General features: G+C 30.3%; 4 protein-coding genes across 5 annotated transcripts; all 4 read right to left on the bottom strand.

Moving 5' to 3' along the window:
* Positions 1-4,847: 4,847 nt before the first annotated feature.
* On the bottom strand, positions 4,848-17,243 carry LOC132951400 (uncharacterized). The gene is made up of 13 exons (XM_061023211.1): positions 16,943-17,243; positions 16,730-16,868; positions 14,187-14,572; positions 13,691-14,044; positions 13,334-13,602; positions 12,583-12,793; positions 9,131-9,162; positions 8,693-8,795; positions 8,480-8,618; positions 6,933-7,318; positions 6,459-6,806; positions 6,103-6,368; positions 4,848-5,570 (listed from the first exon to the last, which is right to left on the bottom strand). The coding sequence occupies exons 1-13, from the start codon at positions 17,012-17,014 to the stop codon at positions 5,354-5,356; spliced, it is 2,922 nt and encodes a 973-aa protein (XP_060879194.1). The 5' UTR covers positions 17,015-17,243; the 3' UTR covers positions 4,848-5,353.
* A 5,062-nt stretch (positions 17,244-22,305) lies between these two features.
* On the bottom strand, positions 22,306-32,227 carry LOC132950836 (facilitated trehalose transporter Tret1-like). 2 transcript variants are annotated; one of them, XM_061022425.1, is made up of 8 exons: positions 32,005-32,227; positions 29,251-29,709; positions 28,488-28,572; positions 28,285-28,423; positions 24,564-24,949; positions 24,115-24,474; positions 23,760-24,028; positions 22,306-22,844 (listed from the first exon to the last, which is right to left on the bottom strand). In XM_061022425.1, exons 3-8 carry the CDS (start codon positions 28,557-28,559, stop codon positions 22,607-22,609), a joined length of 1,464 nt encoding a protein of 487 aa, XP_060878408.1. In that variant the 5' UTR covers positions 28,560-28,572; positions 29,251-29,709; positions 32,005-32,227; the 3' UTR covers positions 22,306-22,606. The 2 variants fall into 2 exon arrangements, with proteins under 2 accessions (XP_060878408.1, XP_060878407.1); XM_061022424.1 differs by lacking the exons at positions 29,251-29,709; positions 32,005-32,227 and having other exon boundaries at positions 28,488-29,163.
* A 2,332-nt stretch (positions 32,228-34,559) lies between these two features.
* LOC132950837 (innexin inx1) lies at positions 34,560-43,882 on the bottom strand. The gene is made up of 3 exons (XM_061022426.1): positions 43,009-43,882; positions 38,184-38,536; positions 34,560-35,798 (listed from the first exon to the last, which is right to left on the bottom strand). The coding sequence occupies exons 1-3, from the start codon at positions 43,513-43,515 to the stop codon at positions 35,594-35,596; spliced, it is 1,065 nt and encodes a 354-aa protein (XP_060878409.1). The 5' UTR covers positions 43,516-43,882; the 3' UTR covers positions 34,560-35,593.
* Positions 43,883-50,885: 7,003 nt separating this feature from the next.
* Positions 50,886-59,954, bottom strand: LOC132949888 (uncharacterized). The gene is made up of 9 exons (XM_061021000.1): positions 59,825-59,954; positions 59,542-59,683; positions 58,653-59,436; positions 58,604-58,606; positions 57,800-57,902; positions 57,352-57,451; positions 57,058-57,183; positions 53,467-53,625; positions 50,886-50,969 (listed from the first exon to the last, which is right to left on the bottom strand). The coding sequence occupies exons 3-9, from the start codon at positions 59,395-59,397 to the stop codon at positions 50,898-50,900; spliced, it is 1,308 nt and encodes a 435-aa protein (XP_060876983.1). The 5' UTR covers positions 59,398-59,436; positions 59,542-59,683; positions 59,825-59,954; the 3' UTR covers positions 50,886-50,897.
* Positions 59,955-72,089: the final 12,135 nt, after the last annotated feature.

Raw genomic sequence — 72,089 nt, forward strand, 5'->3', positions numbered from 1 at the left:
AGAAAAAATTACGGTTTTTTTTTTAGTTGGAAATAATATTGTTAAATCACTAAATGTATTATAATTAAAACTATTGTGTATCTGTTAAAATAACTATTTTAATATTGTTATATTATTACAGCATTGGTAAACAATATTATTTTTAAGACAACTACATATTTTATGATAATAATAACCAATGTACCTATATCAGTTTGAATAATTATTACTTCCTCGATTATTGATAAACCATGTTTGCCAACTTACACTATAGTTGATTTCACAAAGATTAAAGTTAAAATATTTTACCTATTTAATTTTGTAAAATCAACATAAAAATAAAGATAGAATAGTATTGTTCCAATATTGAACAGTGTAGCGTTTTTAAGGTTAAGTACTTATGTACAACGAGTTGTTTGATTTTATATTCTGCAAACAGAAATCGATCGTTATACCTATTCTATTTTATAACTGTGTATTTTCAGGTATGTATCTTTTACTTTAATAACTATATAATCAATGGTTATAGAATACTAATATTGTATTTTGGCCCTCCTGAAAAATTAAAAGATTATGCCTATAATATTATCCTCAGGTATATTCAATAGGTAGGTATAGGTACATGTTGCAACGTCTATGATGTTTTAAAAAAAATATGTAAATGATATCAATCAACATCAGTTATAACTATAAGCTAGGTACTTCAATATGCGCGATAATAAGACAGTGCTCTTAATGCATATATAAACCATGCCCCATGGTTTATTAAAACTTTTACTGCTTCGATTTATAAAATCTAGCATAGAAGAAGCTTATTTGTTTGAATATATAAATAATGCTCATTAAATGATAGATATGCATAAAAAATTATACCTAGCGGTCATTGTTCTTAGATATAGATGCCAGTGAGTTCAAAATCGTTTAAATAGTATAGTTATATAGAGATATGGTGTCCGTTTATTTTATTATATTGTGTGAGCACTAATCGTCGGGTTATTTTTATTATTGTATGCATATTATATGCAATAGTTATTGGAAGTTATAAGCATAATATTTTTCTAAATTACTTTCTTATTGGCTTTGCGATTGCTCAAACAGTCAGACATCAACCTAAATTATAATTATTTTTATTATATCGTGGGTTCAAATAACCGCTTTATTAGAGATTACCTACTTTTATAATTATTGACTATTGTATCCGTGTGCGCTAAACTTTCTCGACCTTATCATTATAAAATTAAATAATTTAAAATTACAATTCTTTGAATTATCAGGCACATATACTTTCATATGTGTGTGTGTAGAAGCCGGCCAGTATAGTGCACCGACAAACCGTGAGTTGTTATAATATTATTTATATAAGCTGTTGGAGGCAATTTTGATTATTGTATTATGTATATATTATTTAATTGTTGAGCCAGGAGGAGTCTATATTATATTTTTTGTGGCTCTGTGAATTTTATATAGGTCATTTTATTAATATAATACAGCAACATACGGTTGTCAACATCAAATTGTTTTTTTTTTTTTTATTGGATAACCCGCGGAAACATAGGCCATTGGGTGTGGGGGAGGGCACTGTAGGTTTTTAAATTGGGTAGGTTGGTACACGTGTGTGTTGTGTTTTGGCAGAATTTCTAATGGGGCACCCGTAGGTTTCTGCCGTGCCCCGGGTGGGGGGATGGCGGCACTTGTTCTCCGGACACCGTGACTTGCCCGAAGAAAAATGCCGCCCGCGGCCGAGGTATCTAACTCGGGTAGGCCACTCCATCCCCCTCAAATTGTTTTATATAATTTAATTATTGTTGAATACACACCCTTACACAGAACTACAATTACATATAATGATATATACACACAAACACCGTCTACCATACTTCATAGACAAATAAATGATTTTACTCATGTTTATGTCTAGGCCCACCCACCACGCACTAGCAATCACTAATCATACAAAATTATTAAAAATACATAGGCACAATTTGTTTTATAAGTATTTAAATTTTAAAGTTCAAATTTTGACAACATTTATCAAATTTAATATTTAATAATAATTTTGTAGTTAAAAATGTATAAAATGTTCAACTTTTATAGCTAAGGATTGAAAATTTAAAACAAGGTTCACGTAAATAGGTTATAATATATAAATTACTTTATTCACAATAATAATATCATCAAATATACTTGGTAATATGATAGGCTGACTAGATAGGTTAGATAGATGGCTGATAGACCTTCGCTCAGAATCGCTGTTCTTATACAATGATATTATATTATTGAATTCAAATTTAACACCATCCATTACAGTGACCCACTTGACCCACCTACTGTACAACATAGAAACACCCAATTGCCCACCTTTTTATACCAGTATTTAGTTGATTAAATATTTAAGTTTGAAACTTAAAATGTGTTAAATGTCCAACGTTGTCTATGCAGTATTCACTTGAAAAATATATTTTTAATTTTCAAAATATTAAACACCTATATTAACATTACACTAATAATCAATATTATCTATGATTTGTTATTAACCAATATTATATAATTAAGGATATATGCTGCCACTAGTTGTATGATTAATGGTTTGTAACATTTAACTGTAAACGTGACACTTATTTACTGAAAACCACGGACGAAGAAGAGAATAGGACTCCATATACTGAAAATGTATAAATGATAATATAGTATATATGTAAATGTATTAGATAGGTACTATGCCGGATGCCCACTGCATAGTTTTACGTTTTATACGGCAGAGCGAGTTCCTTGCAAATGCCTGGGTGATGGCGATACACTGCACTATACTTATTACTTAGGTCACGGGTTTCACCGGATGTGGAAATATTTAAATGACTTACAATATTATAATATATAAAAATTATTATATGATAAATAATAATTAATTATTTAATCCCTAAAGTATAAAAATTGGTCACAAAAATTTTAATAAAATACGCATATACATAATAAATAATAACATGAACACATTAGGAGGGGAATCACCCAGTGATGAAACCCTCAAAATAAAATATTGAAATGTAATTATAATTTGTAATGTAATAATTGAAAATAAAAATAATATTTTTCTATCGTGTTACAAAAATTAATTTTATAGGTAATTGATAGTATATAATACTAGCTGATCCCGTGCACTTCGTTGCCCGTTAAATGTACCAGCTCTATATGACTCAAACTTTGTTCAATTCGTTATTTAATATTCGGTGTATGGTGTTCAAAATTTATCTTAACTTCTCTGTTACCCGGAATAAAAATTCTGATTCGCAGCAGTATATTATCAGGTAGGCAATCTATCTGCGGTAGATCGTGGACCCCGTGCTGTTTGTACGTAAGTGTATGATTCAACTCTAAAGTATCAAAGTTATACCAAGTTTGTCGTATTCCACCTATGGTGGATTAATATAATCAATTAATACAAAATCCTAACCTAACCTAACCGTACTAATATCAGATGAATAAAAGAAAACCAAATTTAACCATTTTTAAATTAGCCTGTCTTCTTCCCAGAGGTCTAATCTACACAAAAACATTAATTTATATATCTATACTTTAATATATAAAGCTGTAGAGTTTGTTTGTTTGAACGTGCTAATCTCAGGAACTACTGGTTTGAAATGAAAAATTATTTTCTTGTTGTCCATTCATCGAGGAAGGCTATAGGCTATATTATAACACCACGCTACTACAAATTTATAGAAGCCTGCGAAGTGCTCAAACAGGAATTTTGAGATTTACGGTGGAAGTGTTTGTTTATATAAAGGTCGCTATTGGTTTATAGAAGAATAATTTAAAAAAAAATTTGAGTCAAATCGGACCAGCCGTTCTCGATTGATGAGGTAACGTACATTTTTCACGCTCCATTTTTGTATAAATAGATTATCATTGAATATATTTATTTATTAATTAATTAATAGTAATAATTATAGTAAATAATAGTATAATACTATTGATATTATAATCTATATATATAAAAATAAGTGTACATTTTGAATACATTTTATAACTCAAGATGCACCAAACCGATTTCGATAAAAATTTCAGTGCATATTAAGATTGATATGTAGATGGTTTCTGTGAAGTTTGTACGCTGTAGGATGAGTGGTTCCGGAATTGGCCTCTTAAGTGCACACCTGGTGACATGGCCAAAAACAACAACATCGTCTATACAATTATTTTTATCTATATATATAACCCATAGCAACCATTAAAAAACAAAAATGTCTATCGTAAATCTCAAAATTCTTGTTTGAGCACCTACCGGGGGTGATCACTTCCCTTTTTAAATTAGCCTATGACACTCACAAAGAATGTGGCTTTGTATTGGTGAAAGAATTTTCGAAATCGGTTCAGTAGTTTCGGAGTTTATCCCCAACAAACAATCAAATCTTTCCTCTTTATAATATTAGTACCTATAGATATTGATTTTTAACATGGGTATGATATTGTATTCAAGTACACCCAAATAGTATAATTTATCGATTTGACTTCAACAACGGAAGGTATAATAGGTACTCCTTTCGCCCAAATATGATAAAGTCGTTTCTCCTTTCCCCTGTATAATCATAATTGCATCCTTATCGACCACAGTTTCACGTTGAACATTTGGGATGCACTATCTCAAAATTATTTATGTTTGATATTATATTACAAGTATAACTAACAATTGTCAATTAGTAATAATGATAAACTAATACGAGTTTTAGCGTATATGGATTGTAATGATCTTATCTGTTTATGTATATCTGATTTAATAATAATGAAGTCTTTATCAGTATTTATTAAATTATACCAATCATATATTATATATTATATAATAACTAAATATTTTAACGTACACAGACACAATAACTTTTTGGAGAGTAATGAAAGCCTTGTGATGCTGTCTGAGTAATATTAAATAATTTTAATTGACCTCAGATTAAACGTTCATTAAAAAATTACCTTTTTGTATGATTAATAATAAACCTAGACATTCACGCTAATCCTGTAGCTGGTTAACACAGCTTTGATTTTCCTCCGAAGAGAGTCACACCCAAACCGATGCGCATTTCGAGGTGACTGATAACTCCAATTTAAAATTAGCATATATCTTACAAATTACAAAAAAAAAATAAGAAAAATTATACATGCTGAGTACTGCGTCCATTTACCTAAGATTTGTTCTGCAATCAAATTGCCGTGCATATTTAAGTAAAAAAACTATAAACTCAATAATTTACAAATATACAATTTGATCTTACTTTAGGTACATTTTTATACATACATATATAGACTATTTTTTTTAATCTCAAATATATTATAATTATAACACAAAAACAATTAATTAATTATAAAACGCTATAATATGTAGATTTCATTTGAAATATTCTTCGATTTCTAATAGCGTTTTTTTTTCAGTTTCTGGCAAGTAAAAATATAAGTAGACCAATCCAAAAATCCCAATGCTACCAAATAGAAGCATAGTGTACTCCAAGGTTAAATTAATTTCAACTATCAAATATGATTTTGTTAGTATGAACATTAATAAGTATGATAAGGCTGCACATGATCCAGATGCAACTCCTCGGCTTCTATAAAAATAATTGTTTTAAAAAAATTTAATAACTTTCACAGCTAAAATAAATTCCTAACTGTTAAATACATATTTTAATGTCGGTAATTATCGATAGAAAACATTGTGGTTATTAATGTATTAAACAAAAATCATAAGCAACTTAATTTAAAACTTAAAATGAAACAATAACAAAAAAAAAAAAAAACCAAAAAAATAATAATAATAAATAATAACCAAAAACGAAATCAATTGGTGACAATAACAATACACACTATAACGAATTTCACTTCAAAACCAAAATCAAATTGAATCATTAAGCTTATCTTAATTCTTAGTATTAGTCATTTGTTAGTTCATTTGTCCTACGTTTTCATTTTACCGATCTTCTCTAAATCAATATTATTACCGATCGCTTTAAAATCGATTAACTCAAAAAGATTATTCAGTTTATAATTTGAAAAATCGAGATTAGTTTATCGATACTATAAAGCCGATTAAGGCATTACTTTCTTTATATTTTACGCATATAATATTTGAATTGTATTTACTTGTTAGGAAAGATTTCGCTAACTAACATCCAAGGTAAAGTGCTGATAGAAGTTCCGAACAAGGAAATTCCGCTTAATATCATTGTGGGAATCCAAGGAGTTGATTCGGTGTAACCATTTTTCAATGCCATGATGTATAGACCGAATAAAATTAGAAAAATAGTATTTATCGAAACCGACATTACAGCCAAAAATCTTTTTCCCAGGTGTTTGACGGATAAAACTAGTATTATGCATCCGATGTTTTGTAGAACAGCGAAAATAACCTTAAAACGAAAATATTATATAATATTAATCCAATTACTGAAACGAGTGTATAATAATCATTTGTTGTGTGACATAAAGTATTTTCATACAAACAACAAATTTCGATCTTCGGATAAACCAACTTCATTCATTATTTGGCTAAAATACGGTTTGCTGGGTAAAAGGCAGACTATGTAGGAAATAAAAAAAACAATCATCACTAATCTGAACGGTCTGTAAACGGACGGATCCATGAGTTGGGCTAATTTCGAAGATATATTGCTTTTTTCAATGTTGGCTTTGCCATTTCGAGTTCCAGACACTTCATTATAACGAATGAGTTCTAGGAGTTCGGCTTTGACCATTTCGGGTTTCACCCATCCTCTTAACCAACACAGGGACTTTTTAGCCTTTTCGTTTTTCCCATTGGCGATCAACCATAACGGAGACTCCGGGATCTAAATAACCAAAAACCAAATGAAAAAAAAAAATCATAAAATCATACATTTTATTCTTGAAACTATGTATAGGTTAGGATAGGTACCTATATACTGAACCTTCTGAACATCATTTAATTAACATACCAACATAACGAGGCATATGCACGTAATTGGACAAAGCGTGCTCAGCAATGCGACGATTCTCCATTCGAAAAAATATCCCAAAATGTAAATCAACAACATGCCTATCATGCCCGCTGTTGTCGCCAACGAAGCCATCGTTCCCCTGTGTCTAGGTTCGGTTATTTCACCGACGTATGACAATATGGGGGCTTCACTGAATCCTATGCTCAAGCCCATCAGCACGGTGGACGCGTAAAGTGAAACCACTGAGTGTGTGTAGTATAGCATTATCCATCCAAAAATACTGGGCACGTTGGCTAAAACCATGCACCGTTTCCTTCCGAATCTTTCCTGCAGGAATCCCGATAGAAAACTCCCGGTCGGATGAAATACAAATAATATACTTCCTGTATACATGGTTATAAATAAAATAATATATTAGGTATTTTAGTTGGTAAACTGCACGTTATGTGTGAGAGCGATTTGAATAGGAGCGCGTTCCTGCTACGGTTAAATTTTTTTTTTATTTAATAAAACGTTGGAATATTTGGCACGATTAAAAAAAAATTTAATAAGAAAGAAAACCGTTTTTCCATTAAGTACGCGCGCTAGCGCCAACCACCGGTCCGAACACATAGTCTGCGTCATAATGCCGTAATGTTCCGCAATTTGACCTTACATGATAAACATATCTTAATGGATAAGTCAATATTAATTATTTAATTCAAATGGGTTATAGAAATTATATTATATTTGTTAATGTATCGTAAGGTGTGTTGAAATTTAAATTAATATTTTTTAGGATGTTTTAAGAACTGATGTCAATGAGATCAAAATCATGTAACTACCTACAATATAGTAGCGAAATTAATTTAATTGTAAAACTTGTAGATTTTCATTTTAAGACATAAAATGGGTGTTTAAAATGTAGGTACGTTGAATCCAAAACCTACACACTTTTTAATTACATAAAAATGTACCGATAACCGATATATTCTTAAATGTAAAATATATTGTTTATTATTTATATATTTTTTTAAACAATATAACAATTTATATAAATTACAGTCACCTTAACTTATCATAATTATTCCCCATATAAGATTTCAAGATTTTTTTTTACATGTTACAATAACAATTTCATCTTCTTTGTAAACATGAGTTATTTTAGATTCTGAGCGGAGGGATGAATGTATTGGTTTTACAATAATGTGTGTTTTTCTTGTGCCAGTTTACACGAAAAGAAGTTGAAAAATTCCATCAATATTCATTATTGGGCAGTATAAATGGTAGTTTATAGTAGTAAATTAGATCCAGTTGGTACTTATTAAAGGCCAAAATAGAAATTGCCCAGCATTTTTCAAAATAATTGAGAATAGGTCAAAATTTCCCCAAAACGGATCAAAATTTCCCCTGATCGATATGTCCCGTTACCACAGCATAGTTTATTTATTTATCTTATTTAGCAGCTAATATAATAAACCGAGTTTTCAAGCAATAACCGTTGAAATGAAAATGATATCCAAACGAAAATAAAAGAAGAAGCGTACACATAATATTATGCTTACCGTACCACGATACTTGCTCCGTTGTCAATGAGAATTCACTTTTTGGGTTGTTATACAAATCTTGAATTACAATCGTTGACATCGTTAATTCCATGCCCAATCCCACTAATAAGAAACTCTGTGCTACGGTGGCGCACACCTACAGCGTATTTAGATTATTTATTATATTATTATGTTTGTCGTTGTATACGTAAATACGATATATGTACTAACTTGTGCCAATGTCGACTTCGCGCCATAGATTTTGGCAGCATTGTCCCCGTCGATGTCAATTTTATTGGACATTGATGGTGGTGGGTAATACAATACTATAAGGCTAATATTGTAATATATACAAATGTATTAATATGATTTAAAAAAGCACCCTAAGTATAAATTAATTATTTAAATGAATTTGACGTATTGTGAACAGTAAATAATATGTTTAAACAATACTAACTACGCAAGTACCTAATATTACGATTTATGAAACATTTTAACACAACAAAATGCTAATGAATACTAATTGATTCAACACACAAAATAGTATTTTAAGTCAAAAGATAAAATTTTAATTTCTACGAAACGACTTCATTCAGATAACATTTTAAACAATCAGGTTTAAGGTCCACAAATTATAAATGTATTATTTTATTCACACTGATTCATTACTCTCTCGTAACACTAATTATATCCATACTTGACTGTATGTTATTAACCAAAATACCAACAAATATAATTATAACGCATATTATAGTATATAGTAGTTATATAATATTATTATGTATATGGGTATATATATAATATATTATGTAATATAATCGAGAGTTTCCTGACTGATTGGCTGATTAAAGCAGAGCCTAAACTACCTATGATAGTTAGAGACTTGAAATTTTTGCAGAACCTTCGTTTCATAATATAAATGTCCACTAAGAAAATATTTAATAAAACCACATTTTAAAGAGGCTCCTCACACTGGGATTTGTTGACTCACGAAAAACTTTTGTTCATTAGGGTTGCCATTGCAGGTTAGCAATTGGCTACAGAATATACAATAGTTATTACTTATTATGATTGTCGATTGTATATCATTTTAGACCTGTATTATATAATATTTAGTCAAAACCACCCAAATTACAGTGTTAAAAATCTATATAGTTAACATTTAATGAAGTTTAAGAGTTTAAAGACGGAGTAAATCCACAGGCATTAATTTGTCAGTTATAAAATAAGTATTGACTTTTCTACGCATCTGCATTGTCATAGAAAAGAAACTATATCAGTAAATTATTATTATTAGTACTTTTTCCTTTGGCTAATTAGTTGATTAGTCTAATAATTATTCCATTTCATACCAATAGTTTCGGTTGAAGACAAGTTAGACACGTTCAAGTGGCAAATATACATCACATGAAAAAATAAAAAAATAATAAAACTAAATCACATACAATATACATAATTAATAGTTACCTCTAAATTTAAAAAGACACAGATATAGAAAAACGATTTCTAACGATTTCTCTTCAAATTATTTTTTATATTTTGTTATTAGAATTCAAAAAATATTAATTATAAAAAATTACTATAAAGTATAAACATAAAACATTCCACTTCTACTAAAATCATTATTATTTCAATATGCGACAAATACTTTGTAATGTTTATCTTAATCTTAAATAGTTTATATGCATTTGGCAATTTTTAACGTATATAAATAAGTAAATGTTCTACGTAGACACTATTAATACTTGTAAAGATAAAAAATATAACAATAAAATTAGTATATTATAACGAAATTAGTAAACATGATTGTAGACACACAATTTGGAAGTCAAGTTAAGTCACATCATATCTTTGTGTACTGTCGTCTGTCAAAACCATAATATGAAACTTTAAAAAGCCTAAGAATGCAAGACAACCTCTATGAAGCCCTTAGCCCAATTGAAGACAATATCAACAAAATTATCTAATTTCTCAAACATATTGATATGTACCTACTACCTACAACTAGAAAAAACATTCTATTCATAAATATGTAGAATTAATATTTAATATTGTTGTAAGCTATCTAATAAAGTAATAACCTTAGTTATTAAAATTACACCAATAATAATTTAAAAAAAATAACATATATATATTTGATTACGATTAATACTTGTTGGATTACTATTTACAATAAAAAAACTAAAATTGTATGATGACTTATCAGTTATCATTATTTTACGTGTGAATATCTAATGATGTCAAAATTTAAATGCCACTATATCAGACGCACATAAAAAATATTCGTAGATCCAACCTATAATGAATCTTTTATTAAATTTTCAATCTGTCTTACCTAGCAACATTTTTTATCAACATAATAGGAAAAAAAAATTTTAATTCAAATAGTAGGTGAGTATTATACTATGTTATATTATTAAGACAATGTCAAAAAAGTAGCCGAAATATGTTTTAAATTATACCATGTATAGAAAATGTTGGTACAAACATTTTTTGAAAATGTCAAGTACCTATCTACTGTTATTCGTTTTCAAAATATAATAAAATATAAAAAATCGATATAAAAAATAAAAAAATTTATATTGTCAAAATCTGGTTTTGTGTAAAATTTTGGTGCTGCTCTTGTATGTGGACTAGGTCAGGTTAGGTTAGGCTATAAATGCATGCGGTCTACAATTATATATGTAAAACACATATTAGAACATAAAAAAAAATTAAATATAGCTATGTATAATATAATATATACCTATAAGTAAGATTGCAGATTGTATACGGTATTTTCCCTTTGTAAAATTGCTTAAAGTTGGTATAGAGATAAAATTGTTAATTCAAAACAATTACGTAGGTATTAAATAATTTTGATAGTTACCTATTGGTCGTCAATTAATTTTAATTCATTCATTTTTTAATGGAATTATATATATTTAATTATACTATGGATAAATCTATATTAATTAATTTTTTGACGTGCTAATATACTATGCGGTCCACATATACTGTAGACCGCATAGGTACTAGAGCAGAAACATTACTGTAGTTCGCATACAAGACCAGCACCAAAATTTCCAGTTTTCCCCAAATATTTATTTTTTTTGTTTCTCCCAATTATTTTTAAAAGTACTGGGAAATCTTTATTATTATCTCCTAAAAATACTAACTAAATCCAATTTTTTACCAGAAACCATCCTCAAAGTTGATGATCAAAACATTTTTTCTACTATAAATTGTGTAAACATACACACAAAATAAAATACACATCAATAAAATATTATATCCAATTATTAAAAAATCAATCATTCTCGATTCGCTCAAAATCTAAAATGATTTATTAAAAAAAACATTCCAAAGTTAATTTATTTAAATAAAAAAATTTACAAAACAATCAAAAAAATCTACAATCAACTTTACATTTCACCAATAAATTAAACATATACATATATTGACTCAACATTTAACGATTTTACAATATACTATTATTTATACACTAAAACAACTTAAATTTAATATATTTACATATAATAATATCATAGCTGAAAATATTATTTAACTGTTTAGGTAATTCGACCTAATATAGTTAATTGTTTTATATTGTCGGCACATATGAATTTGGAGGATACGACACCTTTAAGGTATTTTGAACGTATTTTAAACGTATAACATAATATACAAACCAATTTCGTGTTGTTAGCTTTAATATTAGATTAGAGTGAATATTAACTTATTATATAATTACAGGATAAGGACATTATCTGTTTTTATTGGTTGGATTGTTTACGATATTTTCATTTTTAAACGTGTTATGAGGATTTTTAAATATTGTAATATTTTACATACTCATGTCTTACTTAAAAACTTAAATATCGTAGGAAAATACCAATGTTTTAGTATAAATAATGAGCTCACCTTTAAGGTTGATTATAGCTCTATAACTCATTAAAACGAATAACACATAATTGGTTCTGCCAAAAGAAAATGTTGTCATGTTGTATGTGAAAACCAACCCATGTCGGTTGGGGGTGGCAACTTCTTAGAATTTAATACATTAAAAACAATGAATTACAAAAATTTTAATTATTCAAAACTAATAAAAAAAAGTAATTAATTTAGTTTTTAGTTGATACAAAAAATTCTTCAATTTCTAATAATGTTTTATTTTCAGTTTCCGGGAAATAAAAATAGAAATAGATCAAACCAAAAACGCCAACACAACCAAAGAGAATCATAGTGTACTCCAGACTTAAATACATTTCAACTATTAAGTATGATTTTGTTAGTGTGAATAATATGATATAGGCCAATCCCGACGATGCAGATGTAGCAACTCCTCGGCTTCTGCAAGAAAAAAAATGCAACTAGAAGAAAATTCAAATATAAGGTAAGGATATTAAAATATATGATACATACTATTTTAAGCTTAATAACTTTTTTTACAGATTTTTAGGTACACTAAAATATAATATTATATAACTTACAAATATTAATACAAATTGTAAATGTTGATGACGTTTGTAAGAAACATGACGAATTATAATTATTGCTATTAATAACATTTTTAAAATTAAAAATGCAATTAATAATTAAATACCTATATGGATGCTATACGTTATTTGTATAGATATCTAGTATTAATATAAAACAATAATTAAATTGCAATCGCCTAATTTAATAAATTAGAATAGTATAGCCACAAATGCATTGATAATTTTCAATTACCAATAAATGTGAAAAAATCTGCATGACAATAGTTATTATAAAAAAAACCATTTGATTAAAAGTTTGAAAAAAAGTACTGAACTCGAAACGATTGGTTTAAAGATAAACTGTGAATTCTGTGTAAAACATAAAATATTATTTTAAATAAAAATATTTTACTTGTTGGGAAAAACTTCAATGAGTATCATCCAGGGAATGCACGAAATTCCGCATGAGCCGATAAAGTAAATGCTGCACAGAAATGTCAAGGAAATCAAAGGAGACGATGAAAAATATTCTGCCTTGACTGAAATAATGTATGCACCAAAAGATAACAATAAAACAGTGTTTATCGATAACGTCAACAGGGTCAATAATCTTTTCCCAGTTCGATGAACAGTCGCAGTCGCTATGATGCACCCGATGCTCGTCAAGCCTGTCAGGAGGACCTAAAATGATAATGAAATGTTGTCGATTACAGTTTAATATAGAATATAATTTCAGCATTACGAAATCGACGGTTCGATAAGTTCATACCAATGATTCGTTTTGGTTTTCGAATAAACCAACTTCTTTCATTATTTTGGTGATAAATGGTCTGGTAGGGAAAATGCTGACTACGAAAGATACGAAGAAAATAATCATCATCAATCTCAGTGGTCTATAGACCGCCGGGTTTTTGAACTGTGCTAAATTCGAAAGAAACTTCTTATTATTTTCGTCCGTATCAATTTTGCCACCTTGTGTTCCAGATACTTGATTGTAATGAACCAGTTCGAGAAATTCGGGGTTAATTTTTTCAGGTTCCACCCATCCCCTCAACCAACACATGGCCTTTTTGGCCTTATCATTTCGGCCTTTGGCGATCAACCAAATGGGTGACTCCGGGATCTATATAGACACGGCAACGAAACAAAAATCATACGTCAATGACACAACAGATAGTATTCAATTTAATACAATACATGCATTGACGAAAATCGACAAACATCACGATTAATAATAATATATATAAAATCACAGAATTACGTACGAAAATGACGAAACATATGCATATAATGGGACAGAACGTGCTGAGCAGTGCCACGGTCCTCCAGTCGAAAAACAGTCCCAGGATGTACATGAGTAACGTGCCTATTCTCATCGCCGTGCTTCCCAGCGAACCCAGAGATCCTCTGAGCCTAGGTTCCGATATCTCCCCGACGTACGACGAGGTGGATCCGGCGCCGAATCCCGTGCTGAATCCCATCAGTAAGGTCGACGCGCACAATAACACCGACGAGTGTGCCGAGTACAGCAGCACCCATCCGCAGATACTGGGTACGTTTGCGAGTATCATACAGCGTTTCTTCCCGAACTTATCTTGCAGGATCCCCGACAGTAGACATCCGACCGGGTGGATTATGAACAACAGGCTTCCTGTCAAGTCGCGAATACGGAAATAATACAAAATTTAAATATTATATTCAACATGATTAGACATTAACGTGCAGGTGATCGCCGTAATGCGTATAACACAAATGCACTTCCAATGTGACCTGAATCGGTTTGTTGCATTCGGAGTGCTCGACATGGTTTGTGGTTTGTATATGTAAACATTAAGTTATTAAAACGTCGTACTAAAGAAGAAAAGCCCTATATATATATCAAATGTTAAACTTCTGTATTGTGATTTTTTTTTTTTTTATTGAACTTAAGCCCGGCAACATGGCCATTAGCTGTTTTGTTGTTTTGTAGGGGGAGGGGAACGGTTGGTTAAAACACGTTTTTAGGTTTGGCAGAATTTCAAGTTGGGCACCTATAGGTTTCTGCCATGCCGGGTCGGGGGGATGGCGGCCTTAGTCTCTGGACAGTTGCCTGCCCAGAGAGAGGAGCCGCCCGTGGTCGATGTTCGAACCGGTGACGGTTAATAGTATAAATTAATGATATGTACATCAATTTACCTGTGTAAAATATATTTAATACCTATAACTGTATTATTGCATGGGTGTAAATTATTTAATTAATAAATAAGCTTCCCGTAAAGTTTTGAATATGAAAATAATAATATTATATATTATATAGGTATAGATATTAACGTGCAGGTGATCCCCATATCACACTTCTGAAAATTATTACCTTTTAGGGTTATACTAGTCCTATTGTGTACTTTGATTAAATAATCGTACCTATTATGTACCTACCTATTAGTTATTACGATAATAATAGATTATAATATTATGTAGGTAGCAGTTTTTAGGTATATTTTGTATTTCGTAATATTCTTAAAAATATTTACGAGTTATTGTTTATTTAAACTCTAGCACGAAATACTTATACGTACTCGTACGATCTGTGTTTCTCCTGTAGGTAATATAAGTTTAATATTTCATCAGGGCCATATTTACCATAAGGCAGGATAGGCAACTGCCTATGGCCTTCGTTATTGAGGACCTCAGATTTTTATGAACATTTTTTATTTTTTTTAGAGTACTACTTTCATCGTATAAAATAAATATAAGAAATATATAATATTTCAAAAAAATAAATAATTAATCCTTATCAGTGTAAAATGTAAATGAAAATAAATAAAAGTCTATTTTCAATAAGAAAGAATTTATAACTTAGGTTTACTATCAATAGAAAGCGATCTTACATCTTCTTTAAACGTCGATGACATAATAAATGAATTTGCTTTAAAAAAAGCAAAAAAAGTAATTTTATAAAATAGCTTATTAATTATTTCTATTATAAATATAAAAAAGTATTGTTTATTACAGTTAATAAATAATATAAAAAAAAGAAATGTTTAATTTTGTTTTCAATATAAATAATAAATATATATATATATTAATTTATAAATAATAGGTACAAGAAATCTGTAGCCTGTAGAGATAAAAATGAATAACATTATAATTATGTTTGTGAAAATGTATAAGTTAATACTAAATTGATATAAATTATTATTTTGTTATATACAACTCGTTTGAGGAGGGGGGGGGCTATAAATGCTACTGTTGCCAAGGGGCCACGTTTTTTATTTTGCCTAAGGCCACAAAACGCCTAAATCAGGCCCTGTATTTCATCACTGCTGTTATCAACTGTTCAATAATAATATGGTCAGTGTATATATCCCACTCAAATTTCAACGTTAAAAAAACAGCCCATTCATTATACGACTGACTAAATATTATCATCTTATCCGTTTTGCAAGGTTTAAACTTTAGATGTTATAACGTACCTATAGCTTATATTATTATCACACAGGTTGAATTTAAAACAACAACATATTATTATGTAAGTAATATGGTTAAACGTTCAGTACATTGCATATACCTAGTATCAAATAAATAATCGTTAAGAAAAACTTAATAATCTTGAAAGTATTAAATTATATAAATTAAACACAATTATGTTCGAAAACTGTTAACCTTTTCTGGCTTCAACACCCTTGAACTATTTTATGTCCGAGGCATTTTCAACAACAATTTTCACCAACACTTAAATGGGAAAAAATGAAAATTCAAACCGTTCAATTACATTATTATTAACCTATCGACAATCATAGTAGCTGACATTGATATTCAATTGACTTACCATACCACGAGGCCTCAGTGATAGTTATTGAGAATTCACTATTTGGATTTCGATACAAGTCGCGAATGACTATCGCAGATATCGATAGGTTCATGCCCAATCCAATGAACAGAAAACTCTGCGCTATTGTAGCCAAACACTTTCACATATTTCGATAAAGGTATAAGACATTTTTTATTTAAAACTTTTGTTTTCACAAAATGAAACACTTACTTGTGCCAACGTCGCCTTCGGGCCATATTTTCGTGTGGAGTCTTGTGCTTGGATTTCTTTTACGTCAGGCATTGATAATAAAACATCAACAAAATGTTATACAATGAATGGGATTTTATTGATTAATGGCGAATACGTAAATATCAATTCGAATCGTGAACGTGTAAAAAGTGTTTTACACCTCTTACTGTTATCAACACCACCGCATATTAATATGTTCAAGTACTTGGAGTGATTACGGCAAACTGCAGTATGTTATTTCGCTACAAAATGTTATTCACATTGATACGAGTGCTGACATTTTATACTAGATCATCATTATTATCGTCGAACAGATAACCGTCAAATACAAAACATCATAATAGAATTGCTATTATATAATGGTTACAGATTATTTAATGTATTTTTAATTATTTGTGTGGCAGTTATTAAGTAATTAAACTATTAATACGATAGTACCTAATTTAAATCTGTATATTATAATCTGAATAATTTTTTTAATAACCAATTAACGTGGAACGTGTCATATTATTTTAATAAAAAACAATTCAAATAATAGGTACGATTAAATTAATTTTAATCATACTACCGAAACCTTCATACCACACGTTAAACAGAAATTTGTTCTGATATAAGTAAACATTACATATCTATTCTATAAGTATAGTCTCAAAGCCCATACTATCTATATTGTTCTTATTCTCGAGTAGGTCCGGTAGACCTGTAGCGTATTCAGGATTTTCGCATATGTTAATACGCTTTTTTACCCGATAAATACTATTTTTATGACAGTTATTGGAAAAAAAACTAAAAATGTCCGTAAACAACTCAAAACGAGTCAAAATATTTTACACAATTTATGGTGTATAGAAAATAAAAACATAAACATTCAGTTAAATTTTCATGTATCTACGGTCATTTGTTTTAGAGCTACACCAAAAACCAAAATCGATTTTGTCAAATCCTATTTTTACATAAAAATTCCCGGTTTTCCATAATTTTAGATTCTGAGCGAAGCGATGAATGTATTGATTCTACAATGATGTGTGTTTTTATTTTATTTTTTATTTTTTTTTTTATTTTTTTTTTTATTTTTGTGTCTGTCATCACCTTTTAGGACAGTAAAAGTGCTTGGATTTTCTTCAATAGTAACTTTTCTGATAGGAAAGTGAATCTAGTTGGTACTTTGGGGGGTCAAAAGTAAAAATTTCCCAGTAGTTTTCACAAGCGACGTGAAAAACAAAAGAAAAATTATGGAAAAACTGGAATTTTTACGCAAAATTTGTTTTCGAGAAAATCGATTTTGGTTTTTGGTGTAACTCTAAAACAAATGACTGTAGAGACATGAAATTTTGACTGAATGTTTATATTAGCATTTTCTATACACCATAAAATTTACAAAATATTTTGACTCTTTTTGAGCTGTTTACGCGCATTGTCAGTTTTCAATTTTTTTAGTTTTTTTTTCTATAAATATCAATAAAATTTTATCTGTTGATTAAAAAAGCTTGAAAATTTAATAGAAGGCTCCTAGGTTATTGTTTCAAAGGCAGATGAAAAAAATTAAAAATCCTTAGTCACAGTTTTTAATTATAAGCATTTAAAGTTCAAATTTTGACAAAATACGGAAAAATCACGAAAAATAGCAAATTATTTTGATGAGAATTCATAAAAATTTTTCTTTTTAAATCTAAGATTTGAAAATTTAATATAAGATTACTCATAAGTTTGTCTACCTTTATCAAAAAAAAAAATGTCTAGAAGAAACTTAAATTAAATTTTTATGAGCGTCTGAAATTTATATTTTTACAACATTTGATATTTACTCGATTTCTCATGTAACAATTTTCTTATTTTATTGTAATTAAAAAACGAATGACTGTAGATACTTGAAAATTTCACTGAATGTTTATATTAGCATTTTCTATACACCATACAATTTTGAAAATATTTTGACTCTTTTTGAGCTGTTTACGGACATTGTCAGTTTTCAATTTTTTTAGTTTTTTTTTCTATAAATATCAATAAATTTTTATTTGTTGGGTAAAAAAGCGTGAAAATTTAATATAAGGCTCCTGATATATCGTTCTAATAGCAGTTGAAAAATATTAAAAATACATATGCACAATTTTTTTTTATAAGCATTTAAAGTTCAAATGTTGACAACATTTATCAAATTTATAATTTATTAATTATTTTGTGGTTAAAAATTTATAAATTTATAAATTTATAAATTTTTAACTTTTATGGCTAAGGATTGAAAATTTAAAACAAGGCTCCACGTAAATAGGTTATATATAAATTACTTTATTCACAATAAAATCATCAAATATACTTGGTAAAATCATAGGCTGACTGACCGTTTTCGCTCAGAATCGTTTTTCTTATACAATGATATTATATCATTGAATTCAAATTTAACACCATCCATTACAGTGACCCACTTGTAACCTACTGTACAGCAGAGCAACATCCACTTATCCACCTTTTTTTTTTTGATTTTCCCTGTGCTTTTGAAAACTATTGGGAATTTTAAATTTTGACCTCCTTAATGCACCAACTAGATTCACTTTCCCATCGAACAAACTACTCTGAAGTTGGAAATCGAAGCATTATTTCGACTACTTATTGTGTACAGTGTACACAGACACAAAAATAAAATGAAAATAAAAACACACATCATTGTGAAATCAATAGATTCATCACTTCGCTCAGAAACTTAAATATTTAACTAAAACATCCCTCGCCGATGTACCTTGACGTATTCATTATTGTTTAAAAAAATTATGGCCTTTTCTATTTAGATACAACTAACGTCTGATATTATAGTCAACATCCATACATCGTAATGTATGATATTATCCAATATTTTGCGTCTATTATGTTAAAATCACATATTATATCACATGTATTTTTATTATTATTAAATACTCAGTTACATAATTTTAGAGTATCGGCATCACCAACTACAATAATAAGATAAAATACTTACTCGACAAAAATAGGTACTTAAAAATATAATATTTGCACGAGTGGGTTTTTATCACAATTATTATTGTTACTATTTAGACTTTAAACCAATTTGGATGGGATTAGGCTTATTATAATCTATTATTATTAGGCTATGGAACGGCTTAGTAGGATAATGATTTATTCAATTATATCAGCTTATATTTAGGCATTTATTTTTGTACAATATTATGTAATATTTAAACATAATGTAAGCATCACTTTTCCAAATGTTTATAAATTAGATTATATTTTAAAAGATCCAATTGAGATAGGCAGCAATTGTATTTCTTCAGATAATTTATTTCATATCTCTATTACAGATTCTGAATGAAGAGTGAGCTATAAGTTTTGAAAATTACATATTTGTTCTCAAAATAATGTTATTTATTTTTATAGCAGATAAAAACGTGGATCTAATGTTTCAAATTTTCAAGTAGCTCATTTATAGATGAATAGATCTCATATTAATGGAATTGCTATAAGAAAATATGGTTGTATTTTATCGTCTGAGACACGATTGAGCATAAAACACCTTTTTTCGCGACACGATTGAGCCAAATTGTCGGCGTATCAAAGGAAACCTGAATACAAAAGAAAACCTACATGCACGATTGAGCATAAAAAACTCTGCAACGTTGCCATTTTCCATTTTAATCTATATTATAGAAAAATAATTCTTTAAATAATTATAATAATTCAAAATATAACATATCAAAAAAATAACACGATTTCATAGTCAATGAAATAGTAACATTTCATAAATCTGTTTGATAATAATAATAAAAAAATTATAATAATAGTTATGAAAATAATAAAATCAAAATATGATACGAATTAAAAATAATACTGCATGGTTTATAAGTCAAAAATACTATAGAGTGGGTGATCGAACACTGATATTATTTCTATAGTAATTTTAGAATTGTATCTTAATTTATTATCTTATATTTTTCCCCAATTTTAAATGTTTAAAATGTCGGAACTTTATTTCTCCGGAACTAATTTCTTAATCGATAACATTGTCGATACAGCTGGGCTCAGCTCTCGTCTGGTATCATAATAATTGATGTAATAATACGTGAAAATAATAAATTACAAAATTTCGTCCACGTCAATGTGGCAACATCGCATAAAATATTCTATGCTCAATCGTGTTGCTAAAAAGGTATATGCTCAATCGTGATTTACCGATTTTATCAACAGTTATTTCATTAGCGTCGTGAAAATCGACAACCGAGTACCTACTAACCAAACGTTTGAAAAAATGTCATCAACCAAGGTAAAAGTATTAAAATTAAAACTATAAATGGAATATTAGTTATTATTTATTAGATTATTATTATATAAAAACATAGTATTGCGAAAATACTCTAACTACATCCCATTATAATGCTTATAATTTTAAACGGTAATTTGTTTTAGAGTTACACCAAACATTTTTTTTTCCAAGTGCTTTTAAAAACTACTTTTGACCTCCTAACTTACCAACTAGATTCATTTTCCTATCAGAAAAGATACAATGTTAAAGAAAATCTAATCATTTTTACTCGCCTAAAAGGTGATGACAGACACAGCATCATTTTACAATATCAATATATTCATCGATCCGCTCAGAATCAAAAATATTTAAGAGGATGCTAACCCGCATGCTTTGTCTCCGTCTTACAAATGTACAACATAGCAAAAAACTGTTTTGCGCGGGATAGAACCACTCCCTCGGTATTTATAGTAGAATCACCAAAGTTCCACAATGCATAGAGAACAACTTTATCCGTGTCGTACCGTTTTTTTTTTTTTTTTAATAGCATTTACCAATAATTTTTAATAATTTAATGAAAAAAACAAAAAAAATCCTAATATTCTCAAACTGATAACTTTAATTTTATTGATGTTATTCAAATGATAAAAATGCTACGATACAGATAAAGTTGTTCCCTAAGCGTTGTGGAATTTTGGTAATTCTACTATAAATTCCGAGGGAGTGGTTCTATCCCACGCAAAACAGTTTTTTGGTATGTTGTACATTTGTAAGACGGAGACAACGCATGCGGGTATAGCGTCCTCTTAAGTTTTACTTTGATTTTTAACATACTAGCTAATCATAAAATTTTACATTTATTTGTACTTAGGACTAGGAAGGCAATTTCCGCCCACGCCACACAATATACTATTAAAATCGGTTAAAGTAGTTCCAGACATTAGGCCAAAGAAATAATTTTTCTTTTTTATAATATTAGTATAAACAAAGTAGCAAAAATATTTGAAGTTGTTATAAAACGTTTTATTTTTATTTATTTTTACATATTTTTTCAAATATATGATAGAAATTCAAATAATTTTTATTGCCTACGTCAAAAAATAACAAAATGTTAGTGAAATTATTCAAAAAATGATTTCAAACTCTCCTTAAATTATTTTTCTTTGAGGTTCATCATATTAAATTAAAATATAAGTAATGTTACGTTATTATTTTTAAACATTCATGATAATACTTAAAATAATACTTATAATACTATTAAATATCAAACAATAGATTATTTCAACCTTAAAGACTATTAAAACAAATTTTAATACAATTTCTTTTTAATAAATAAAAATAATAATACTAAATTTAAAATTCATTAATATAATGAAATACTAATTTTTTTTAATCTATCTTCGAGCCTTTGAATTAGATGCGAAAAATTCTTCAATTTCTAATAACGTTTTATTTTCTGTTTCTGGCAAATAATTGTAAAAATAAATTAATCCAAAAATACCAAAACAACCAAACAGAAGCATAGTGTACTCAATACTTAAAATCATTTCAACTGTTAGGTACGATTTTGTTAATACGAACAAAAGTAAATATGACATTCCTGCACAAACGCCAGTAGCAATTCCTCTACTTCTGTAAAAATAAAATATAAATTTAACAATTTTCAATAATGAAATAAGTAATAAGTTATTACTATAAATTATTACTAATAAGTAGTCTATAGTTCTATACTAATAAGTAATAACTAATAAGTAAAAATTAAAAAAGTTGAATGCAATTTTAAATTTTCATATTAATTATTCTACAAAACACGTCATGATAAGTTCCTATGATCTACATAATATCACAATTTGAGCAATGTTTGGCTCGGTGGTTGGCCTCAGTCACTAAAGTGTTCTGAGATCAAGCATCGGCCGGCATCGTTAGTTCCCAGATACGTAACCATCCGGGTTTTTAGTGACGAATCCTCGCCCCACATGCACGTGTTCCTCAACCAACCATAACCTCTCCCTACAAAATGCTAATGGTCATAGTTACCGATGCTTAAGAACAATAAAAAAAAATAAAAAAAATATTACAATTACATATTATACATATGGAGATAAATGCCTAGATATTATGTAGATAAAATATTATAATTTATTGTTATTTAAATAAAATACACCAAATACCAATATGCATAATAGCTATAAGTCATATAAAATAATATAGGTGCGGATCCTTGGGGGCTAAGGGGTTTTATCACCCCTTCTATTTGTACAGTAAATAATTCATACGTCTTATAATCGAACCATTAAAAAAACAAATGTTAATATTGCTATCAAACAGTATCTAATATCTTATCTATAATCTTGTATGTACTAAAATTATAGTTTAATTTTATGAATCTAATATAATATAAATATTTTACAAAATACTATATTGTATAAAAAAAAGGGTCTTATCAACAGTATAGGTAGTTAAATGCAATTTGGTATATACAGTATACCTACATACTTGACATTTAAAAAATATTATATTAAATGTGCTTATATAAATTATATTTACTTGTTCGGGAACACTTCACCAATTAACATCCAGGGTATGCATGCTGCACCACAACCCCCAGAAAAGTAAATACCACCGATTATTGTCAAAGGAATCCATTCCGTCGATTCGATATAATTTTTTTTCATGGCAATGATGTATACGCTAAATAATAGCAACAATGCAGAGTTGATCGATACCGTTACTAATGTCAAAAATCTTTTCCGGAAAAGACGTATAGTTAAGCCCAATATCACACTCCCAATCGTTTGCACAACGGAAAAAATAATCTAAAAACGAATTTCTCTTAATGATTTATCCAAAATATATATATAAATATACTGTTATTGTTTATATATCACTGCAGTATTTGTACCAAATATATACTTTGGTAATTCCGCAAACCGACTTCTGTCATTATTTTACCAATGAACGGTTTGCCTGGAGTAAGGTTAATTGCATAAGATGTGAAAAAATAAATCATTATTAATTTCAACGGTTCATAAACCGATGGTTCCTTGAATAGGGCTAATTTGGACAGCAAACTATTATCGTCGTTCGCGCGAAAATTGCTACCTTCAGTTCCGATAGTTCCAGATACTTCATTATAATGGAACAGTGTAATTAATTCAGGTTTAATGGTTTCAGGATCCACCCATCCTCTTAGCCAACACATGGCCTTTTCAGCTTTATCGTTTTTGCCTTTGGCGATTAACCAAATAGGAGACTCCGGGATCTAAACAAACAGAATGAAAAAACAGCATAAACATTAATCCAAACGTAAGTGAAAACTGGTAAATAATAAATATATAGAACGTCACGTACAAAAATGATTAATGATACACAAATTATAGGACAAAGTGTGCTCAACAGTGCAACAGTGCGCCAGTCAAACAATGAACCCAAAATGAATCCCAACAGCGATCCAAACAAAGCTGCTGTATTTGTTATCGATGCCATAGATCCTCTGAGTCTTGGTTCTGTTATTTCTCCGATGTAGGCGTGTACTGCACCAGCTCCTACGCCTATGCTGAATCCCATTAGAAGCGTAGATGCGTAGAGAAAAAGCGACGAGTGGGCAAAGTACAGCAAAGTCCATCCGACAATGCTGGGAACGTTTGCAAAAATCATGCAACGTTTTTTTCCAAATCTCTCCTGTAGCACTCCCGACAGAAAACATCCAAATGGGTGGATTATAAATAATATACTCCCTACGGTAACAAAACATAACATAATTTTACATGTTATTATATATTAGTCAATATAATATTATATTATCTATATATATAAAGGAATTTGTCCTGAGGGATCAACGTAGAGTTCAAACCACAGGGCAGATCTGGTTGAAATTTTCAGGATGGATCTATCAAGCAATATCTAATCTTAATTATTATTATTATTATTGATTAGAGATTGTCATTGGCAATAAAATATGGGCATAGAATATTACTTTTAGATTCTGAGTGAAACGATGAATGTATTGATTTTACAATGATGTGTGTTTTTTTTTTATTTTTTTTTTTATTTTTTTATTTTTGTGTCTGTGTACACGATAAGTAGTCGAAATAATGCTTCGATTTTCGACTTCAGTATCTTGTTCGATGGGAAAGTGAATATCGTTGGTGCATTGGGGAGGTCAAAATTTTAATTTCCCAGTAGTTTTCAAAAGCGATGTGAAAAACAAAAGAAAAATTAAGGAAAATCGGGAATTTTTACGCAAAATCGATTTTTAACAAAATCGATTTTGGTTATTGGTGTAACTCTAAAACAAATGACCGTAGATGCATGAAATTTTCACTGGTTGTTTATATTTGCATTTTCTATACACAATACAATTTTGAAAATATTTTGACTCTTTTTGAGCTGTTTACGGCCATTGTCAGTTTTCAATTTTTTTAGTTTTTTTTTCTATAAATATCAATAAAATTTTATCTGTTGAGTAAAAAAGCTTGAAAATTTAATAGAAGGCTCCTAGGTTATTGTTTCAAAGGCAGATGAAAAAAATTAAAAATCCTTAGTCACAGTTTTTAATTATAAGCATTTAAAGTTCAAATTTTGACAAAATACGGAAAAATCACGAAAAATAGCAAATTATTTTGAGTTGAAATTCATAAAAATTTTTCTTTTTAAATCTAAGATTTGAAAATGTAATATAAGATTACTCATAAGTTTGTCTACCTTTATCAAAAAAAAAATGTCTAGAAGAAACTTAAATTAAATTTTTATGAGCGTCTGAAATTTATATTTTTACAACATTAGATATTCACTCGATTTCTCATGTACCGATTTCCTTATTTTCTTGTAATTCAAAAACGAATAACTGTAGATACATGAAAATTTCACTGAATGTTTATATTAGCATTTCCTATACACCATACAATTTTGAAAATATTTTGACACTTTTTGAGCTGTTTACGGGCATTTTCAGTTTTCAATTTTTTTAGTTTTTTTTTCTATAAATATCAATAAAGTTTTATCTGTTGGGCCAAAAAGTGTAAAAATTTAATACAAGACTCCTGATATATTTTTACAATAGCAGTTGAAAAATATTGAAAATACATAGGCACAGTTTTTTTTTATAAGCATTTAAAGATCAAATTTGGACAGAATTTATCAAATTTATAATTTAATAATTATTTTGTAGTTAAAAATTTATAAAATGTTCAACTTTTATAGCTAAGGATTGAAAATTGAAAACAAGGCTCCACGTAAATAGGTTATTTATAAATTACTTTATTCACAATAATATCATCAAATATACTTGGTAATATCATAGGCTGACTGACCGTTTTCGCTCAGAATCGTTTTTCTTATACAATGATATTATATCATTGAATTCAAATTTAACACCATCCATTACAGTGACCCACTTGTAACCTACTGTACAGCAGAGCGACATCCACTTATCCACCTTTTTGTTCAGTTATTTTCACTTTCATTTATAAAAAATGTCATCTATTGAAGAAATTACTGTGAATGGAATGTTGACATCTCAAATAGTTGTACCAATTATCGGTTATGGTGCCTGCTTTTTCCGTTTAATTTCCTTTCATATGTTTAACACTTAAGAAAGATGCCAGGAGATCCGAAATACAATTGTTGTGTATGTCTCTGATAATTGGAATACCCTTATTAATATGTCTTACAATTCATATGGTGACAACTTTTCCACTGCTGAGGATTATGTTCGTGATATGGGCAATCCTACTGTCTACGGTGGTTACTGCGAATTTTTTTCAGCTGGCAATATTTTCCCATATGTATTTCAAATTTTTTATAATAATAATCTTTATGCTAAATTTGGTGTAGATACATTCCCAGTAAAAAGATTGCGTAAAAATAATATGAAGAAAAAATTACCTTTCCGATCGGATTAGGTACTGTTGTAAAAACTATAAAAGAACTCGCAGACAAAATATATCCTGGTATCAAAAACATCAAAGATAAATCAATTGACTGGTTATGTGAGAGGGCCATCTTGACATCGAATAATGATACAGAAGGAGACATAAACAAAATATCATTGGATTCTTTCAAAGAAAAAAATATGGAATACAGATCAGTGAATTCAGTACTGGAAATAGATGATGCAGTTAATTATCCGGTTAAATTTCTCAATTCGCTAAACCCTCCTGGATTTCCACTACATTTATTAATATTAAAAATTGGTTGTTCTATAATGCTTCTAAGAAATCTTAGTCCTCCAAAATTGTGCAATGGGACACGTTTACAGATCATTGGTCTACAAAAAAATTGTATAAAAGCTATTTTTATGACTGGATCTGCAAAAGCTGAATCAGTTCTTATTCCTCGAATACCAATGATACCATCAGATTATCCTTTCCAATTCAAGAGAATGCAGTTTCCTTTAAAAGTATGTATTGCTATGACAATAAATAAATCACAAGGGCAAACCTTGAAATTTGCAGGGATCGATATAAGAGAAGATTGTTTTTCACATGGCCAATTGTATGTGTCAGTACGCCCACAAGCTTAGGCACCAACAGGAATTACAGCTAATGTAGTTTATAGATAAGTATTATATTAACGCTAAAAACCAGCTCAATAAACAATTAATATATATGATATATTTTTTCAAACAATCTTATTTAAATTTTATTTAACTAGACAATATTTAATCTTACCAGATAACAACAATACGTAAACCCGGCAACGACGGGTAATTCAGCTAGTAATTTATAAAGTAAAATACTCGGTTTTATACAATATTATTTTTATATCTGTTGTATTTTATAGCTGTCTTATAGTTAAAATTATAAAAATAATCATTTCAATTAATATTATCATTATTCTAGTTCTAATAATGATAATGTTTTTCCAAATTGAACTATTGACGAATGCCGTTTTAAATAAAAAAGCGTTCCAAAGCGTTCCAAAGCGTTCCAAAGCGTATGGCAACAACACATAGGTAGGTACATATTATAATATATTATATGCCATACCCCTTGAGTCCATAACAAGATACGAAACAATATACATCATTTTCAAAGTTTCAACAACGAAAATGACATAAATATTTACTTACCGTACCAAGACGCCTCGGTTAGTGATATTGAGAAATCACTTTTATCATTTCCATACAAGTGACGAATAACGATTGCCGGTATTGCTAATTGCATACCCAATCCGATTGACAGAGAACTCTGTGCTATAGTTGCCAACGACTACAATTTACGATTTAAATGTTTTAATCGAATATACTATAATGTATTACGAAAAAAAGCTTACTTGTGCCAGCGTCGCCATTAGACCATATTTTATTGATGTAATTTCGCAATCAATTTTGATTTCATTGGCCATCCTGTTATACTCGCTGCAGATGATAATATAAAAATTTAAGTCTACAAACGAAAAATTATTATACCACTACGGCGCGTATAAGCCATACGATTTACAATGAACTTTGATTATATTGTGAACACGGTTCACTGTACATAGAAATAAGTAACAACTGTTGATTGTAAACGTACTACTGTAACGCCAAAATTCAAGTAAAAATATTGTGGTTTTTGTTTGTCGTATTGTACATACAACATTAACAACACTAAAAACATGGAATATTGTTAGTATTGTAGTATGCTAATAAATTGTTATCGCAACACTTCCTACGAACAGATAAACTCTACAAAGTACAAACATACAAAACAATTAATAAAAACGTAAAAAAAACTACATATTATGTTTGTTTCGACTTTAGAGTGTACATCTTCATTGAGTAACTCACTGTAATGGATGTGTTATATTTTAAATTCAATGATAAAACGTTCTAAGAAAAAACGGTCGTCAGCCTATATTACTAAGTATATTTTATGATGTATTTATATTGCTATTACAGTAATATATTTTACAATATTATTATTAATATGTTAGATTGAATTATTTTTGCAGAAAAAATTGCATTTATTATATTACACCCATATCATTATAATAATAATATATAATATTAATATACCTATCATTACTATTAACTTTTTAGTCAGTACCGACTTACCGTACATCGGTGTGAATAGGTTCGTGGTATAAATTGGCAATAGCGTAAAATTAATCAAACTATTTTGCAAAATGTCATTGTCTATATAGTAAATAAAATATAGTATTTACACAGGTTAACAGTTTGAAATGAACATTTTAAAGTCCGTATAAACATAACTTATGAATTACAAAAATCGTTATTTTACGTTTAAAATTTAAATATTTAATTTTGTCGGAATTTCAGATTCGATCGAAACGAAAAACGGAGCGGACTCGACCTCGGCCGCACTAAACTGAAATGCTATGCCTGGCATTGAACTGGACCGTCTCCTTGGGGGACCTTCGCGATTTGCCTGCACGTCTGTTTCAGCTGGGCCTTTCCCATGCTCTGTCGAAACCCGTGGTATCGAAGAGTCCTCGGACGGCGTCTCGATCTCGACTTCTGGTGCAACAGTCGTCATCACTGCGTCGTGTTCGCCTACGAAATGTAATATCTAAAAATCGGACTGACGTAGTTTGCCACGACGATTTCTATCGGACCATTTGGCCGCACGGTGGAAAGCACCTGTTGCATCACGACGGCGGCGGATGGCGACCGGATGTCGATAATTCGACATCGGACGACATCTGCACCGCAACGTTCGGCATTGAACCGTAACTATATACGTCTCCTCGGCGAACCGGCGAAATCGCGTACCTATTGCCAATGAGATATATTTTGTTGGGCCACTGGACAGAAACCTTCTGCATCGAGTCGTTAGTCAAATCGGATATGATATATCATGTTTGCTAATATTTAACACATTTATCACACTTCTTACGTCTATATTCTATCATTGGTTATTATTTTCATCGGTTTTACATCCGGAACCTCCGAGTATAGATATCACAAAATATCAAATGTTAAAACATATTATAGTACACGTTTCAAATAGAGGTGTACATATAATATGGTGTATATCATTTTAGAAAAAAATCGAGGATCGATTCTGGTCATTTTGTAATGATTTGAAAAAAAATATTATCCAAGAGACTTTTAATGGCATTTTCACCAGTTTATACGGCTGCTAATAAAATAGCGAATGAAGCAAAAATAGACTGCTTAAATTTGTATTAATATTTGAACAATCTGTAGATGCTGAGTCGTTATATGTAAACTAGAAACCACTTATTTCAACATTCACTTATAATAAATTATACCTATATGGCTATATATAGTATGGAATCGCGACAAAAGGCTTTTCGTTAAAGTGGAATTCAATTCAATAGAATAATTTATTATTATTATTATTATTATTATTATTATTATTATTATTTGGTTATTAGACGTAGAAAATGGTTCTAAATGAATACCTATTCAATTTATCGTGTTTTTATTTTACCAAAAAAAATCATGTCATACGATAAAATTGTAAATTTTTAATATACAGAGTGTATCTTATGTCATTGTACGCGAGGTTTTTTAACGATTATGGATCGATGACATAGAATTTCGTTAAAACGAAAAAAGACGTGTTTCTTTATTTTTAACAGGCAATTTTTTTATAACAATTTCAAAATTTTTAAACACGCAGGTGTACCAATAGCGAAATCAACTTTATTTTTTCAAATAGCAACTACTATATTTTTTAATGGGTTCTGGTAAATCTTTTTTTTCTGAAAATGTTGACAGTCAAATCATCAATTTTGGTTCACTAGCTTATTAATTATGGTTCTCTAAAGTTTAGTAAGATCTGCATTAATACTTTTAATTGAAATAATTGGTATAGGTTTAATTTACAAGAGCTAATGAGCTAAAGAGCATGTTATGAGTTTGTGACATAAATACATGATATACTTACCTATACCTATAATGATTAATTACCATTGATAAGTAGGTACAATAAATTAGTACTATTTTTTAATATTAATAACTCATAAGTAATTCCTATTGTTATGTAATTATGTATTGACAGTACGTCTTTTTCAAATTATACCTTTTTACTATAAGTAATGTATTTCTATAAAAAGTTACATTATCGGCTAGGCAATACAACTGCCATAACTGTAATGCGATAAAATAATATTATCATAATATTGTATTTTTAATTTCTCTATCTCCTCAAAATGTTTTGCAATCTTTTTCTCCAACTAACATAATATTTTATACGACTGTAAAATATCGTGATTGTAAAATTCTATTTACGAAACTCGCCCACTGTCAAACATCTAAGCATCTATATTCTATATCGAAGTGAAATAATATATTATTTGTGTTAACCGTTAAATATAATTGCACTGATTGCTAACAGTCATCATGTTTACTGTACCAGAACGGCACATATTTTATCCTCAGAAAGTCAGAACACTTATTAGCACAAATGTACTCGTATTCGATTCAATTCAAGATTCGCATCATATAATAAAAATAAGATTAAAAAAGTGGGCAAGTGGGTGTCACTCTACTGTACAATAGGTTACTAGTGGATGGTGTTAAATTTGAAATGATATAATGGTATGGTATGGGTACGCTCTACCAATGTGTGTGATCAGTCGAGAAGTTCAGTGGTGACGGTACGCCACCACCAGAGCACGTTGTTCCAGGCAGCTGCCTCCGTGGCTATAGACAGTTTATCGGTGGCTGCCTCTAGCTTGTTATTACCATGGTTGATGTGCTATGTATATAAGCAACCAAACTAATGTCTAACGTTGTGAGGCGCTCGCGGTAGCCGGCGTCAAACCAGCCGTACGGCAGACCTCTAGTTTAATTACTAGATTCGTGTGATTTACTTACCTACCCTTTAACACGGGTGGTATACTCTTGAACCTCTTTCATTGATAACTGCTCCACTGTGGTGCACTATGTGGTCGATCCTTCGGCCGCGCACCGGACTAGTCATAACGTTCGGCTAACTGCAAATCCGCCTCACACAAAATTTTTTTTGATTTTCAACACAATTTTTTTTTATTTTGTTTAATTATTATTTATAACCTACGACGTACGTGCAATCTCGTAAGTGCGGTCCACGTGCTCGGTTTGCTCCGGTGCAGTCAAATATCAATCACCCAAAAATGTATTAAAACGTCTACGGCGCCGAGTTTTCCTGATGTGACTAGTGATGTGCCATTGGGAATATTCCCCAACCTCTCGGGAAATTTCCTTAGGGAATATTAAAAAAAATAAATAAATAAAAAATTGAGTTGGATAAATTAAGAGTACTGTTTTACTTTTATTTTAAAGTGATTTAAACAAAAAGACTGAAGTCTAGTTATATTTTTATTTTATTCGTTACATGTATAAATAAAAAGTTATTTAGTAGCTAGTATTATGTTTATTTTCACAACGTATTTCAATACAAAGTAGTAGTTTGGATATTTGAATTTCATAAATCATAATACATTATTATTATAAAAGTATCAATTAAGAGTACAGTTTTGCTTTTATTTTTATTAATAAAGAGACTGAAGTCCCTATAGTTATATATGAATATATGTTGTTCATATATATTGATATGTATAAGTAAAAGTTATTCAGTATTTCAATTTCAGTATGTTTATTTTTATTTTTTCAATATAGATAAATGAAAGTTAGATCGTTTATTTTGTGATCATTGACAATTGTACAGATTTAAAAAAATTAAATTATCGTTACTTAATAACATTTTTATAAAGAATAAATATCTAAACTGACATAATATCAATGTAGAGCTGTCATTTGGATCATTTACAACCATATGCTTAATTTAAAACGGAAATCTATGATCAATATTTAAAAAACTTATTATATTCCCAGGAAATTCCCGAAACCATATTCCCGGGAATTTGCCCATCACTAGATGTGACAGTCTAAAACGCCAAGTCTAGATTTTTTGTCTCGTCACAGAACGCCACACGAAAAGTGACACGGCTCAAGTAAACAAATCGTACTCCGGACACTGCAGTTTGATACCTACGTAATGCCTATTGAACAATCGATTGAAACAGTTAACAGTTTCACAAAAGTTCCAAAGAACGTTGTCGCGGAGTAAAATATTGTGTTGATTCCAATAAAACATTTTCCAAATATTGTTTCGGATAGAGTAAAAACATTGTTCTAAAGATAATATTAAGCATTATTATGACAAGTGAAGACATAAAAAATTATACTTCCTATGAAATAAGTGCAAAATGTTTTTTATAAAATAATTCATTTGACTACTTGAGCATATCTATGTTGATACATAACTACTGTACTTTTGTACAATTTATTTTATAACAGTTTTACGTTATAATACATAAAAATCCGGAAAGTGGACGTCCCTCTGCTGTACAGTAGGTTACAAGTGGGTCAATGTATAATGGTTTGTAGTAAACTTGAATTCAATGATATAATATCATTGCATAAGAAAAACGATTTTGAGCGTAAACGGTTTGTCAGTCTGGATATTTTATATTGTTATTATTTATTATAGCCTGTGAGTTGAATTAATATTATAATATTATAATTTTTTATTTGTTTCTATGGTGATATACAAATCGTTAAAAAATAAAATCCCATGTTTAGCGGTTTTTTGTAATTTGTCGGTGGTTTTTTCCCGTGGCATTAATTTATTATTGAGAAAATCGAAAAATGACCTGTTTAAAGTACCATTTTGATCCAATTTTTTAAAAGATAAGATACTATATATGTTGAAATCGAAGCACTCCTTCTGGTAGATATTTTGTATACAGAATAAAAAAAAATAATAATAATAAACACCATTGTAAAACCACTAGCTTCCTCGCTCTGCCCAGAATCTATAATAAAAAAATACACACATCATTGTAAAATCAATACATTCGTAGCTCCGCTCAGAATACAAAATCCGACGCATAAGAACAAACTACAAAAGTTTAAAAAAAAAAAAAAAACCAAAAACCATTCGGTAAATACCGGACTTGTCCGTGGCCTGCGGCTAGTACTAGGAATAATAATTTAGAATAATATGTTGTATAATATACGATATGGTTCAACGTTCAACTGAAATAATAATAACGTACATACCCGTAGGCGTAGTAGCCACACCATTATTGCTCATATAAAAAAATCTAATTTTACGACCACGGAACAACATCTAAAAACGCAATTACCCAAACACAATACCATCGTCGTGCATCTGGATGCGTTCTTTTACGAAAGTCAATTTATATTCTTAAAAATGAAACCTACTTAGGTGTACGTTGTGACATTAAATTATACATTTGATATTGACGCGCACGAAATACACATAATTATTGTATGTATATGCATCATTTTTTCTCGATCAGACAGAAATGATCATCATTAGGGTGATCGTATTATTAATTCTAATAAAGAATCGGAAATATAAATTGTAAATACAAAATTTCTGACGTTTATTACACGTTGTGAGTATATATTATGTATAAACAATAATATACAATGCATTCGAAGGTGACAGTGTATAGGACACACCTATCCACCTATTAAACATATAGGTATTACATATTATATTAATAAATATGATTATATAATTATAGTAGGTAGATAAAATAAATAGTGAACTTCATTCAAGGTACAAAAATAAATATAAAATTGTAAAACTAACAAAAATGAAAAAATTACATATTTGTTATCTATATAATAATATATAGGTACTATAATATAGTTTACCTATATTATAGTACATAGTCTACTACTTTACTAGCTAGTCACACTTTAATATTTTATATGATAATTTTGATCTTTCCGTGGAAATTCGATTATTTTGCTTGTGCACGCGTTGGTACCTATCGTACGAGAATGCAAACAAAAAAAAATCACACAGAAAAGTTTTAAATATAGGAATAGTTTACATTTATATAATAATAAATAATAGTATAGGTACAGTCGTGTTAAAATATAGAAAAATCTAAACAAAATTTTTTGCGTTATATTATATAAATATATTGTATTATTATAATAGTCTTGTCCTCGTGCGTATAGTGTATTGTTAGTATACAACTACTGTTTGTACTTCGATATGTATCAATATATCATAATATATAGACATAAACGTGTTGCGTTATACTGGCGTGTTCGGGGGACACCGATTTTTATCAATAAACGACGAAAAAAAAATTCTTAATATTAGGTAAATTAAAAGTAAAAGTACATTATGGTGTGCATTATGTAGTGGATAAAAATGAAATACATCTTCGGATTTATACTGAAACTAAAGTTTAAACGAAAAAATAAATAAATAGTCGACTCCCGACAATATTATAATATAATGTCGTAGTATTATCATGTAATTCGTACAAAAATCGTATTATCATAAAGACGGGGATTTGAACGCCAATGATCGCGATGTTCGTGATGACGGATCATCCGCGAATATCTGTGCGGCAGTCTTCACGTGGAGTCATCAGGCGTCGGCTTTTTTGGCGATTTCACGCACCACTTCCCTGTAAATGATCGGATCCAAATTTTTTCCCAACATGTACAGCACCCACCAGTCACCCAGCGACAATTTGTTCGTCACGGCTTTGGCCACGTCGTCGGTTATCAACCTGTAGTGGCGGTACCGCAAAGCGTTCTTCCTCGCAGTGGCGTTGTACATAATCAACACTCTAGAATAAAACGAAACGAAACAAATTATTATTATTTAACCATCACACGAGAGATCGTTATACTTTATTGCGGGACACTATCTCGGAATGTCTCCCAAATTTATATTAGGTCGGTGACCTTTTTCACACGAATTGTCAACCATAATAATATACTAAATGCTATGCGCCTAGCTAGATCATTAATTAATATATCGATAGATGTACACGTGTATTGTCGACTGTTATACCGATTTCCGTAATGTTCAAAAATATGTATTACTCAGTATTAGTCTATTTTTCAAAATAATAATTATAATTATTTATTAAATTAGTTAATCAATCGACATTGACTTATAATTTATTTAATTAATGTATTTTCCCTATAATGTAAAAACGCGGCGTTTTATCCTACTGGATCAAAACTTTTGTGTATTCGACTCATAATAGTTTAAAAAAATCAATGTCTGTGAATTCAACTAGAAATCGATTGATCACACTTATCTTGGAGGCGACTCCTGCAGTAGCTACAAGAGGGTCAGTGGTCACTGCCTAAAATAGGAGGCCGTTCAAGTAAATGATATGGAGGCAATTCGGGTAACCTTTTTAAAAAAAATTCACGCGCGGGAGGCAATAAATTCGAGGGTCAGGCTATTCGTTTGCACCCGTTTATTGACTGGCTGCATCAGGGTCGTCACGGGAATATCTTAATATTCAATATTATTTTATATGGGTACTCTAATATAAAATATATACTATAGGCGACGTCTGCAGAGGTGTTTTCTACGCACTCCATTTCGGCCGTCGAACCCCGCGGGACGGGTTTTAACGCGGGCGCGCGCGTGAGAAACCGTCGAGACCTAAACGAAAAAAAAATATTCTTCTCAACCGCTTTCTTATACCTACTCTAACCGCTTTTATGTACATCGTGATATTATTATAGTATTAGCGTGGACTGAGCTGGTTATATTATCTGCCACTATGCCGGGTAGGTAATCGATCGCGTACCTACCTATATATAATATATAATATTATATTATTATTATGAATTATTATGATGCTGTGTGTAATGTGCACATATACCGCGATGTTTTCATAATATAATATCTTAGCTGGTTTAGAAATCGAACGGAAAATACTAAAGAGAAAATCTAAAACTGATTTCGTAAGAGTCGTACCTACTGAATGGCGTTGTTTACAAAATTATTATGAAAATAGCAAGACGTATAAAAATTAAAAATACGGTAAAAGTAAAATACTGTAGGTAAATACTTAGGTGCAGTGTAATGCGTATTTACGACTACGCTCGTTAATGTCGCTAGCAAATATTTATTTTATTTTTTACCGAGAAAGTTTTAATAAATATCAGATACATATCAAAACGATATCGTTTCCTTATGATAAGTTAAAACTGCCATAAGAAACGTAGGCATGGAGTTGTACAGTTAGAACTCATGATGATGCATATATTTTATTCTTGAGCAGATTAAAAGCGGTCTTATAATAAATACGCAATGCAAATCTCGGTATTTTTAAATAATAACTTAACTATAACTGTTACCAATGGTTAAATATTTAATCAATGATTGCATATTTGGACATTGTACCTACTCGTAAGCATTGATAATCAATAGTACAAGTAAATAATATAAGTTTGAAATTACAATGCAATGGCCGTGTTAGTAACTTCAGAAGTGCAGACGGCCATATTTGTATTACATTATAGAGTACACTTGAGGTGAGAAGTGTTAAAAAATGTAATATAACATATCGTACACTAAATTAACAATATATATAATACTACTAGTCAGTGCGTTACACCAATAAACAAACAAAATTGTATTTGTTTTTACCATTTATAGTCATATCGACGATATGATAATTAAACGTATTGACGTAATATCAAATCATAATATTATGCCAAAATACAAGTTACAAAGTTAATAGAGTTAAGGTGATTTTGGTTTTGACTTTTTAAAAAACCTATTATACCAAATCCGTAGTATGTGCACATACGAATATTATATACATGGGTATATACTAATAAAGATATTTGAAACATTTTTAATTAATTTGTACACTTTTTATTTAGTTACGTGTAAAAAACAAAAAAAAATATTCTTTTAGTAGTTACCTATTTTATAATATCTGGTTTTATTTAAGTTACGATTGCCTTTTTATAGTTGTACCAAAAAATAGCTATATATCTACATTGGAAATGTATGATATTTACAACATTTTAACATCACCTAGCTGACTTATATATTTAGTTATTTCTAACCACAACTACTAACCGTACTAATAAACTATATAATAATATTAATGCCAATACGAATTTCGATTCAATATTTGTTTCTTCGTGACGCACACTCGTTTATAATAAATAAACGATCATAATTGTATAGGTACCTGTGACAGATCATTAGGACCAGCGCCATCAACAGCAGTAGATACCAAAACCATATGAATATGTAAGTCTTCTCGTTTACGATGTTTAGTGGCAACACGCACAGCGAATCGTGCTTTTGCACGGACCCGGAAGGTCCAAACTTGTGGAAAGTGCACTTGGTCACCCGGGGAAATATGAAGACCATCGGGTCCACACGGTTGTCCTGGTGTTCGGTGGACATGCCGATGACGCGCAGCCCGTACGTAATGAACTCTCCGCCGAAAAATCTGTTCATCCAGTAAACCTGCAGCACAATGTTGGCCAGGCACATGAACTCGCACATCCAATACTTGACGGCGTACCAGGTGTGTTTCTGGAAGAAAAAACTAAATTTTAGTCGATTTTTCAATTTTTTTAAACTTGTAACTCCTGTTTAGATTTATCTTTTCGTTATCTGAACAGAATTTATTATAAAATATTAAACATAGGTACAATATTAATACAATTAAAATATTGTTGATATTTTTTTCTCCTCGCAGTTATCCATAGACAATGTTTTTATAATGGACGTACCTACCGGAAATTCAAAACTGTTAATTTCTCGTTAAATATTATAACATTTTATTATAATAGGTACGTAATCAAAAATATAAAATGTCTCATTAGATATATGTAGACCGAAGACGTATAGTGGGGTCATATCCATATACGACTTGAATGAACAGACATTACAATGACAATTTAAATGCAATTTAGTACCAGTCTATAATTATAGAATATTAATGTTACTTATTAGGTCATACAAATCATATCCTAATGTATTTGCAAATGTATGTTTACTATACTCCTGCAAAATCTGAAATATATCATATATATGCATAGTAATAGTACAGTAATAATTAAGAGCATAATAGTTATTACTACTTACTGTTGTATACATCAGTAAGATTAAGCTGTATCTATATATTTTTTTTTTTGAGGGGGGGATCCAAAATATGTATTTTAGTCAATACTGAACTTAAGTTTTAAAATTTGGTTAAAAACAGACTGCAAGATTTATTATGACCATTTATGGTTTTGAAAATATGTATGTCGATGTAGACAATTATTTTAAACATTTATAAAATGTTTAAGACACTTTAGAAGGTCTAGAACCCATGGAATCATGACCTTTGAAATATTAATATATTATATAGTGTTTAGCTAAGTGGAAACCGTGTTAAGATGATGATGATGATGATGATAATGTATATACATTATAATATAGTTTTATAATTACTATTATTCCTGTCCGGGTAATGGGTATACGCGCATATTCCCCCCCCCCCCCCCACATGGCCACATTTTGCCTTTCCACATCTAATAAATGTATTATTTATACTATTGAATATTTTATTAATTCGAGTAGGTACTTTCTACAAAAATAAATGACAAAAGCAAAACATTTCTGAGAACTCGTTCGGAAACGAGATTGATAATGTTCTAATGTTCAGTGCATTAGGAACTGCACATAAACTATTCAGAAAGTTTGTTTAAATATTCCAAAAGAAACAATTTTTTAATAGAATCAATATCTTGTCCTACTAGATGGATGGACCGTCATGATTCTATACTTGTTCTTGAATAGTTCAATTGAGCAACAAACCTAACGAAAACTGTAAAACCTTTAGTTTAATTTATACTCAACCTCCTCCCCTTGCATAATCCTGGCTACGCCACTGAGCATAGTTGTTGTACGGGTGTACCTACTCTGAAAAGTTTCTCTATCAATTTCGTCGGTAAACGCAAGAAAAACATACAGGAATTGTTATAGTCGAAGAGATGATAAAAAATGTCTGCTGGGAATTGATTTTCAGTGATTAATATAATATAATACCTAACATGTATTATAATTTATGATTCTTTCAAATATTTGAACATCGCGACATCTTCCTGTACAGGCCAGCACATATAAGCGGGGACCGATCATAATAATATTTTATTATATCGAGACCTGATCCGCGCACGGTATAATGTCCAAATCGCTAAACAATTGTAAAGGAAACATTATCGTATACAGTTGTAACTAAAGTGTCAACAAAACAGTTACGTTACGGCACTGTATTGTCTTTCAATCGCACACCGTTTTGAGGGGGAACAACGCTAACGACTCGTTAGTGCGTACGGAAAAAAACCGAATCGAGTTGTAGGCGCGTTTGTGTGACAAAACTAAAAAATCTACACACCCGTCCAACCGTTTCAACATAACATCTATTTAGGTTTAGATTGTGTTTGAAACGCGCATTATATGTTATATTATATATCAACTGCGAGCGCAGAATGCAAATCGCCGACATTTAACAATTGGTCTAACTATGTCCGAAATCTCTGCACTCGTCAACCGACCGTACAATATACATATATATATATAGAGCGCAAAAATTACAATTTTTTTCTCGTAATTCATCCACCAATAATATACGAACTTCTGCAGCAGTGGCTTGTCCGCGCGTACCTGTGTATGCGCTGTTGTAGGCTCGCGTCATTGTATAAATATTAGGTATATTATTTACCTCGAATTGTGCACGCCCTATAGGACGAGATACGCATTTTGTACGGCGACCTCTCTTAAATTTCGACAAGAATGTCTATGCTACAGATCATGTTATTATTAGTGAGTCAAATTATAGTCCACGAAAACTTGAATATACGCGACACACTGTACCACGAGCTCTTCGAAGTCTATAAACCATACTTATGGGCAGACATATATATATATATATGTGCAATATGTGTCGTACGCGTTTGTGTTCTCTTGATTTCTGTATAATTATCGTGTTGATATACTGTTGGTAATTGCTGGTACATAGGTATACATCATAATTACTACGTTAAACGTTACGTAGGCGTTCATATACAAAATGCGTATTCTCTCCATACGTTATAATATTATATTATTATAATGTATCTTTTTACGGTTTCGTTGGTTTGAATATTATTTGAATAACTTGCACGCAGCAACTATATATTATGTATAACATATGAATATGCACAGCGGAAACACACGATACCACAAAGTGTATTTATTTTCAACGCTCTATATTATAATAATAGTAGACCGAACAAAGAAATGTCGACGGCGGTGTGTTTATGTAATGTTCTATAAATTACGATCATTATTGAATCAGTAATATAGAATCGCAGCTGAGGTTAGAGTTCGTATAGATCGACACAAAACAAACATTAACGATTCAAACAATCACTATAATAGGTACAAAGTATTATTTAAATAATAGCATGCCGGTCTATTGTAGGTTTTGAAGGATACGCATTGAGAAATGCATATACTTAAGACTCGAGCCACTTAGAAAATGTCATAATTCCGATGTGGCGATGTCACGAGAACGTTAAAAATCGATTTCGTCGCACATCTAACCGCTGAATAATGACAACACGCATTTTGTGGTATGCCAACAATTATAATATTATGTTTCGATAAAATCTATAATAAATTGCCGCAATTAAATAAAAACAAGATCCCTGACAATGCCAAATTGAAAACGACGAGGTGGTTTATTAAGAATACATTATACAGTCACGGTTCTCACTAATCCAAATGAATCACTCATATGACAGCTCTATATATACACAAAATATATAATATAATAATCAATAAAATTAGGTAATTAATATTATGAATACGATATCTTATTTACCATATTTTTTGGCGTAAAATTACATGTACTTATTATTTTTTGAAGTTTTTACCATAAAAAATATGGATTTCACGTTTTATACCAGAATATACATTTGTATGTTGTACTCATATTATTATTATTTTTATTTTTATGTTTTCATACGTCATTGTTAATGATATTTTGTTATAAACATTTTTAAATTCAATTTTTTTCTAATGAAAACTAAAAATTTATTAGGCCAGACCACTAAGTTTATACGCAACGCACCAGCGTTGTATTTTATCGGTTTTGACATTCGTCTGATTAAAAAAATACAAAAATAATGGTTTTGTCTGCATGTACATGAAATTTCTAAACAACGAAACGGTTTTTTTTCGTTATTATAATACGTTACCAATAGTGTTTGCCAACCGCACAACTATGTACACTATTTATATATATATAGTTTTAGATATACACTTTTGTGTAGTATTTCGGCCGGACGAGAAACGTCTTGGCCCGTGACATTTTCCAGTACCACGGCACAGCTTGTCGAATCGTCTGTAAAACATTTCTTATCGACTTCTACTATCCGGAAAAATACACCGTTATAAATGTATTATATTATAATATGATAGTCACAATCGGCACAATACGTTCTATCATTTCGATAGAACAAAGCGTTATATTATTTTTACAAAACAAGACGTGTCACAAGACAAACATCGATCATATTATGAGTAAACACGATAAGTTTTTTAGCGCGGTCGTATAACGTATTTATACAACAATAGTTATAAATTATAATACTTATTGCTTATGTATTACTTATGACAAAATCTTAAATAATATTTTACTAGGTATTTAAATATTTTTGTAACAATTTGTACTATATTCTTTTTTCGTAGATCTTACAAATGTTACCATCATTGACTCTTTTATTTTTTATGCGTTCGATAAACGCGCGTGAAACGGTCACTGCAACTGTACAACATTATCACACTGCAGCAGTGACCTGTAGACTGCCCCAAAAAAAAATAGCAAAGGCAAAGGATGTGTTAATGTGTTATACGTAGGTAGGTAATATACTAATTTATAATATTATAGCGATGTTCGGAAAGGTCGGCCGAAAACGGGGGCCTTGTGTAAATGTGTATAGACCCCCACGTCCCAAAGGGTAGGTACTCACTCTGATGTGGGTGAGCATGTAATGGATGAGTATCTTCTTCTGCTTTTCACGCTCCTTCTCGTTGCCCAGACCGAACTGCAAGCCCATGACCAGCGTGGTCATTAGCGCGCCCTCCTGCATGTCCCATATCCACTTGGGGAAGTAGCATAACATGGCCTGCAAGAACAGGGCGAAGCATACCCACTGATAGTACGTGTAGTACTTGGGTGGTTCGCCGTTTTCGGGCCCCACACCCGGGTGCGCAGCGCCCACGCCCTGTTCCCGGAGGAACGCGTCCGGCATGGTGAACGTGGACGTGATCCAGCAGTACGTGTTCACCGGCCTGGTGGGAAGCCCGTCCACGATGCACTGGATCGGGTTGCCCACGTACTGCGTGGCCGTCACCATTATGGAGCACGCGAGCAGCACCACCGTGGTGAACGTCACGTGCATCCGGAAAACGGTGCCATCGATGGTCACCGGCTGCCGCTTGACGAACTCCTTGAGCCCACCCAACAGCTTCAACATGTTGCGGGTGTCGACAAAGACGACTACGAATATGAATACGACTCGACTCCAAATACGAATACGAATACGAACAAAAATACGAATAAGAATAGGAATACGACTTTGGTTATGACTAGAGTTACGGTGGTGGCGGTGCACCGACCGATGTTGTCATGGCACGTCGAGAAGACGCACCGCGAGCGAACTACTTCCGGTGGGAAACGACTGAGATGCCGGAAACGAACGCAACGACGTTAACGAACACGACCACGATAACGGACGAGCGGTCTTTCAAAATATTTTAGTATGGTAGGCTTACGTGACGGAAGCGACACTGACACGATGCGATCACCGCAGCTGTCTACTGCTATAACACTGCTACTACTGCCGCCGCCGCCGACTACCGTACGCGGACCATCCTCCCCCTTTCACGGTCGCGGGACGCGACAGGGCCTCCGTATACACGCGCGCGTCCAGTACTACCAACAACAACAATAACAACAACAATAGTGTCGGCGGCGTTACTCGTATTATTATATTTTTCAAACGGTTAGTTTTTCCATCCGGTCAATATTTTTTTTTGGTTTCGGGAGTCTTCGATATGGTTTTTGCACTGTGCGTGAATGGCATAGTGAGGAGGGGGCTAAGTGAAAGTTATACGTTGCCACAACAATCACCGTTTGTTTTTACGAGCCCCCCGGTTAGCCTTCCCGACATAGGCAGTGATAGATGTGCGTTTGGTGGTTTAGCCCACCTCCTCATAAAAAAAAAAATAAATAATTTATATTCTATAAGATCTCCAAAATTAAAACAATAATTATTGTTCTTTACGTTATTATTTTGATAATTTTGTTTAAGAAGCCCAACCTCCCAAAAATTCAATCAAATCCCAGCCTATGCTCCAACGTCTGCACCCCGGGCACAGAGGCACTCATGAATAAAATATTTTTTCGTGCGCAGCTATTTGTGTGGGTATACGATGGCGGCGCACGATTACGCACGATGAGAACCCCTGGACCGGCGTCGTCGTTAAACGAAAAAGGGGTCGGTCCCGCCGTCGCGACGGGAAACGCGCGCCCCGGTCTTACCGACCCTAAACAAAGTGGACCCGAACTGAGTGGCTTGCACCACGTACACCTAAGGTGTAGGTATAATATGAGTATAATATTACTTGTATATAATTTCTACGCGATCGGCCGCGGTAGGTACGTGAAAACTGTTGGTTTCCGTTTCGTTTCCCAACCCAAATTCGGCAAATGCGGTAGGAAAACATCACGATATTCGAGATTCCCGTGTACCAATAGGTACATAGGTACAATAGGTACGCGATGACTTTCACTCGGTCGCCGCCGACGACGCAGAGACGAAAAAATGGTTATTTAATAATAACAATAATAATAATAATAATAATAATAATATATTTGTACACAGACGTTAGGCCGAAATATGGTGGTATTAGAAGCGAAATTTCGATAGGCTCGTCGTACGATGTAGTTATTATATACTATTATTATTTATTATATTAAATTGTTGGCCGAGAGACGACCCCGAATGATATTTAATCATAGGTTTTGTCGGTCGTCGGCGACGGGGAAATGTCGGCGGTCTTATTTACGACGCTACACACACACACAAATATACACACCTATGTATGGGTATCATCGTGGGTATTTTTATTTTTTTTTTTTGTTTTTGATAACACCTATATAAGTATAGGTACAAAGTGTTTTTTTTTACACACAACAATATTCTCCTGCGCATTCACCGACACTCGAGTGCATGATATATCGTATAAAATATGATATTATCTATCCCGACGCTGTCCGCGAGGTATCGATGCTGTTGTACCTATATAATATTATTATCATAATTTTCACGGTCACTTCGGGAGATGTCCCTTCGGGTCTCTCCGTAAAATGTCGGTTGGTTTCGACTTTTACCCACAAAGATCCATCACTGGATCTTCGCTAATCGGTCAAACGTCGACCAAGCCACTCAAAAGGCGTTATCGGACAAAACACCCGTCGATCACAACATGACACACTCTCACAGACACGCATACACATAGTTGAGCATTAGGCGTATACGGTATACGTAAAATGACAACACTAGAAATATAGTAAAATACATTCCGTTATTACTATTAGAAAAAAAAAGTTGACGTGGTGACAGCGATAACGAATTAATTTAGGTACTTATTTTTGTATCATTTTTATCCATAGAACATGGGGGTGTACAGTATACAACGTATATGTATATCAGTGTACAATATGCATTATAAGTATACCGTATACCTACCAACATAATGTTTTTTGATTGTGATGAATAATTACATGCTCTTTTTAGTAAAATAAAATTCCACAGATATCTTTTTTTCAAAGTAATACATTTTTGGGTTTTTTGCTGACAGCAGTACACAAATCTCGAAAACGGGACGTATGATCACGTTAAGTATAGTCCCTACAAAGTGTAATTTCATAAGTTAGAAGTTGTACCTAATAGTGAAGTCGGTCCTTTTGTAACCTTTTTTTTCTTTTTATAATTTTTTTAATGAAGGCTATTGGAATTATTACTGACTGTGTGGCTATACATGGATTTTTACAACTAAACAAAATTACATTGTTTAACTGCCAATCGTGATAGTGCGATACTAATGTAATTTAATAATAATTCTTATCGTAATTTAGTAAATGGCAGTTTGTTAGTCATTATACACATAATACACTAATAGCGTATTTGATTTGACTCACTTTTTACACAGCATTTTATTTGACCAACATTAACAGTCAGCAATTAGTGCAGTATTTTGTATTCGATTTAATTACACCAGCAAAGCTTTGATTTTATTTGTAAAAATTAGGTCAAGTTAGGTATAGCCTCTACAAAGTGTCTTCAACTTTTTTAATTTTATAAGTTAGAAGCTGTTAATACTTAATAGTATAGTCGGTCCTTTTGTAATCTTTTATTCTTTTTGTAATTTTTATAATGAAGGCTATCGGAATTATTACTGACTGTGTTGTTATACATGGATTTTTACAACTAAACAAAATTACATTGTTTAACTGCCAATCGTGATAGTGCGATACTAATGTAATTTAATAATAATTCTTATCGTAATTTAGTAAATGGCAGTTTGTTAGTTGTTATACACATAATACACTAATAGCGTATTTGATTTGACTCACTTTTTACACAGCATTTTATTTGACCAACATTAGCAGTCGGCAATTAGTGCAGTATTTTGTATTCGATTTAATTACACCGGCAACGCTTTGATTTTATTTGCAAAAATATTAATCGTTTGTTAAATTATCAATTATAATTACATCGTAACATTTTTATCGAAATTGACGACAAATTTAACGAACTTTCCAAGTGTTTTAGAACATTAAACATATAAATTTAATAGATGCTATAAATTTAGATTAATTTTATACATGTACCTATTGAACAACGACCGCCAATAAAATATATTTATAGTTATTTGAATACATTTTTTTTTATTGTAAACCAAAAATGTAACCAACAAAAATAATAACCTACTAGGAGTGAGAATTTCAAATTTAACTCACCCCTCGAAATATTTTCCACGCACACATAATATATATTATGTTCGTGGTAAGCTGTTTAAATATTTAGGAGACGCATAAATAACACACCTACCCCAACGCGCGAGATGGACGCATTTAGTATTTACCCAAATATTATCATCGTCGTCATCGCATCATCGGCGCGGCGAGGCCGAGGTATTATAAATCGTATACGACCCGCGGTCACAGGATAGGTGTGTTGTTTTTATTATTATTATTCTTTTTTGTTTTTTTTTTCACCACGGTTTTTATTTAATTTTTATTGGCCCGTCATTATGCCCACACATAACTCGTAAGTGTACAACTGCACATATATAACTTGTGTGCCTGTGATGTCTTATACGGGTGCGGGTGCACAGTGCACACACACACGAGTGCAGTGTCAGTTTTTTGTGTACATATGTATATGTGTACCAATCTGGTATGATGGGTATCTGGTATATATATTATGTCTGTAACGCGTCCGATGCAGTTGCGCGCTTGCGGCCGTGAACCCGGTACCGCATGCTTTTTGTTCCGTGTGGTCGTCGTCGGATCTGGATGGGTTCTCGTTAAGTGCCCCTGCCCTCCCTCTCTCACACACACACACACACACTCACTCAATCACACGTTCCCCTTCCTCACGGAAAACCGGTTTTTCCGGCAATCATATCGTCCCAAGCGCACTGAGTGAATGCGTATTGCGTCGTGTGTATATATATAATTGTTAAGTAATAACGTGCACCAGAAATTCGAATTTTTCGGTTTTTTTTTTTTCATATATGCAGGCGAGGCCCGTGGTACATACACACGGACAACAGTGGAATCCGAATTAAAATACAAAACATAGTCCGAGGTCCAGATGTAGATACACACAAGAATATATATACCGTATAATCGTATTGTACACGCGCGGCATTAATATCCTTCGGAACGAGATCTCCTCCGCCGCCGTCCTAGCGGTATCACGAGGTCGAGGTCTGCTCTGATCGTGCGCCCATCATTACCGGTCCATCCGTATAATAATATGACGTGTGAGTTTCAGGACTCGACTCTGCTTTTTCTCCCGTAACGTCGGAAAAACGGTTTACTATAAATACTCACGCGAATAATCATATAGACGATACAAATATATGGTACGAAAGAAAATCAACGACAACGATATCATTCAAACCATTGCGACGGATTTCACTGTCGACTTGGTTTTTCATATGTTTATGTGTAGCGAACAACAAATAGTTTCCTATGAGGTCGAACGAAGGAAATATTGGACGAGATGTGCGAGCGTAATATTGTCGTATGCGATCGTATAAGAACAATGTCGTGTTTGACTTTGAGAAAGCAAACTATACATAAGAGTTGACAAATTGTATAGGTACTAAAGATCGAGGTTTTTTATTGGCGTTTATTGGCGACAAAAAAATGAGGTTAAACATTATATTGTGCACAGACATTATACTATATTAATATTTGACGTCCGGAACGAAACTTCCTATAAAAGTAAACACCGTGTATGGTCATAAACATAATATAAAAACATATAATTTAACAAAGTATAAAAAAGATCTATGTTTGTTCGTCCATCTCTATATAATAACCAAAATATCATAGTGGCGTCAAAAATCGAAGTCACGTTTACGTATTTTACAATATATACTTACGGTTTTTTTAAAAAACTACGACACATATAGTAATATATAGCTAATTACCAGGTTTAAAGCCGATGAAATTAAAAATAAAATAAAACGTATGATAGGACAAACCGGTAAAACGAATGTTCGTTGTCGAATAAACAATATAATATATGGTGACCGGCGTGGTATGTCTATAGTATAAAATATAAATAAACGTAAGTCGTCGTATCGGCCTATCGTTTTGTCCCATCGGGAGTGCAGTTGGAAATTGAAGGCTTCTTTCAATAATGACTTGACATATTTTTTTTCGAGTAAACGAAAAAGGTGGTTGTAAAATATATATAGGTAAGTGGAAATAAAAACAAAAAACCAACAGGAATTCGGTCTAATCTCGGGACAACATCAAGAACACATTTCTAATTTTATGGACATGTCACAAACCTATATTATACGTAGGCATATTAAGTGCCAGCGGTGCTGCAACTGAGTTTTCTGGTGCCGGTCACGGTTCATAACAATTATAATAACTATAATACCGCTATTGTGTTGGTTTTTGTTTTTTTATATATCACTTCGTTTTTACAGTTTTACCACTGTCGTTTGGCTTACTCCTAATGTCCAGATTATGCTGTTCAACAGGTGACGCCTGACTGCATCTTGTAATAATATAATATTGTTTTACCGCACGAAGTGAACGTTTCGTGTCATTATATTATAATATAATATAATATAACTATTATTTATAAAATCGCAGCAACTCTGATCGAGATTGATCTATGCGATTTGTATTTGAAGCGAAATTGAAATCACAAAAAGTATGCTCAAACGTCTCGAACCAACGTTGTGATTAGTAATTTTTATTTCGATTTATTTCAATGGTCCAACCAACGACGTGGTTATTACGATTATTTCGACGACCAGTTTTTATTACCCTTAGATAACTGCATCCGGTTTAAATTTAATTCTCGAAGTGATTCGCGACGCTCCGTCGTGATCGTTGGACACAATGTTATATTATTATTATACCCATTGTCAAACGATTTTTATTGGAACGTCCTGAAAATTTATTACCATAATAATGAGAATTTATGGTCCTATTAATAGTCATATCATATAGTTGACACGTGCGCAAGAATTCGGCAAAGGTGACTGACTTTGATTTCAGGTTATATAGACAAACTTTAAAAAGATACTTTTTACTTGTTTTCAAATAGAGATACTTACTGCAGATACAACGTTTAAAAAGTATTTCAAATAAACCTATAAAAATGTATTTTATATAAATATATAAAAATACATGGCATAATATGTGGCAAGTATTTATGCTAAAATTGATTGTAAAATTTAATTTTAATTATCATAGATAGTAATAGGTAATTATATTATATTAAAATTAATTCTAATATCAGTTCACCGCTTATTAGCTTATAATTTTTAGTAATGATTTTTATTATTTATCAAATTTCGTTTAAATCATTTCCAACATATTTGCTTTTATAAAATGGTTTATATTCACCACGTTTTTCATTCGACTGATAATGAGTTTTTAACGAGTTTTACTGATTACACAACAGTGCAACACCTGAGTATTATAAACATTTTTCTCTGGTCACGGAACAGTTCATTACTACAACATAACTATATTTGATCTCGTTATATCGTTTGATATATTATTTTATTAGCAAAACCATTTGTTTATACAGTTATACACACAAGTGAAACCTAAACCTCGATCGATAATTACCTAACCAAAGAATATATTCGTGGCTATTAGTCAAAATCGTCGGATAGCTATTAAAACTTTGGTGCACAACATAGCTTTCCCAGATCTGAATACAGCAGAAAATATTCACGCCGAACAAAAGAATACCACAGAAAAATCGTCCACCAATACTGATAGTAATATAACTAAAACCAATATGCAATAAGCCGTAGCCAATAAGTATATCTCTTTAATTAAATTGATTAATTATTTTCATTTATTTCATTTATTTCACATAAACATTACTAAAACACTAGTATAAGACTTCAAAAACACGACTAGTAGGCTACATACTATTTTTTTTTTAATATAATGATTAAATGGTGTCATACTTCAAAAACGTGTGCTGTAAATTATGCTTTTACAGTTTTACATTATGAATAACTATAGTTATTAACTAAGACCAATAACGATATTAATTGCTACCGAATATTAATATTATTGTTGAACCAATTTTTCTTTTTTGCAATTTATCATCACATTTACAATTGTGTAACAAACACGCATAGTCTGTAATAAAATAAAAATATAATATTTATTAAATCTCCATCAAAAAATATTCTGGTATTATTTATTGTGTGAAAAAAAAGTCGTCTAAACATAATAATGTAACTTTGCTCTGCTCTGAGGTAGAGCAGTATACCTCCAAAATCCAAATTATTAGGAAAGTGCTTTGTGAGGTTTTTTGATAATTTTTATTTATAAATCATTAATAGACATCCAAATTAGTAAATGTTTTGATTTTTTGTACTTTTTCTAAGTATTAGGTTTATGTTTTACCAATATTACTATTTTTGAGGAGTGACTACTGGTTTTTTCTCTTCGGAAATAGGTATAACAAATAAAAGTAAAATACATTACTGTAATAGCTATCTAATATACTAGCTGATCCTTTGCACTTCGTTGCCCGTTAAATGTACCAACTTTATATGACTCAAACTTTGTTCAATTCGTTATTAAATATTCAGTGTATGGTGTTCAACATTTATCTTAACTTTTCTGTTGCAGTATATATTATCAGGTAGGCAATCTATCTGCGGTAGATCGCGGACCCAGTGCTGTTTGTATACGTAAGTATATGATTTAACTATTAAGTATCAAAGTTATACCAAGTTTATTTTGATATAATACGGTGGATTAATATAATTAATTAATACATAATCCTAACCTAACCTAACCGTACTAAAATCAGATGAATAAAAAAAAACAAATTTAACCCTTTTTAAATTAGCCTATCTTCTTCCTAGAGATCTGCACACAAACATTAATTTATATATAATATGGCTGATCCTGCGAACTTCGTGGCACATAAAAAATGACAAAAGATTGTGATTGTTCAAATCCTTTTTGGTGTAACTCACTGCAGTAAGTGCAACTTAGCCACCCTGGTAGGCAATGTGCGAAAATTCGATTTGATGCATGCTTGTAACTGATCTGCCCGATTAACCAATATAGCAACCAATAATAAATAAATACTATTTGTATTAGTTATTTCTCCTATAACCAATAGCAACCATTTATAAACAAATATTTCCATCGTAAATCTCAAAATCCCTGTTTGAGCACTTCTATTAATTGGTCGTAGCTTGATGTTATATAGCCTATAGCATTCCTCGATGAATGGACTATCCAACTATTCAAAATAATTTTTGAATTCGAACCAGTAATTCCTGAGATTAGCGCGTTCAAACACACAAACTCTACAGCTTTATATATTATAAGTATAAGTATAGATAAATAATAAATTATACTTATAGGCCATATAGGCTGAAATTCCGTTCAGAATCATTTTTCGTATGCAATGATTTATCATTGAATTGTTGATCGTGCACTGGGGAAAACCTTGTTGAAGAAATAAAGAAAGGATACAACAGCAATGTTATAACAGGAGCGGCTTTTATCAACCTCAGCGCCTCATAAGCAAAAATAGGGGGGATTAGGGGGTATTAGCACCCCCAATTTTAAAATTAATTGATTGTATCTTCATACTACAATTATTATATTTACCAATATTCTTAAAAAAATTGATTTATTAACTTGTATTTTGTAGAACTTGAAGCATTGACAAATTATGGAGACATTAATGAAATCTGTAATGTTTCATACAATTATGCAAAAACTTGGAGGATATTCCAAAAATATTAAAATTAAGAACCAATGAATACTATTTAAGAAGTGCAATTGTATTTGTAAGTGGGGATCGCTCTGGTCTAAGAGTATCCAATTGACATTACAAGTCATTAGTATGGTGAGACAATGATCGGTGGGAAGTGTATAATGACCTCAAAGAAACAGCTACAAACCCCTATGGAAATAAACAAAACATAGAATTTTTAATATACACTATATAAAGATTTTGATGAATTTTATTAATTTTTTTATAAGTTTATTACCTACTATTAGAACATTATAGCACAGCAATTTGATATCAAAAAGATAGAAATTTGATAAATGTAGATAACGTTTTAAAATATTATAATTAAAAAGAAAAATTTTTAGGAATTTCTAACTCAAAATAATTTGCACATTTTCGTAAATTTTATGCCTTTTGTCCAAATTTGAACTTTAAATGGTTATAAAAAAAATTTTGACAGACAATGGATTTTTACATGAACAAATGTCATTGTAACAATATATTAAGATCCTTATATTAAATTTTCAAGCTTTTTTACCCAACAAGTAAAATATTATTGACATTCATAGAAAACAAAACTAAAAACTGAAAATTGATAATGTCCATAAACATCTCAAAATAAGTCAAAATATTTTGAATATTTTATGGTATCAAAAATACTTACTTTACAAAAGTTTGGAAAACAGCACTGCTGTGCCTTTTTATATAAGCAGGACAAAATTATTATTTTACTACAAAAATATTTAAATTTAAAATATTAGGGACCACAATATTTCCGATACTAACTTTTCCAACCTTAATATATGCCAGCTAATCAAAGCTTAGATAATGATCATTATATTTTTATAATTATGAAGGTAATATGAAACATACTTGATAAAATATTTCCATGTTAATAATTCTCGTCCTTGTATATTGTAATTTTTGCTGGTGTGCATCATTCAATCTCATTGTTGACAAAATCAATTTTTTACATTTCATATCCATTTCTGTCCAATTTGAGCTATACAACGCAAATGTTATAGAATCTTTCTAAAAAAACAAAACATATAAAAAGAAATTAATATATAAAGTAATTTACTAACTTTTTAATGCGACCTAAATATATATATATGAAAAAAGCGGGTAAGTGGATAACCTCAGGGGCATGCTCAAGTGCTAATTATTGTATTTCTTATTTTTGGATCAGACAATTTTCTATTTTTTAGATTCTGAGTGAAACGATGAATGTATTGATTTTACAATGATGTGTGTTTTTTTTTTTATTTTTTTTTTATTTTTGTGTCTGTGTACACGATAAGTAGTCAAAATAATGCTTCGATTTTCGACTTCAGTATCTTGTTCGATGGGAAAGTGAATATCGTTGGTGCATTGGGGAGGTCAACATTTTAATTTCCCAGTAGTTTTCAAAAGCGATGTGAAAAACAAAAGAAAAATTAAGGAAAATCGGGAATTTTTACGCAAAATCGATTTTTAACAAAATCGATTTTGGTTATTGGTGTAACTCTAAAACAAATGACCGTAGATGCATGAAATTTTCACTGGTTGTTTATATTTGCATTTTCTATACACAATACAATTTTGAAAATATTTTGACTCTTTTTGAGCTGTTTACGGCCATTGTCAGTTTTCAATTTTTTTAGTTTTTTTTTCTATAAATATCAATAAAATTTTATCTGTTGAGTAAAAAAGCTTGAACATTTAATAGAAGGCTCCTAGGTTATTGTTTCAAAGGCAGATGAAAAAAATTAAAAATCCTTAGTCACAGTTTTTAATTATAAGCATTTAAAGTTCAAATTTTGACAAAATACGGAAAAATCACGAAAAATAGCAAATTATTTTAAGTTGAAATTCATAAAAATTTTTCTTTTTAAATCTAAGATTTGAAAATGTAATATAAGATTACTCATAAGTTTGTCTACCTTTATCAAAAAAAAAATGTCTAGAAGAAACTTAAATTAAATTTTTATGAGCGTCTGAAATTTATATTTTTACAACATTTGATATTTACTCGATTTCTCATGTAACAATTTTCTTATTTTATTGTAATTAAAAAACAAATGACTGTAGATACTTGAAAATTTCACTGAATGTTCATATTAGCATTTTCTATACACCATAAAATGTTGAAAATATTTTGACTCTTTTTGAGCTGTTTACGGACATTGTCAGTTTTCAATTTTTTTAGTTTTTTTTTCTATAAATAACAATAAATTTTTATTTGTTGGGTAAAAAAGCGTGAAAATTTAATATAAGGCTCCTGATATATCGTTCTAATAGCAGTTGAAAAATATTAAAAATACATAGGCACAATTTTTTTTTATAAGCATTTAAAGTTCAAATTTTGACAACATTTATCAAATTTATAATTTATTAATTATTTTGTGGTTAAAAATGTATAAAATGTTTAACTTTTATGGCTAAGGATTTAAAATTTAAAACAAGGCTCCACGTAAATAGGTTATATATAAATTACTTTATTCACAATAATATCATCAAATATACTTGGTAATAGGCTGACTGACCGTTTTCGCTCAGAATCGTTTTTCTTATACAATGATATTATATCATTGAATTCAAATTTAACACCATCCATTACAGTGACCCACTTGTAACCTACTGTACAGCAGAGCGACATCCACTTATCCACCTTTTTTTTTTTTGGTAAGTCTTTTGTTTTTGCTAAATGTTGTAAAACTTATAAGGAATCTTGATTAAATTTTCAAGCTCAAAATATTTTGTCAAAATTATAACTTTAGACGCTAATAAAATATATTATTGTGGATTTAAGCTCAACTGTTTTTTTTAATTTCCACCAACAATCTACGAGGAACCTTGTATACAATTTTAAGTTATTTGACATTTACATTATACATAAATACTGAGTATTTACTACAATATTAGTTTTAATACATTTTAGATTCTGAGCGGAGCGAGGAAGCTACTGGTTTTACAATGATGTTTATTTTTTATATATTTCCTATATACAAAATTTCTACCAGAAGAAGGGCTTCGATTTCAACATATAGTACCTTTTAGCAAATTGGATCAAGATGGTACTTAAGAGAGGTCAATTTTCGATTTTCTCAATAGTTCTTTAATGCCACGAGAAAAACCACCGACAAATTACGAAAAACCGCTAAAAACCGGATTTTAATTTCTAAAGCTTTGTATATCACCATAGAAACGAATAAAAAATTATAATATTTTAATATTAATTTAATTTAATTTAATATCTATAATATTTCGCAAAAGTACACCGAGACTGCGAGAATCGGCAGTCGGCAAAAGATAAAAACCTAATGAACGGCTCATAACATAACACGCATACTTATAACGATATGCCCACCTAATAAATATTATATCATGCGTATAATATACAGTAGAAAATCGATAAACTGTCTATTTCTTTCATCCGTCATCGCATTTAAGCAATGCGGGTATACGGCCTTAGATCATATTATGCTAGTATAAATGTATAATAATATGATCTAATATCATGTGGCCATGGTTGAGGCGGGCGATTATAATATTATATTTTAATACGTTATCGAGCGAGGGTACCTACACATTTTTTTGAAATATCCAAAATACGCGATAATCGCGTTTCAAAGAAGTACTCAACAGACGATAGATGAAGATTACTGATTATCTTGTATCGTAATGTGTGTGTTAGATGTCCGTACAACTGTAGTTGACAACAGTCTGTTGTACACGTTATTCGGTATTTTAATAATTGTGCTTACTTCGCAAGTTATTTTCCGGTACAACGCTTAGAAAGTACCATGAATTGTAAATTGTAATTTTTCATTTAAAACCTACCTGTTTATTTCAAGGCTTAAAAGATCTTATACCTACATAATGTGGTTCATCACTTTTATAATATACGAAATATAGATTAATTAATATAGATATAAAAAATATAGATTTTAAAAATATTATACATATCTCGTTTAACTCAGAATCTAATATTTTTTATTAAATTGAATGACATTTTTTAATAATTAGATTAAAACCATTGGTAAATAATTAGGTACCTACCTACATTTTATGCAAATACAATTATTGAGATTATTTTATATTTATATAGGTTATGATAGAAGAGGACGATTCTTATAATGTAGATAATGATTTGGCAACAATAATAATAAGTGATGAATTATAATTATTACCTATTCCATATTATGTTTGTTGATGTTATTTCATTCTGATATAAATTAAAAATAATAAGTTAGGTATTTCTAAGTTTCAACTTCAAATTTAATTTAAACATACATTGAAGCATAAGGTAATAAAGAAATTATAAATGTATAACATATTGTAACTAAAAAAAACTTAATAGTTAACAAAAATTTTGAATTTCAAATTCTAGTCGGCAATTTTAAAGAATACCTACACCCCCTATGATTTTTTTTGAGATCGTCCCTGCTTATACTTTAAGTAGGTATATAAATTTGAAATTACTTTAGTGTTTAATGTAGTAAATATAAAACATGACATGTACACTTGAGAAGTACAAAAAGGAATTCCAAAAAAAGCTTTCACGGATGTAAATGCCATATATTCCGTAAAATCGTCTTCCATAAAACTCTGAAAACATCAAATATATTAAATCGCTTGTTGTGAGATATATATATTTAAATATAAACAGCATGTGAAAACTACAAAACTACCCATAAACAAACAAAATGTTTGAAAAAACATAATTATATTTATATAAATAAATAAATGCTAGTGTTCCATCATGTTTGTATCTACCGTTAGCAAAATGAACCAAAGAAAAATGATTGAACACGACACAACAAATATTTGCAGTAACATCGTTGGTTGAAATATTGATAAAAATTCATCATATTTTCTATGTAAAAAGAAACAGATTATTACAAACATACTCATATTATACAACAAGATATCATTGTCTACAGCATGAAAAATAGACAAATTTTTACTAAGAAAAATTTATCTAGTCACTAGAAAAAATAATAATGATTTTGAAATTGTTTTTCCTACACATATTTTTTAAAATGTAATTAATTTTTTAGTTAATATTGTTATTATCTTTTTGTGTACCTATAATATGTTTATATTATTTATATTATTAAATATTCAAAACTTACATTAAATAGGTATTAATATAATAGATTGAATGATCAAAATTAAAAATATTTATTTTTTTATTTATAAAACAAAATTTATAGGTACTTACTTCAGAATGTTTTGATGGTCTATTATAAATGTTTTTAAGTCATTGAACTGATCCATATATTTTATATTTTCATTTGGTAACTTATTCTTGTTATCAATATTATCTGCAAAAACAACATATTATAATTATAGTTATCCATTGTGCTTTGTATTTTGTTTAACAACTTCATTTCATATTTTGTTTTTCAATAAATAATTAGTTTAAGAAATCTATTAATTACATAAAAAATTTTAATCAATCAGTTTTATATTACAATATCACAGATAATGTATTATTTTGTTCATTTTCAATATGAATGTTAATGTTGTATTTGTTTTAATGTATTTTTATACATTGGTGATTGCAATCGTGATTTTATATCTTTGTTTAACACACACATAACAAATAAATGTATGTGTGTTATCGCTTATTTTATTCTAACATACTAATTGATCTAGTGAAACTATAAGAATTCTAAAATTGGATTTGAATACTTGGGATCGAATTTCCAATATTTTTGATTTCGTCCAACTAAATTCTCAGAATGACATACTAAAAATAAAAAAATGAGTACCTAATTAGAAACATGTATTATTTCCATTTTTAGAGAAGTTAAATAAAAAAAATTAAAATTAGGTAAATCGATCACTATAGAAGCCTAGATGAAAAGTGGAAATATATTTTCAGAATTCTTATAGCCTAACCAGATCATTTGATACGTTGGAATAAAAACAATATAGTTAAATTCCTAAATTCCACGTGTGTTAGACGAAGACAGAATATCTTTATATCACAATATCAATGAGATAACTAATAACCATTTACCCACTCTAAATTTCTCTAACACGTGCATATCAATATTGTAGGTACTTACTATTTGGGAAGTGAAGAGATTTATGTCCGACCGATTCGAACGCAGTGGAAATCATTTGCAACTGACCGGTTAATGCTAAGGCCAACGTGTTCACAATAGTATCAAAAATAATGATAAATAACGTAGTAATGACCATGCCAAGCGATTCGAAGATGTGAAATACATAAAAATATGTGTTGTAAGTTTCTTCCGAGACGAATAAATATAAATTGAGAAGGTTCAGGCGATAGGCGCTGGACGATCCATCGTGATTTTTTATTATTATAAACGAGTCACTGAATACCACCGGGGACGCCACATACATTATTAATATTGTTAAAAAAAATATCGAGTATTTGTTCGTGTATTTAATGGAAAGATTTCGCCATGCGGTCAGTGTATGTCTGCCCTGGATACCGTACGACGTGAAGTCGAAATTCGTGATTGAAAAGCAATCCCATACAACTTTTGAGTTGTTGAGTATGATGTACATCTTGTAGTTCCCGTACAGCGCGTTTACGACGAAGCCAAAATAGACCATGGCCTGGATAATGTTATGGTTGTTTACGATATAATTCAAACCGTTTAAGCACGCTATAGCCGAAAAGAGACATTCGCAAACAATGAGAAATACAAAAATTCTGTAGTAAACATTGTGACGGCCTAGAAATGTTACTGTTTCGGTGTCCAAAATTTGATAGAACCCGAAAATTTTGGCCAACTTCTGGTTGAAAATTCTATTGCTATTGCTGCCGTGAATATTCATAATTATTATCAATGTTGATGTAATATATCTTTTCGTCACCTGTAAAAAAGTATACTTAAACTGCAAAAACTTAACTGAATACTCCTTATAACTGCTAACTACACTTTAATATAATATATACAATATTAGTCAATGTTAACAAACCTTTTCCAAAAATTGAGTATTTGCGATATTTATGATGTTATGATATTATAATACAGGTACACACAATTCTACGAAATTGACTTGAATTTTTAACCATTGGTTAGTTTGTGTATTTAAAATTGCATAGATCGTAGTACCACCCCTAGATTGTACAATTTTTAAGTAAATAGTTATACGCTGACCCAAAACATTTTTTTTTAAAAAGTTCTTAATGCTGTTGTGTATTTATTGTTTGAATAATGTTTTACAAAAATGAAATTTTACATAATGTTTGTATACTTACTAGGTACATCTTACAGCAGGTACCTACTGCTGTCTTATATCTATTTAACTGAATGTGTGCGACTCCAGTGAGTGACTGAGGTGGACTAGTGAAACACTCTAACACAATATACTTATTAACTGTCGTCTTTTCAAAAATGTATTAAAATTGGTTATGAATAATTTATGATTGACGTATTGATGCGTTTTTAATTATAGGTAAGTACTGAGGTCTAAGATACCTTCTAAGAATTATATAATTTTATCAGTATTTAAAACCCTTACTACGGCAACAGCCAGCGTGTCGACAATTTTGTATGTGCGTGCATGGTGTTGTCGATGTCAAGCGTATGTTTGCGTACATTATATTAATATTGTAGTAGTGACTGGGTCAAGGTTTTATCATTACCTACTTATTTTTTTAAAAGTTATTCAAAGTTTTTGAACTTGTGGGACAATGGCTTTCGAATTTGATAAGACATTTGTGGCTGATTTCGTTGATGAATATTATCCGGCATTGTGGAAAGTAAAAATTGATATCGCTAAAAATAAGTACTTGAGAAATAAAGGCATTCAGGCACTTGTTTAAAATGCCAAGAAAAAATTCCTGAAACTAACGTTGCTTTTGTTAAAAAATAAATTAATAATTTGAGGACAGCATACAGAAAACAACTGGCCAAAGTTCGATTGAGTAAACGCACTGCAGTATCCTCTGCAGATGACATATACATTATACATACTAACGCTGTAGTATTTTGATCTATTATCTTTCACCATTGATTATGAAACCGGAAGAAAGGGTTTATCCAGTATTGATGACAGTGTCACATTTTCAGTAAGTACCTACTAATAGTTTAAAATTATAATGCAATTTTTTACTTTCTTGATTTTTAATCAAGTAAGTATAGTAATTGAAATGAAAAAAATCTGAATTTTGAAAACTTCAAGAATTTGTGTTAAATGGGAAAATAATAAAAATGTAACTCAGTAATGATAAGTAGGTGGGTAATTTAGCTAGCTTTAATATAAAATATTAATGAGAGATATTTCATATCACAGCGGTATAACCATTTGAATCTATAAAAACGTCGGCGTGAACAGTCCTACAATTTCTACTTTTTAACTTTTCTCCTAAACTATGATAGCTAGAAAGTTCGTTGATAACTCATTAAAAAAGGATTATCAAGTAAATACTAAACGCGAAATTAAAATTTTTTACAGATAAATAAGGGTTATGTTTTGCTAGATTTTCATTTAGCTAGGTAGATTTCCGAAACTGGAGAACGGATTTTGTTGTTTGGAGTCTTGTTAGATTCACATTGGCTAGGAGAAATGCAGTGAAGATTTTTAGAACTTTATCTCCAATCGTTAATTCACTACAAAGCTGTAAATCTGAAAAACATCAAAAAACGCCCAATAAAATTAGTTTTAATTTACATAATCCAAATATTTTTTTTATTTTCATTAGGTAAGTTAATCTTGTTAACAATACTATCTACAAAAAACAACATATTATATTATAGTTATCCATTGTGCTTTGTATACCTTTTTAATTATCAATATTTGTGAGGGCTGGCAAATGTTTGGTGGACGGATTTTGTTTAACAATTCCATTTCATATATTGTTTTTCAATAAATAATTAGTTTAAGAAATCTATTACCTACTTAAAAAAATTAAATCGATCAATTTCATACTACAATATCACAGATAATGTATTATTTTGTTCATTTTCAATATAAATGTTAGTGTTGTATTTATTTTAATGTATTTTTATACATTGCTGATTGCAATCGTGATTGTATATCTTTGTTTAACACACACATAAAAAATAAATGTATGTGTGTTATTGCTTATTTTATTCTAACATACTAATTGATCTAGTGAAACTATAAAAATTCTAAAAACAGATTTGAATACTTGGGATCGAATTTCCAATATTTTTGATTTCGTCCTACTAAAATTCTCAGAAAGACGTAGGTACTAAAAAGAAAAAAAAGGAGTATTTAGAAAAATGTATTATTTCCAATTTTTAGAGAAGTTAAATAAAAAAATTAAAAAGTATTGAAATCGATCTCTAGTATAACCTTAACGAAAAATTCTTATAGCCTAAATAGATCATTTGATATACGTTGGAATGAAAACAATATGGTTAAATTCTTATATTCAAGCGCGTAACATAGCGACTTTTACGCAGAATACATTTACATCTGTCAGTTTAAAAATTAGAGCAAATTGGTTTGTTCATCTTAAAATTCTCATAACTCGCTTTAAAATTAAAATATAATAAAAAGCCTATGTCATTGTCCAGATAATAATCTTACCTTTAAATTTTATAAGAGCTCAATTCGCTCTAATTTTTAAACCAACGGAGATAACGTATTCTGCTGAGCGTAAAATCTGCTATGTTACGCACTTGTAAGACGGAGAAAACAAATGCCACTGTAACGTCCCCTTAATAAAGTAAATACCGGTCTATTCACCAGTTAAATAAAATAATATTTAAACTGTAATAGTTCCAACATCCGTATTTGTATAAAATATATTGACGTAATATAATATTGTGAATAAATCAAGGTCTCTAATCAAAAATAGGTACATGAAATTTTGACTGAATGTTTATACTAGCATTTTCTATACACCATAACATTTTTAAATATTTTGACTTATTTTGAGCTGTTTACGGACATTTTCTGTTTCCATTTTTTTATTTTATTTTTATACGAATATCAATAAAATTTTATTTGTTGGGTAAAAAAGCTTGAAAATTTAATACAAGGCTCCTACTATATTGTTACAATGACATTTGAAAAATATTAAAAATCCTTAGTCACAGTTTTTATTTATAAGCATTTAAAGTTCAAATATTGACAAAATACGAAAAATTCATGAAAATTAGCAAATTATTTTGAGTTGAGAATTCATAAAAATTTTTCTTATTCAATTTAAGATTTTAAAATGTAATACAAGATTATCCATAAGTTTATCTACCTTTATCAAAATGTCTTCAAGAAAGTCAAATTACATTTTTATGAGCGTTTGAAATTCATATTTTTACAACATTTGATATTCACTCGATTTCTCGTGTAACGATTTTCTTATTTTTTTGTAATTAAAAAACGTATGACTGTAGATACTTGAAAATTTCACTGAATGTTTGTATTAGTATTTTCTATACACGATAAAATTTTGTCGATTCTCAATTTTTTTAGTTTTTTTTTCTATAAACATCAATAAAATTTTATTTGTTGGGTAAAAAAGCTTGAAAATTTAATACAAGGCTCCTTCTATATTGTTAAAATGACATTTAAAAAATATTGAAAATACTTAGTCACAGTTTTTTTTTATAAGCATTTAAAGTTCGAATTTTGACAAAATGTATCAAATTTAAAATTTGATAATTATTTTGTAGTTAAAAATTTATAAAATGTTCAAATTTTATAGCTAAGAATTGAAAATGTAAAACTAGGTTCCACGTAAATAGGTCATATATAAATTACTTTATTTACAATAATATCATTAAATGTATTAATAATACAATAGGCTGACTGACCGTTTTTGCTCAGAATCGTTTTTCTTATACAATGATATTATATCATTGAATTCAAATTTAATACCATCCATTACAGTGACCCACTTGTGACCTACTGTACAGCAGAGCGACATCCACTTACTCACCTTTTTTTTATTATTAGAGGTTTATGTTGAAAATAAAATAAGTCTTATTCTTTATACGAAATAAAACAAATTAATAAATAAATGTCATTGTGAAATTAATGTTTTGGCCGTTAATTATTATATTTTGTTGCCAAGCAAATTTTGCATTTTATTTGTCATATTATTATTCAAACGGTTTTAACTCTGATAAATTACCATTTGACTTGCTCGTGTTGTTGTTTAAAGCTGACTATTTACCACGTAATAATGGATCGTCAACAAAAAACCACAACTGCGACTTCAGGTTCGTACGGCAAGGTTGATGAAGAATCACAAAATGCCTACAAGTTAACGACGGACCAGTTGGAGTTTCTAGAAATGGTGGCTAATACTGTACAGTCTGCGGCTATGCGCAGAAATTCAAACGTGGTACCAAGACGAATGAACGTGACGGAATCTGAAAAGACAGACAGGAAGTTGAGTTTTGGAGACGCTGAGGAATGTGTGCAGACAGCAGATATTGTAACGCCGTTTGCTGCAACACTTGGATTATCAGAAGCACTGACAAAAGCTCATGTGGCGGCCGTAAGCAGTTCATTGAACTACGTCATACCTGTGCGTTTTCCTCGACGTTTCCTCGATTTAATCGGAGAAATGCCTTTGCAGGGAAACGTTGCGATGACGAATGGTAGTGCGCCAGGTTTCCGGCAGTCAATCACTGCTGCAAATATCGCACTGGATTTACAACACCTGTCCACGGACTGTGTTCAGACTGATAATGTATCGCCGGAAATACAACCCGGTCTGAAGCTGTAAGTACCAAAGATACGTCATCATAGAGTTACGTTTGCTGCAACACTTGGATTATCAGAAGCGCTGTTGTAATTATTATTTAAAAGATGTGTTAAATATTTCGTTACCAACTTAATTTATTTTGTTTCATGCACACAGTCCGTGGACTGCAGCTGATGTAAGTCCGGTCGATTTTCTACAGTGGTCGACTGCCGGAAACTTCGCTCACTATGATCCGTTATTGCAACGTTTTCAAAAGGCCTTTCTCTGATTACAATATCTAAAGTGATGCGACAAGGAAAACACACAGGCATGACATAGTTTAATGATCTGCTCACGGCCGCCGCACGTAGAGCTTTTGACAGCGCTTCTGATAATCCAAGTGTTGCAGCAAACGTCGCTCTATGATGACGTATCTTTGGTACTTGCAGCTTCAGACCGGGTTGTATTTCCGGCGATACATTATCAGTCTGAACACAGTCCGTGGACAGGTGTTGTAAATCCAGTGCGATATTTGCAGCAGTGATTGACTGCCGGAAACCTGGCGCACTACCATTCGTCATCGCAACGTTTCCCTGCAAAGGCATTTCTCCGATTAAATCGAGGAAACGTCGAGGAAAACGCACAGGTATGACGTAGTTCAATGAACTGCTTACGGCCGCCACACGTAGAGCTTTTGTCAGTGCTTCTGATAATCCAAGTGTTGCAGCAAACGTCGCTCTGTGACGACGTATCTTTGGTACTTGCAGCTTCAGAACTGGTTGTACTTCCGGCGTTACAATATCTGCTGTCTGCACACAATAATATAAAATAATACATTATCTGTGATATTGTAGTATGAAATTGATCGATTTAATTTTTTTAAGTAGGTAATAGATTTCTTAAACTAATTATTTATTGAAGACAAAATATGAAATGAAATTGTTAAACAAAATCCGTCCACCAAACATTTGCCAGCCCTCACTAATATTGTTAATTAAAAAGGTATACAAAGCACAATGGATATCTATAATTATTATAATTTGTTTTTTTTTTGTAGATAGTATTGATAACAAGATAAAGTTACCTAATGAAAATAAAAAAAATATATGGATCAGTATAATGACTTAAAAACACTTATAATAGACCATAAAAACATTCTAAAGTAGGTGCCTAATAATTTTGTTTTCTAAATAAAAAAAAAATGTTTTTAATTTTGCTCTTTCAATCTACTATATTAATACCTATTTGATGTAAGTTTTGAATATTTCATAATATTTAATATAAACATATTATAGATACATGAAAATATAATGATATTATCAACGAAAAAAGTAAATACATTTTAAAAAATATGTGTAGGAAAAATAATTTCAAAATCATCATTATTTTTTCTAGTGACTAGATAAGTTTTTCTTAATGAGAATTTGTCTATTTTTCATGCTGTAGGTAAATGATATCTTGTTGTATAATATGAGTATGTTTGTAATAATCTGTTTCTTTTTACATAGAAAATATAATGAATTTTTATGAATATTTCGACCAACGTGCCAACTTAAAATTGTATACAAGGTTCCTCATAGATCGTTGGTGGAAATTAAAAAAAACAGTTGAGCTTAAATCCACAATAGTTTATTATTAGCGTCTAAAGTTGAAATTTTGAGCTTGAAATTCATAAAAATTGTTCCATACATAATATATATATATAACATTTGAAAATTTAATCAAGATTCCCCATAAGTTTTACAACATTTAGCAAAAAAAAAGACTGAAAATGTTCCTAAACAGTTCAAAACAAATCAAAATATTTTGAAAATTGTATCGTGTATAGAAAATGTTAATATAAATGACTAGGGAACATATCATGTGTATACGCTCATTTGTTTTAGAGTTACACCAAAAACCAAAATCGATTTTGAGGAAAACCGATTTTGCGTAAAAAATTCCGTTTTTCATTAATTTTTATGTTGTTTTTCCCAACGTTTTTGAAAACTATTGGGCATTTTATTTGGAAATTTTAAATTTTGACCTCCCCAATGCACCAACGATACTCACTTTCCCATCGAACAAAATACTTAAGTTGAAAATCCAATCATTATTTCGACTACTTATCGTGTAAACAGACACAAAAATAAAAAAAAAAACACACATAATTGTAAAATCAATACATTCATCGTTCAACTCAGAATCTAAAAAGGGGAAAAGGGAATTTTTACGCAAAACAAGTTTCAAATACGATTTTGTGACTCGCAAAAGTGGTTATTAAAAGAGTAAATCCACCAAAAAAAATTATGAGCGTCTGAAGAAAAAATGTTTACAAAATTCGTCAAAATCACAAATATTTGAAAAATTAATACAAGAATCCACTTCAATTTTTTAACCTTTAACCAAGCAAAAAGAGATAACTGGAAAGTCAATTATGTTTTTATGAGTGTTTGAATTTTTTTTTTCTTATTTTGTTGTAATTAAAAAACGAAAAACCGTAGATAGGTACTTGAAATATTAAATGTATGTTATTAAAAATTAATTCAACCTAGTGTATTTCAATTAGTAAAATAAATGACTTTATTAGCAATATAAATATATAATATTGGGGGACGAGGTGGCCGAGCGGTCTAACGCGACGGATTCGGCACAGCCGGTCCGAGTTCGATCCTCGACCACCGGGCGGCATTTTTCTCCGAGCAAGTCACGGTGTCTGGAGAACAAGTGCCGCCATCCCCCAACCGGGCATGGCAGATACCTACGGGTGCCTAATCAAAAATTCTGCCAAACCCAACACACACGTGTTCCCCCTACCGACTTAATAACCTACAGTAAAAACAAAAAAAATAGCTAATGGCCTCAGTTGCCGGGCTCAAGATCAATAAAAAAAAAAAAAAAAAAAAATATAATATAATTTAGTAATATAGGTTAAAATACCGTCTTCGTTCAAAATTTGTTTTTCGTATACTATGATATAATATCACCGGATTAAAACACGACACCTAATGTACAGCAGAACAGTGCCTAATTGCTCACCTTTTTTTTAATTAGTACTCTTATGCGATGGACATAATCAAGAAAATAAAAATTTAAATTTAAATGCGAATGGTATTGAAATATTTGTTTGTCAAATGCTTCAGATATAATATAAAGTGTATAATATAATATATTTTTATACTTGAACAATGGTAATAAATTATTGCCACCAGATAATACATTTTCACGACAGTAGTGTACCTAAATTGCCTATTCAACACGCCGTGTGATGATAAATACATTTTACATTTAAAATGTTAATTTAAACTATTATAATTATTATAAAATTTTGTTTTGCAGGTTTTGATCTTCTAAAATCCATTAAGGATCCTTTTTTTAACGTAATGATTTATTTTTGTTCTTAGGTATATAGAAACCAGCCTTAGATGAACACCTAAAAAAAACTAAATTAAAATATATTAAAACTTAAATTTGAAGAAATTTTTATTTTTAATGACTGTAAATAAATCATGCATAGTATAACTATCATTTAAAATAATGTGCATAATATTTATCTATTGTCTTACATTAAATACATGTTAACAATCATAAAAATTACTACAACAGTCATAATAATTTAGAAGTGCCATATTATTTTTAAATAGAATTTCTATACTGACGTTATCATATAATGCTTTGATTTTTATTTTTATTTCGGCACAGTGTGTTTATTCGCATTAAATCCGTATAATTTAATTTTATTAGTGTTTGCAACTTGAAACTATAAATTGTACAATATTGTCTGTAGTATTCCAATTTTCACTTAAGTAGATATTCTATACCTAATCTAAATTCAAGGTAACAACTTATTAAAATCAAATAATTAAATAGTTCATTGGTCATAATTTATTCAAATAGTTTTTGAATCTATAAACTAGGATAAACCGACATTCATTTTTAGCTGTTAATAACCCAACTTTGTCGGTGAAACAGTTTAAATAAAATTTCGTTTGTATATATTATTATAAGTAGTATGCAACTATATTTATTATTTTTCCTCTGTGATTTCCTCACATTGAGGAATCATAGATAATGTGTTTTCGGGTATAGTGCAGTGAAAAAATATCTAGTAGCATAGTGAGTACATTTTGTTATCTGCAACTTGTCCCAGAATCAAACTTCAATAATTATTTATGTTTACGTTTTGTAATTTTGTCTTCGTGGTAAAATATCGTTTTGATAAATAATAAAATAAATTATTTGATTGACTGACGAATTACTGACTGACTATTTTAAAAATATTTTCATGGCTAGTTGACGACAATATTATTGCTGAATTGTTTACCTACCCCTACCCCCCCCCTCAACAATTTTTGTAATAAATTATCGCTAATCGATAATTTTGTCGGTTTCTCATTTCGTGGTTACTCCCATATACGAGCAGATAGAACGTGCTTGCACACGTACCTATATATATATCCATAGGTATATGTATAGAATATACGTATACAGATATATTAAATTTAAAGCGTTAAATTTGTCAGTGTCGCTCATGTTTTCACGCGTTTACTCCCATGATTCAAGCGGAGAGCAAAGGCTCCCAAGAGAAATTTTCACTTCAATGATCTGAAAAATATTAAACAACGTGATAACACAACTGATTAGTGAAAGACTGAGAGGTTATATGATTGTGTAGAACGATTGGCAATTACCACGGACTAAAATAGTATAATGGACTGGAAACGAGCAGCTTATCACTAGTGGTCACGAATGTATTATGTACAAGAGGAAAGTGCGGAAGGTCGCAATGGACCCAGAGCTTACAACACCATCTGTATAAATCATGGACTAAGATACAAAATGTAAAACCAAATAAAACCACCGATAGCACTGAAAACATTGGTTCCCCAGTGTGTACAGTTGATCAACAAATTTTCAATTACATTCTTCTGTTTTCTGTAGAATTGTATAATAGTTTTGATATTAAATTCATTATAGAAACAAAATGTAAATAATAATTTCTAAATTGACAAGTGGCCATTGGGCACTGGGATGTCAAAATTATAAATTTGCAACAACGAATTTCAAAATTAAGCTAGAAAGTTAAAAGGACTGATAAATAACAATTTTGCAACAAAACAATTCCGAAAATATTAGTTTTAATTAGAAAAAGAGGTGAAAATCCTTTTTTCAGCGCCAATAATTGTGTGACCTTTATTTTTTTAAAGGAGAAAGAACGTCTTGTGATCTTCCAAACTATTGACATTAGCATGAACATTCATATAAATAGCGATCTATCTATCGAGAGGAAAAAAAATTGAAAACATTAATTTTTTTTTAGCATACAGATGCTGGCGAGACTTGTTGCTGGCCATTCGTATTACTATAGATAATTTTTTTATTGATATTATGAATTGTCATCGTTCTCAAATAAATGAAGACCATGGTAGTCGGGTATGCCTACCAGTTAACCACGTGTTTGATTATTACTATTTTACGACTAATATAATATTACTAAATTTTCAAATATCCTTCAACTATAGGAGAAGCACTTGGGGAACAAAACACTCAGTCAATTGACAACTTTTTGAAAACCATCGGTATTGATTCCAATGTTTAAAATAAGATAAGATAAATAGATATGTAAAAATGTAACTATAAATACAACACTATAATTTACGTAACCGAATAACTATAACCATATACAATTAATGTAAATACAAATATAATTGTAGGCTAATAACCTACTTGTTGAAGTATTTATACTCAATACAATATATATATATTACTAAACGTGGGTAAAAATAAACAAATAAGGAAAATGATTGGTGAAAAAACATTAAACATCACTGAATGGTAATAAACATTATCAGAACGTACTCTAGTGGTCACACCGACCAGGTAGTTGTGTTTGTCAGAACGCGTATAGATGGCACTGGGCATTTTCGTTCACGACCGAAAATCTAAAACTCTAAGTTTAAAATTTACCCTAAATCCGAAATCCTTATTTCTTGACATACCAACCTCTATTCGAATCGTCGAGATTTAGTTTTAGTATATTCCATATTTTTTATTTAAATATCTGATTATAAAAACACATATCTGCAGTCTGAGAGGAGTTTGAAATGAAAGGTACTTAAATCTTAATGTGTGCTAAAGATTTTCAAAAAAATCAAGCCAATGTTAGTGGCTCCAAATCGGACTACAAAATATGTTCTAAAATAAATTTTGACAATAATGTGTGAGCATTATGATTCTTGAAATACTTTTTTCAATTGTTGGTATATTTTTTTTAATAATAAAAAATTACCCTCGGTGACAGGCCATTAGGATACAAGTATTATTTACATCAAGAACTTATTTCTAATGGTATTAAGACAAGTTAAAGTATATATTTATAGAAGTTTTTTTATTTTTTGTTTTGAAGGTTCGCTTGTATGATAAATTCTAAGGTAACTGCGAGTGAGGATCTGTTGTGGCCGGGTTATTCTGAAACGTGTTCCGGGAATTTTGCGATCAATCTTGGTTCATCTTACCATCGAAAAAACCCATGACTAAACCAACAATATTGTTATAATATTATAGGTAATAATATGTAATTAATATCACGGTGTATAAAAACAAATAAATAATGATAATATTATAATATTAACAACAACAAAATGTATTTTTAAAAAAATGACATTTTCAGATATCATATAAATAATATATTAGCTGCACAATGACGAATTAGCACATAATTTATAATTTTAATATTTTTGTATTTTTGTATCCGTATAGGTTAAACATAGTGTTTGCAATGTGTCTTAACAGATACGAAATCCTAAATCTGGATTTTTGGAATTCACCGCTTTAACCCCAGATTTATCCACCCCTTCCGTTGTATTATTGAATATTGCAGCTGTGCCTGTGTGAGTATGACCTATCATATACTTTAATAGGCAGTAATTGGTAAGGTTATAGGGCTTAAGAATTACTATTGAATTCATTCTTTTCACGTATTATGTTTAAAAAATAATACATGCTGGCTATATACCTATTATATGTATCCAATAGTTAATACTTAAGTTCCAAAATATATATCATGTACCACGTCGTCGGACTATATTCGCGCGACGTGATTTCATTTAGTTATACCTCTAAACATAAGACCTCCCATAATCAATAAACAGTATAATAGTATAATATTAAATAATACATAGAATATACCCATATTCAGTATGAATGTCAGATGTCCTAATCTAATTACTATAATAAGTAATAATAACAGTTCGTGACAATATTCTTTTATCGACGTTTGGAATTTGAACTATGGCGAATTTTTTAACTATACAACGCATTGCTAGATCTCTTTCAATATAATTTGTTTAGTCAGCTGTTTAAGGCACAAGCTTATATTATGAGTACATAAGCTATACCTCATAAGTTATAACTCATAAGTCATAACCATATATTTTATTACTACATGAGCACAATTCATTGTTGACAATCTTAACTCATTAATTATCTTTATATGGATTATGAACTCCATCTGCCCTGACTATATATTATATTTATTATGTCGCCGCTTACACTTCATTCATATTATATAAGTTCCATACGAATATAACTTACACCAGATCCTATAAAGAGATATGAAATTATTATATTATGATTTATGTTCAAACAAAAGATGACAGGCACTATTAAAATGTAATAGTTCTTATATATGATACAATTTATAGCTAAGTTAAATTGTTTCAATTAAACCGACGTTTAGTACTTATGTGTAACAATAAAAGGTGGCTTTACTGCTTAAGTCAGCACACGATGAATGAATACATTTTGTGGTTTATCGTATCCACAAAAAAAAAAAATAAAATATCCATTAATTAAGTACCCATACTATCTATATATGCAA

The sequence above is a fragment of the Metopolophium dirhodum genome, chromosome 8, assembly GCF_019925205.1.
Source record: "Metopolophium dirhodum isolate CAU chromosome 8, ASM1992520v1, whole genome shotgun sequence".
Taxonomy (NCBI): domain Eukaryota; kingdom Metazoa; phylum Arthropoda; class Insecta; order Hemiptera; family Aphididae; genus Metopolophium; species Metopolophium dirhodum.

Coding starts and splice junctions, on each gene's coding strand:
- LOC132950836 (XM_061022425.1), bottom strand. CDS start 28,559: ATGGCCAATGAAATCAAAATTGATTGCGAAATTACATCAATAAAATAT. Junction 28,424..28,487: donor TAATGGCGACGCTGGCACAA/GTAAGCTTTTTT, acceptor CGTAAATTGTAG/TCGTTGGCAACTATAGCACA. Junction 22,845..23,759: donor GGTGAAGTGTTCCCGAACAA/GTAAATATAATT, acceptor TTATTTTTACAG/AAGTAGAGGAATTGCTACTG.
- LOC132951400 (XM_061023211.1), bottom strand. CDS start 17,014: ATGCCTGACGTAAAAGAAATCCAAGCACAAGACTCCACACGAAAATAT. Junction 9,163..12,582: donor TAGAAATTGAAGAATTTTTT/GTATCAACTAAA, acceptor AATAACATACAG/TCAAGTATGGATATAATTAG. Junction 6,807..6,932: donor GCATATGCCTCGTTATGTTG/GTATGTTAATTA, acceptor TTGGTTATTTAG/ATCCCGGAGTCTCCGTTATG.
- LOC132949888 (XM_061021000.1), bottom strand. CDS start 59,397: ATGAATATTCACGGCAGCAATAGCAATAGAATTTTCAACCAGAAGTTG. Junction 57,184..57,351: donor TTTGGTTCATTTTGCTAACG/GTAGATACAAAC, acceptor TGATGTTTTCAG/AGTTTTATGGAAGACGATTT. Junction 53,626..57,057: donor TTACTACATTAAACACTAAA/GTAATTTCAAAT, acceptor TTGTTTTTTTAG/AAAGATTCTATAACATTTGC.
- LOC132950837 (XM_061022426.1), bottom strand. CDS start 43,515: ATGTTGAAGCTGTTGGGTGGGCTCAAGGAGTTCGTCAAGCGGCAGCCG. Junction 38,537..43,008: donor ACATGCTCACCCACATCAGA/GTGAGTACCTAC, acceptor TTTTTCTTCCAG/AAACACACCTGGTACGCCGT. Junction 35,799..38,183: donor GTCCTAATGATCTGTCACAG/GTACCTATACAA, acceptor GTTTTATTCTAG/AGTGTTGATTATGTACAACG.